Source organism: Artemia sp. Qi Xiang Cuo, chromosome 5, assembly GCF_049724085.1.
Source record: "Artemia sp. Qi Xiang Cuo chromosome 5, ASM4972408v1, whole genome shotgun sequence".
In the NCBI taxonomy this organism is placed as follows: Eukaryota; Metazoa; Arthropoda; class Branchiopoda; order Anostraca; family Artemiidae; genus Artemia; species Artemia sp. Qi Xiang Cuo.
In genome coordinates this window covers 52046089-52118103 of record NC_142798.1, presented here as the reverse complement: position 1 = coordinate 52118103, position 72015 = coordinate 52046089, and the positions used below count along the sequence as shown (strand labels likewise).

At 35.5% G+C, this 72015-nt stretch overlaps 2 protein-coding genes across 5 annotated transcripts in view; one reads left to right on the top strand and one right to left on the bottom strand.

Annotated features, from left to right (window-relative positions):
• Window positions 1-18139: 18139 nt before the first annotated feature.
• Window positions 18140-55964, top strand: LOC148952251 (protein LSM14 homolog B-like). Of its 2 annotated transcripts, none has more exons than XM_089088899.1 (8): window positions 18140-18329; window positions 28334-28509; window positions 32494-32677; window positions 34127-34298; window positions 37013-37331; window positions 48452-48648; window positions 50624-50816; window positions 55634-55964. In XM_089088899.1, exons 1-8 carry the CDS (start codon window positions 18173-18175, stop codon window positions 55646-55648), a joined length of 1413 nt encoding a protein of 470 aa, XP_088945025.1. In that variant the 5' UTR covers window positions 18140-18172; the 3' UTR covers window positions 55649-55964. The 2 variants fall into 2 exon arrangements, with proteins under 2 accessions (XP_088945025.1, XP_088945024.1); XM_089088898.1 differs by having other exon boundaries at window positions 50582-50816.
• Window positions 55965-60915: 4951 nt separating this feature from the next.
• Window positions 60916-72015, bottom strand: part of LOC148952249 (rhodopsin-like) — a 175337-nt gene continuing 164237 nt past the window's right edge. For all 3 annotated transcript variants that reach the window (XM_089088895.1, XM_089088897.1, XM_089088896.1), the window contains 2 exons: window positions 64859-65136; window positions 60916-62699 (listed from right to left, as the gene is read on the bottom strand). In XM_089088895.1, the coding sequence (XP_088945021.1) occupies window positions 62528-62699; window positions 64859-65136 (450 nt within the window). In that variant the 3' untranslated portion in view covers window positions 60916-62527. The remainder of the gene's footprint in view (window positions 62700-64858; window positions 65137-72015) is intronic.

Sequence of the window (72015 nt, the reverse complement as noted above, 5' to 3'; positions counted from 1 at the left end):
TTTTTTATTTCGTGCGGGACCTATGTCATTGAAAATTACGAAAGGACTCATTTTATTAGTTGTTTTGGGATCTAGCACCCCGTTCATTTAAAGGAGCAGGCTACTCGACTAAAAAAAAGAAGAAGAAGTTATGTTCTGCTAATTATGGCTGCAAAGTGACTATATTGGCACTAAAAGGGCTGAATCACAATTTTAAATGTCAATGATGATTTTGGTTATGCGCATAGTGAAGTACCGAAGAAATTGTATAAACAGGTAAATTCCATGATAATAGGATACTTTTTAGAAATGATATTAAGCTTCTAGCCATTTGAGAGGAGGTACGGACCGATCCCCGCCTTATGTACGTGGCTCTGGCGTGGAATCTGACGACACTTCGTAGGTAAAATAACAACATCGTGCTAACGGATGATAAGTCCCGACATGCTTAATTTAAGGATAAATAAGAGAAGGACCTAACCCGATTATAAACTGAAATTAAATAAAAAAACAAGTTTTTTTTAACTGAAAGTAAGGAGTGACGTTACAACTTAAAACGAACAGAAATTATTCCGTATATGAAAGGGGCTGTCCCCTCATCAATGCCTCGCTCTTTACGCTAAAGTTTGACTGTTTTTCACAAGTCTATTTTTTAAAACAATAAAAGACTTTAACGTAAAGAGCAAGGCGTTGAGGAGGGGACAGCCCCTTTCATATACAGAATAATTTCTGTTCGTTTTAAGTTTTAATCTTGCTCCTTACTTTCAGTTAAAAAAACTTGTTTTTGTATTTAATTTCTGAACGTTTTTGAATTAATGCAGATTTGATTTTGGCTCACCGTACGTGTATATGTACGGTTAGCCAGTGAGCCGGTGGGTACATGTATGGCGGTGGGTACATGTATAATAATTAAAATGAAATTTGCATATTAATTTTATTTTTTGGGCTAAATGACTTTCTCAAAATTTTGATCTGACGTAACTTACGAAATAACTTACGTAACGAACTTCTATATTCGTATATTTTTATTACGTAAATGAGGGGTTCTCCCCCTAGTCAATACCTCGCTCTTTACGCTAAAGTTTGAATTTTTTTCCAATTCTTTAAGAATGACCCCTGAATCACAAAGGCCGTTTAATTATAATAAATAGCTTCTTTGAAAGTACTAAACGAATTTTAGCGTAAAGAGCGAGGTATTTACTAGGGGGGAGAACCCCTCATATACGTAATAGTAGTAGAAGGGCCTTATTGAGCCCCACGAGGCACCCCTGCTGCCACCTATAACTTTTTTGCACCCCATATATGGGCAAAGCCTCCCTAGGGAGAATGATTGCGTAATCGGTCAATGACCTCTTTTTTCCAAGGTCGATTTATTTGTTGTTGTTGTTGTAAGTGCACGCTCTCAGCGAATGTCATGGTGTCCAGAAATAGAAAACAGCATTTATTGTTGTTGCTCGAGCCATATGTTATGAGTGTCCCCCGGAAACAGTTGGATCACGTGTTTCCTTCTCAGCCAATCAGAGGGCTTTGTTTACATAGTAGCGGCGGAGTGAACATAAAAAAAGGATTTTTGTTATAGTTTTATTAGTCTGTGAATAGAATTCAAGGAGTGAGAAGAAGAAGAACAGTAGTGGAATGTTTACCCTATTAGAAGTTGATAGTGGAGTTGATGATAATAGTACAAGAGCACCAAACATTGCGGTGGAAATTACGAAAGGATCGCGGCTTTGTCTGGAATGGGATGCAGTATATGCAAGATATGTAATATCCTTGAGCAAATTTAAAATGGAGGATCAATTATGTTTTGCCGCAAAAGTTGATATAGCACATGTAAATAGACTTCAATGTGCTTTAAGTGCATTGGTGAAACATATCGAAGACAATAAACAGTATGGTTAATTGTACATGCTCTATATTATTGATATTGGTGTAATTATTCAATAAAATTGTTTGGAAATTAAAAATGTTTCCTTTCTTTTCTGGGTAGGGCTAACGAATCAGGGTCAGTCTATAGTCAGCAGTCAGAGTGAAAGGACTGAAAAATGTATAAATTTGAGAAAGAGAGAATTATATCAAATCTAGTGTTTATGGAAAAAAATTTGATTTTGGATGATGATTTTCTCGAGTTATCTCTTAAACGCAGGATATTCTCTTTTAAGGGAAAACTTTAAAATATAATGAGGAGTGATTCTCCCCCATTGGACTATTGTATGAAACTTTTAAAATATGACTAAAATGCTTATAGTCAATTTATTGATATATTAATTGGAACAAAGCAGAATCATATTGTGATTAGACTTTTGAAAACATTGCCAATGGATTCAATGTAGATGGCTCCCCCATCATTCGAAAGAGCTAACGTCACAGAGTTACTCCTCTCTCCCCCATTTCCCTCTCGTTGAATTTATCGAACGAATAGGATCAGTTTCGTTTTAGCAGTTAGTGAGTTGACATCGGAAACCGAAAAATGTTCTATATATTTCCAGTATGCATGTACACTCTTAGCAGTTGGAATCAATGTGAGAATTGTACAATTATTGATGACTATAGTGAAAGGTGCAGATTATGTAATCCATGTAAATTACATATAGGCTATGCAGTACAAATTAAAGGATGTAATTCATGTCTTGAAGAGGTGTGTGACTCACATCCTAGAGGGCACCTATGCTCCAATTGTCACTATGATAAATGTGATCAGTGGGAGAATACTTACCCCGCTATGATTGGATAAAATCCTAAACGTGATTTTAGTTTATTTCTACGAGATTGGTATCGTCGTGGATTTAAATTGTTCTGGGAAGAGGAATCTGGTCTACGATTCAACTGTTGGGGTAACAAGACAATCTGGTTTCTACGACATCGTTGTGATGACACCACCTACTATGACTATAAACCAAGTGATTTTTATTTGGCAGTGACGGAGTTTGATTCACCATTTGAAAACACTGTATGTGATATTGCTTCAAATAGACAGATTGAAACTCGTGAATTTCATAATATGAATGCAAATAATATCATTAAATATAGAAACACATATGTCAAAAGTGAAGTTACTCTATACTGCAGAAAATGTGAACCAGACATCGCAGTCAATCATGATCAATATACAGTGAATCCAGACGATGTACTAGCATTAGTGGTTCGCGACAGTGGCCTATAAATTGAAGATGAAGAAATCTAAAGTGAAAATTTAAAGACATTGTTGTATATATATGCATTTTATTAATAAACAAATTCACAAACATTTTTAAAGCATTTTACTTTTAGGGCACTGAAATCAATACTATATATGTCTGAGAGGATATTTTCCAATAGAAAGTCGTTCAGACGTGTATTGTCAACGTAACTGTGAAGAAACTGCTTGTAAGTATAGCCACGACATCGGAACACAAAATATAGTAGTGTATGGAAGCCACAGCTTCTAGTCGGTAGATACTGAACCCTATTTCGATTTTGAATAATAGTTTTCCCACTGCTCTCGATATAGTTGCTGATGTGAGGTGTGTAAAATGTAAAGGGTAGACCAAGAGGATCAAAAAATTCAATCGTCTTCATTGTTTGAAAGATGCACAGCCAATGACCCGTCAGCACAGTCGACGGACTGCTATTAACAATAATCAAGGTGTTGTTGACACATTGAATTTTTCCAAGAAAGTCCGAGGATCGACAATAGGATTTGTACTGAGACATATAGGGATCCTTATTAAATACACTGATTATTTGACTGCTGTTCATAGCGCCAAGTCTAGTTGAACACTGCCTTCGGGAGTGATTTCCCAATAGGTTTCATATTGGTTTAGTGAGATTAGTGCAATACCCTCAGCCAATGGGTCGGCAAATGTACACTCTAAACGCACACTCCCCGTTCGTACTATACTCATATCCTGTTTGCCCGACAAATCCAGTACAATGATACCATGTGTTTTAGCAAACATATCTTCGGTTATACCATTTTCAAATAGTTGCGAGTCATGATCTAGGGTTTGCATGGTCAACTAATACAATGTTATATATGATTTATCTAAAGATAGATTGTAGAGTGGGATGCCGTTTACTTTGCACACAAGAGATGAAAGTACAAACATCTCGAATTTATGTGGGCATTCAGGCCATGATCCTATTGCACTGGCGCTTTTTACAAATGCCAACGCTAGTTTTGACGGAATTTCACCATTGATAAAGGATGAATCGGTGAAGGTGCGTGAGCCCATTGCAATATGTCGTTGATTGGTGATTGTATGTGAAGTAAGTAGTTTAATGGTAGTGACATTGATTGTAATTTTTTACACTGCTAAAGTAACAGAACTTAGGATTTTTTACGTTCTTTCATTTTTCTGTGCCGAAGGTAGGTAGGGTTTTAACACTGGATGAAAAGAAATACACAGTCGCTATCTGATAGGAGTTGATGTTCACGTCCGTTTTATATACTCTTTTAACAGTGAGTAGCTTATCTTGTTGCATTTCATATAGTTAGATATATGTATTTACGAAAAGATGCAATTCGCTAGCTTCAACATTTTTAAGCGCATCTGGACAATCGATATTAGTAATATACTCATGAAAAATGGAGGTGACTCTCAATTCCTTGTATGACTTGGGTGTCATCAGCATAAATTGCATATAGGTTGTATAAATTTCAGAGATTTTTGCTTGTGCTCACCAGCGTGCCATTGATGTAGACACTAATTTGACGAAATAAATTATGTAGTATACAATTTTCATATTACATTCAATCGCCCCGAATCGGCATTGTATTATCGGATTTCAGGACTTTCATTTGCAAATCTATAAATGTTGAAGACATGTCCAAAAGTAGTCTTCATTGGAATAAATTTGAAAGTGGATATTATCGGAGAGGAGTTGTTGTGGATAAAATTGTTCATAGTATCCATGCTTGACACTCACATCAACATTTTCAGCATTGAATAGATTCAATGAGGTGGTGATTGGAGGTTGAGAATCCTTATGTGGTAGGTAGGACATTTTAGGAGAAGAAATCAAGTTTTGATCTGACAATTTTCTTCCTGGGGCTTCTGGTTACAGCGCGTGTCGGCTTTTTCCTTCTTTTCTTTGACAAAAGGGATGTCTTACGTTTCCGACCTGAGTGGAGACTGATGAGGGATGGATTCTTTCTCGACCTTTTTAAGCCTTTACCATTTTGTTTTAATCTCTCAACCAAGGGTTCGCGCACTGGACCTAAGATTTTCCGTAGCACTTTTTTAAAAATCCTTGCCAGAGCCCCAATCGTATAGCGTGGCGGATGCAAAATCTGTCGCAGCCGGTACAAGATATTTTCTGGCTAGTGGTAGTAAAGATCGAAACAGCTTAGCAAACCAACTACCAAGACCATAGCCAGACATTGACGAGCGACCTGTGTAGTAGTCCATTCCATTGCCCTGTTGTCTTGGGCCAAGAGTATTAACATAGCAGTCAATATTAGGACAAGTGACTACCACTTTTTTATTAGGCATCTTGCTGTTCAAAAATGGGTCGAAAATTGCATGTAATCACAGCCAAACCTTTTGAAATTGCTAGGGGATCACCCACTTCGGTTTTTAGTGCTAACTGACAGAGTTACAAATAGGAAGTGTTTACGGGAATATACTGAAGATGCTTTATATTGTAGTGGTGAATATGTTCTTGATTTGTTTTTAGTTCAAGAACTCGTAGGAGGGGGGCATTTGAATTACCAGCCAGAGATGTTTCCACAAATGAAGCGTAGAGAAATATACAAGTGTCCGTGTAGAAGGCAAATGGTTAGTCGGCGAAAATGAAATTAGTGTTTCTGGCAGTTTTATCATTGATTATTTTGAGCTTAAAGCCAAGAAACTGCTTTAGATTGTCGATAAGAATAACCTTTTAACTGGCAATAGGTGAACTAATTTAGATCTTTCCCTCCTCCTTTGTAAAGTTGAAATTAAAAGCACCCTTTTTACGAGTGGAAATTCTGGTATTAATAGAATGACATAAATCGTTCACACAGGCGAGGTTTTCGTAGGGTACTTCAATGTATGGATAATCCATCCAGTTTATTTTTTTAATTTGTTCTTGATCACCGGTCGATGGTGGTGGCCAATCATAGGGTCTAATTTTTATTTCATATTTAATATATTTTCTCAGGATGTCATATGTATTTTTGAGAGTACAGTCAACAAGAGCCACTTCATACTTTCCGTCATCAAATTTGATGGTGGGGGAGAGTTTCGTCCAAAAATCATTTGTTTTATTAAAGTCATTGTAGAGAGGACCAGAAACGTTGGACATGAAAGTCACATAGAAATTATTATGCATTGTCAATATCTTCAACACTGACCCAATAATTAAAATCTGAGTTTTATCCTATCCAGCGAACAAACAACTGTCTCTTGCAATGGCGTGTACGACTGTTTAATATCTTTTCAATTTGATAAATTTCACTACTGTTTCTAACTTTTTGTAGTTCATATTCATAAAAATCGCCGAGAATCTCATCATCTTTGCTGTCTCGCAGTCGATATGTCGTGGGCTCGGTGTCTAGGATTTTGGACACTTTAAAAAGTTCGGTGCTCCATAAATAATTCCCCTTTTCAAAAAGTTTGGTGGCTATGTTAAGTTAAACTGTATCCCCAACATTAAATTCATTCTTCTTTTTCTCTTTTTCACCATTTTAGTATTGCTTTAGGAAAGCATCAAATGTCTTTTCACTATAGTGAACATCCGTTGGTGTAGAGTTGGACAGAGATCGAGGGGGTCGTTGATTATAAATAAACATTATTTTATGTAAATCATGAAAAAAATCCGGTGTATTTTTCAATGTTTAATATATTGAAATTAATATAAGAATCGTTATTATTAATAGTTAAGCCAATGCAGCCTTTATCGGGCTGTGACTATGATAAAATATTGTATTATATTTCAAAAGAACCTTTTGCACACGGGGATTAACAAATTCACCACCACAATCCAATTGAATTTTTTCTATATGAATCCTGTTCAAGAATACTTTCAATGGCCCGAGAAACTTCAATATCTCTCTTTGATCGCAGTGGAATGGCATAGGCATAGCGTCTAAAGACATTGATTGACACCAGAATATATTTATAGGGCGCATTGTGACGTTGTTGAAGTGTGTATAGAGCTAATAGATCCATTTGCATTATATGCAGGGGGAAAAGACTTTAATTTGTCGATATTGTTTACTGCGAAGAATGTGATTAAAATGCAATGTGTATCTTGGCTCATTTTCTAGATAGTGTTTTGCATTTTCAATGTGGTGGTGCTGGAGACTTTAGAAAGCGCTTTGGGGGAGCTTAAACTCCCCACCTCGCCAACATTATCATAAACACCTTTAAAAACTTCACCCATTTTGAGCGTCAACATTTAGTGTAATGACCACTCCCCTTGTATACAATGGTAGGTAAATCAATTCGTCTTCGCTTTTGACCAGCAACCATAAGTGTTTTAAAAATCAATGGCACCGCTAGTATCTTCAAATACTGAATCGTCTTCTTCTTTAAATGGTAGTGTTGGAGGACTATATTATCTTAGTTTTTTTAGAAGTTTCTTATTGCCAATAATACTTATTGGAAAGTTTGATACACACAGAAAGGTGTATAGATTATCGTCATAAGATAAGAGTCCTTTACGATTCGTCACCACATCACAAATTAAATCAACTAGATTATAACTTTTCCCCTTAATTATAATTCGTTTCTCTGTCCTCTCGACTTGAACTTGATCGTCAGTTTCCAACACGAGATAAGATAATACTCTTTTACTCTGTTCTCGATAGGTCAGTGGTAATAGGTTTCCAATTTTCAATACAATTGATTTCAAGTCCTTCTCCTTTGATGATGCTGCAGAGTCTTGAGGAGATGTTTCATGTTTAGAGTTATCAGTAGCGGGTCTTTCACGATATGGTTTATGTTTGTCCACACGTCGCAATGCATCTTGAAGTAAAAGCATTTTTATGTCATCGTCTATATTTTCGTTGTTAATGAATTTGCTTAGATTGTCTTCAAAATGTTCGACGGGTGAGAGGACAATTTCAAATGGTTTCAAGTTATAGGGATTTGACATTCTCCCCCTAGAGAAAACTCTTTACAATACCAGCACTTATTGGTAGTATAAATTTGAAGAATCTATCACCCACCTGAAGGAGCCGTTTTCTTTTAAATTTTTTCCCCTTGTTTTTTAAATCCAACGCACGGACAGTGGAACGATGTTGCTTTGTCTGTTGTCTAACACCTTCTGGCAGTTGAACATTGCCCTCAGTTAAATTTAAACCAAGTTCGGATATTGATTAATGAAATCATTGTCAACACCGTGTTTGAGTATAGCCTTCCTAAGCATTGGGTTTGAAGTGCTTAAAACTGAAAACAGATGCCTTTTTTCGTGTAGTTTCTTCAGTGTCATAATGGAGACTGATAGCCTTTTATACTTTTCACCGGAAGATATACTTTAATTTCATTGTTGAAAATTTCGGTTACTACACTTAGATCATAGTGCGAGAACTGATTAAGATAAAGCAAAATGAAACAGGAGTGTTTGCTATTCGCGTGAGTGTAAGCTGACAATAAAAATTTAGTGTGGCCTGGGTATATCTGATTATTGAGAGTTATGAGCGAGCTAGAATCATGAACAACTCAATATATAATATAGACGGTGCAATTCAAAGCAAGGGTTCGCATACATTTGCTCTGATGGAACAGATTGTGTAGAACCAGAGTAACGGAAATGTGTTCATGATGGGAGTGAACGGTGAACATTTGTAGCCTCCCCTGTAAAAACTTCTCAATGGATTCAGCCAAATCATCAATAATCAACCACGAGTTCGATTCAATACTATTGAAAACATCAGGTCCCCGTATGAATTGTATTGGTACGGTTGTTGCAATAGCTTTTATTATATCGTAGGACTCTTGCCAAATACTATAGCAACAGAAGATTTTTTTTGGTTTTTCCAAAAACATTCTATCTCAATTTGAATTATTCTATCTAAAAGCGTCGTTTTCACCGAAATTGCCGGACCACACAAAAATGATCTGAATGGCGTTTTAAATTGATACATACTGTTGGTGACAACAGTTGGACTACAACTAACTGTAAATCATATGTGCTCAATGAATAAGTAGCAATTTTCCCCATGGATCTATCTATTCAAGAACAACAAAAAAACAATATTTCATGGTAGCATTTATTTCGGCAATGCATGAAAACAAATATTTGCAGTTAACATGGACAACGATAAAAATAATAACACTCGTTCAACAAGAGCAGTTGACAAAATTTCATGGTCAACATGAAAACTCTGTTTGTTCAACAGGAACAACGATAGCAGTCTATGTACAATATAAAATACTTTTGTCCATCAGCAGCAGCACTTTTTGTCTTTAAACACTTTTCTGTATAGTACTTTTCTGTACAACACTTTTCTGTCCATCTACAGCACTTTTTGTACAACACTTTTCTTTAAAATAACACTTTCTAAACAACAACAAAAAATACACTTGGAACATGAACTAGGACAGTTGAACATTATGAATTTAAAGGTGGGACCCCCCCCCCCCGGGGACCGCGGGGCCCACGGCCGGCCGGCCCCGGGCGGGACCCTCCACCCCCTGGGGGGCCGCGGGAAGGGACTCCCCCGCGGCGAGCACGACGTCGCAGCGAGATCTATTACGAACGCTTTCACACATTTTGCCAAACGCTGAATTTAGGATGAGCTTATACAATTCCTTCTCCACCTTTGAATTTGCCCTAGAGCGTTTATCGACAAAAGTGTCGATAAACAATTCCAAGTATCTTCGCTGATTGAATTATAGGACCCTATGTATTTTAGTGATATTGAAAAAGTTTTTCGCCGTCCTGTTCAAATGATCGAGATAAAAGACACTCGTCTCTAGAGGACACAAATAAGCAAACAGTTTTTGTTTAGAGGGGTTCCAGAGTATCTACATATTCTCACATACTGTTAGATTGCTTTGACTTTGCGATCCATTGCTCATCGGCCGAAAAAGCATAGAACCGACAAAATCTTTGACTGCATTGTGAAGCACCAGCGGACTGTGCCCATCAATTTCAAAGAACCATCCTTGTGGCCCGTTGTCCTCGACGGTGGTAATATCGGGGAACTCACAAGGATTCTCAAGCCATTGATAGTTCCCACAAGGCAAAGAGTAGTGAGACTTTGCCGAGGGGTACAACGAGTTCATGTCCAAGAACACTCCATTTGACTTTTCACCGGTGCTGTTTTGTCCGCTCGGATCAGTTGACAACACACGGTCCACATGAAATACATACACACCACTCATTGAACGCTCTACAAAAACGTGTTGATATACGTCGGTGATTTTACCTATTTACTCCCAAAAAATTTTTAAAACTAAATCAATCACTAAAGGGGTTTGTAAAAATAATAACATATATCTAACCCAAACTCTGATTATATCTGATCTGTGTTCTTACAGACTATATCCAGCAGAGTAAAAACTTCACTGGCCAAGTACAGTCTACAATAATCCCAACTACTCATATACTTCCTCTTAGACCACACCTTCTTGGCAAACTCATAGTCCTCAGCTGTGCATTCACTGTTGGTCAGTGAATTGTAAAAAGCTTCAATTGGAGGTAGTTTCTCCTCACTTAAGCGTGCGCCAGAACAGTAATAATCGTATGCGTATATACCTTTGCAGGTCAACAGGTCATACATTTCACTGTCTGGAGAGTGTTGTTTAAGCAAGGGAAAGCTATCAAAATTGTCGCTTTTTTGCACTTGAATCAATTGACTCAATGCCTTGGGGAAAAAACTAAAGGAATCTAAAAACCTGATTTTATTCCAGCACATATGCTCATTATCCACTACTTGCCATTTCAGTTCGAGAAGCAATAACTTCTCAGCCGATTTGGGAATAATGTTGTAGATAAATGAACTATTTACCCATGGACAATCTACTCCCCCTCCCTCCCTGTGCATACGTGCCAGTGCCTTTAAAATAAATTTTAAGTCATCATTTGAATTATGAATAAAAACAGGGCTAAAAAACTGGTGGCTACCATTTAAATTACACGATTGATGCGCAACCCCTCTAAAATTACTACCCCCCGAGGATAGTTCCTGACACAAATGGTCATGATCTGTAACTTTCCCCCTCCCCCCTCTTTTCCCTTTAGACCCCTTATCCACCTCTACACCCTATCCCTTACCCCACACCACGAGGGTACGTTTTTTAATAGCGAGAAGAGCCTCGGGAGACAGCACCAATGGCTAATGCGTATTTCTCAAACGAGAAATAGCACCATTAGCCGTGCCAGTCTGTTTAGTCAATGCCTGGACCATGCACTCATTCTCATCCAATGTTTCAACTATTTCTAACAACTGCATGGTGTTAGAATTATCTCTTTGCGCGTGGGCGTAGGACACTGCAATAGCCTGATGCTCTTCGACTCGGTTTGGAAATTGGGGATCATTCACCTCCACCAGCTTAGCTTCACAGTCTAAAGATATTTTGTCGCACTGGAGAAGGGTATTTTGGAAATTTTTGAATCGTAGAATGGCCCTATCCCCTGAAACCGTTTCCACTGTCTGGTATCCGTGCCGGCTACAGTGCTTCATATGACTCCGTAGTTTCATATCACTACGAAATCTTGAGAGGCATGTTGGACAGTAGAAACATTCCCCTCTAAGCTTACCCTCCCCCCGAACGCGACTCATGTCGGTCATCGGAATAAAATGACCAATTGCGTTCGGTTGACTAGGTGGTGTGTATTACCACCAGACCCAGTGTTTAACCAAATCAACTGAGGGGCCCCTTACAGGGAAGACCACCCCCTTCTTTTTAGAGCGAGCTCCATCTTCAAAATCTGTTTCGTATTGTACCACAGTAACGCCAATATTTAAATGAGCATTAGCCCTTTCAAAAATATCTATAGATCGTAGCGTTACTGGGTATTTTTCTTCTAAGCAAGAAAAATCTGAAACTGAGAAATAGGACCCGTCCTTCCCTTGTACAGCTAAGTGATCTAACTTCTTCGTGGTAGCGTCATCTGCTAGAGGCTGAAAGGCTGGGATGATGAAAGCATACTTGAAACACTTTTGATCTGTTTCAAAACGAATCCGCTGGACACCACGACAACCTACTAGATCTGGATTATAATTTAAAATAGTATCCCTTTCAGAACTAGCCCCCCGTCTTAAAATAAAATCTTTCTTAAATTTATAAATATTTACACTTAAATTTTCAATAAATAAAACTACTGAGCCACTTCCATTTTCGTTATAGTTCTCGAGATGCGTTATAATTTGATCTACCCAATCCAAGAAAGCACCCTCAAAATTTTCAAAATTCGAATAAACCAAACGCACCTCTGAAAGTACATAATGATAATACACCTCGCTTTTCCCCTCATTCAAATAAAAAACCTTTAAAACAATTGAAACCTTAATTGAATCCCTACCCCCCACAGTTGAATCTGGTTCTCCAGAAGTGCACGAATTTTATCTACATATGCATGCACAATTTCTACAGGGTCAAAAACAAAATTTACCGCCATAAGTGTATTAAAGGGATCCCCAAACGTTGCAGTGAAAACAACTATATTATTTAAAATTATATTCGACAATTGAACATTGGGGACAGATATTCCCCCTCCCCCAACCTTTTCAAAAATAACTGACGACTGCTCCACTTCCGTTGTTCGAAGTGGAGTCGTGATGGGATCGGAAGTGGGAGGATTCCCTGTTTATTCCCGGGTAAAATCAAATAAAAGCTGTAAGGTATTCGGACTCAGCAAAGGTAAGTCCCCCTGTTCAACTGTGCTATTATCTAAATTAAAATAATTAGTTAAAAAATCATCGATATTTTCAGGTATTTCATTAAGGATACCTTGCCAAGACATTTCATTTTCACGATACTCCAAAGATGCATCTTCTTCTCCTTCTCCAACTGACGAGCAGGAGGGAGATGGCGAGTATGGAAACAGGACAACCTATAAATGAAAAAATAGCTTATTTTCAAAGTGTTCAAATCATCCCTACCATTAAAATTTGGATTATTCTTGCTTAATGACATTTGGTTAATTCAAATGAAGATATTATAAGATATGACATAGAAGGCGACAATTTGTTCATTTATTTTCAAAGTGTTAAAAAAAAATTTTTTTTTTCGACGCTTTTCGGAGCAACAGCGCATCCCTGAACTGCGGTGCTTCTCCCAACGCTTCCCAGGCACGTGGCGCATCCCTGTGACACTTCCCTGACCCCTGTCACACCCCCCGGTGCGTCCCTAACCTTGTGCCCCCACAGCACTTCTCGGACCCAGCGGCGCTTCCCGGTCCCCACCGTGGCTCCCGGCCATTTACATAATGTCCGCCAAAAGTTGAAATATTCGCTTAGACTGCATAAGTCCAAGTTTCTATCTAATTCCGTTCTACAGGTTCGGTGAACTTTTCATTAGCTCAAAATTATTGTAAGCCGCCGCGCCAGTGTTCCGATTTCCAAGACCGAACTTCAGACGAGAAAACAGTACAATTAAATGCTGTAAACCGTTAACTCAGTATATTGTCACCTATGTTTCCCCATCACTAAAATATTTGCAAGGGTTTGTAAGATTGAAAGCTATTTAAAAAATATCCTTGCGCAAATTACGGGGTCCATATGTGACAGATAGATAAAAGGGAATAATCTCTCAGTTCCTTCTCTTAAAACTATGTGATATTCAATTGTGAAAAATAGGGGATTTTGAGTTTCAAATGGTGAGCATTAATTTACTTGAAATTACCCATGAAAAATATTCGCTTATGAGATAGCGGCGAAGAGATAGGGGGAATGCATAGAAAATAGCAAAGATTAGAAAAAGAGGAGCGGTTTCTTTTGACTAGCAAGCAAAAAATTTACATTATATTAAGATATCTCCGAGGGAGGGGGAGCAGAGAAAACAATGGTTGGGGGGTGAGGGGTTTATATCCCGCTGTGATAAGTTTATATTGGGATTGAAAAAGAAAAAAACATTGGAAGAAATAGATAGGTAGGAAAAAATGCTTACATTTGCATAATCCGTCTGGGCTTGGGCACCCGAAGGACCAGGTAACGTGTATTGGAGGGCGGGCGGGGCGGCAGCGCTACGTTCTTGTGCGGCTGGGCCGGCTAAATCACGATCTTGCGTAGCTTCAGCATTGTAGTTATCCGTCCACTCTCTCTTTAACTTTCTGCCAGGCTGCATTGGGGCTGGCACTGATGGGGCTGCCTCACCCTCTCTGGCTTTCTTGGAAGGAGGGGGCACGCATTCTTCATAATTTGCCTTAAAAAGAAGAGAAAAAATTAGTATCTAAATAATTTACCCCTTTTTTTTACAGAAAGACAGTTAGTACCCTCATCCATGTAATTTATCTCTTTTCAGTAAAGCAAAAAGTAAAAATTTCGCGAGAAATATATTAGGCTTAGAAATTAAACGTTTTTATTAGACAATCAGTAGTCTATAGCCATAGGATATGAATCATTGTTTCTATTTTTACCATTTAGAAAAATATTAAATTTTCCGGTCTATAGTCTTTAAATTAGATCGTTAACCAATCGACCTGTAGGCCTATATTTTGCCAACATAGGTTAAAATGCTATTCAATTTATACATAATATTAGCTTCATGCAACTCCCAAAGACTTTTCTAGCCCTGTACTGTTTGTTTTCATTTTACACTGATGGCGGTAGAATTGAAGGCCTTGCCCTCCCTCTTTACAAAGTTTACTTACCACGAAGCTGTTAGAAGCAATGTATTGTCCCCTCCCCCTTTCACATAATGTTCTAAATATATTGTTAAACTTAATTTGAAAATAATCTCTTTCACCGGCTCTCTGACAAATACAAGGCCCTTACTTTTAATGCGAAGAAATAGTTTGTTTTCATTTTACACTGATGGCGGTAGAATTGAAGGCATTGCTCTCCCCCATTACATAATTTACTGACAACGAAGCGGGTCAAAGCAATTTCTTGCCCCCTCCCCCCTTTCACAGCCTGTTATAAAAATATTGGTAAAATTAATTTGGAAATAATCTCTTTAACCGGCTCTCTGACAAATACAAGGTTAAGAATCCACAAGCTTAATATACAGCAATCTCTTTTTGCTTAAAACAGTTTTAATTTGACAGACAAAACGAAACCCTTTGACTAGACCGATAGCGTGAACACACCGGAAAAAGGGTGACAGCTAATTATAGGTCTCACATTGGAGTCTTGTGTCAAATCAGAGCGAGCTAATAACAACAGAGCGATGGATGTCTCAGTTAGAGAAAAGATAAAAATTGACAAAAGAAAAACTGTAACCAAAACATATTTTTATCTTTTTGCGATAATTTGGGATTGTAAAACAATGGGGGGGGGGAGGGGTTAGGTTTTGAGGGTAAAAGAATCTAATTTATGTTTTCCATTGATTATAATGATGTTTGTATGGTTTGGGGGGGGGGTTAGGTTTAGAGGGTAAAAGAATATATTTTATGGTATCCATTGATTATAATGATGTTTGTATGGTTTGGGGGGGGGGGATTTGGGGTAAAGGAATATATTTACGTTTTAGCTGAATATACTGGAGGATGTCCAAGGAAAATTCGTTTGAAAATAAAAAATGTATTTACATTGCAAATTGAAGTTGACATGGCTTCTAATTCATCAAATTTATCCATTGTTGTTTCAATTGTGTCACAATACTTTCTGATAATTGAATTACATTGCATGCCCGTTATATACGAAATCTCAAGGGCGAATTGTTATGTAACAGGGAAAACCTTATGTAACAAGCCTTCTGATTGGTTGAGAAGGAGGATGTAACAAGCTCTCTGATTGGCTGAGAAGGAAACACGTGATCTAACTGTTTCCGGGAAACTCATAACATTTGGCGAGAGCAACAACAACAAATACTGTTTTCTATTTCTGGACACCAAGACATTCGCTGAGAGCGTGCACTTACAACAACAACAACAAATAAATCGACCTCGGAAAAAGAGGTCATTGACCGATTACGCAATCATTCTCCCTAGGGAGGCTATGCCCATATATGGGGTGCAAAAAAGTTATAGGTGGCAGCAGGGGTGCCTCGTGGGGCTCAATAAGGCCCTTCTACTAATAGTTCTGTTCGTTTTTAAGTTTCAATGCTACTCCTTACTTTCAGTTGAAAAAAAATCCGCACCCCCCTCATAGAAATGTCCCTTCCCCATGACAATATCCTCCATGGAAAGATCCTCCAACATAGCCCCCTCCTCCGATCCCCCTCCCCACCAGAAAAAATCCCTCTTGAAAACGTCAGAATACTTCCAAATAACAAATACTATATGTAAGCAATGGGCAAAGTTCATAAATTCCAGCCCTTCCCCCGGGGACTGTGGGATATTAAGTCATCCTCAAAGACATATTTATTAGGTTTTTGACTATGTTGAACAAAATGGGTATCTTGATATTTTTATTCGGTGACTTTGGGAAAAAATGAGCGTGGGAGGGGGCCTAGTTGCCCACCAATTTTGTTAGTTACTTAAAAAGGGCACTATAACTTTTAGTTTCCGTTCGAATGAGCCTTATCGCGATATTTTATGACCAGTGGATCGATACGATCACCCCTGGGAAAAAAAAACAACAAATAAACACGCATCTTTGATCTTTCTTCTGGCAAAAAATGCAAAATTTCGCATTTTTGCAGATAGGAGCTTGAAACCTTTAAAGTAGAGTTCTCTGATACGCTAAATATGATGGTTTGATTTTCATTAAGATTATATCACTTTTAGGGCGAGTTCCCCCCTTTTTTCGAAAATAAGGCAAATTTTTTCAGGTTAACTAGTTAACTTATACTTAAATATTTGAAATCAGCATAAAAATCCGATTCTTTTGATGTATCTACTGGTATCAAAATTCCGTTTTTTAGAGTTTTGGATACTTTTGAGCTGTGTCGCTCCTTACTTACAGTTCGTTACCACGAACTGTTTGATAACACTTCTAATGCACATATCTAATAAACTTGGTCTTCCTTAAGTTGAGTATTATAAAAGTAATAATGAAAAATATCGTGAAATATTTGGAGGCTCTTCTGTTCTTTTTTTCTGTTAAATTGACTTCCAAGATCAGTGGGTGTCCAATTTCCTGTAAATGCTAACTTGAAATCCTCTGTTTTGTATTGTCGATAAGAAGCAAATCTATTAGTTCTTTAAGAAGAACAATTCTCACTTCTTAGATTTTCAAAGATAACGCAATTTTATCTAAAAAACATTACTTCGTATTGTTATAAGTGCATTGTGAAACATACCATTTAGACCGTAGTCACGTAGAGGAGCCAAAATTCATTAATAATCCCTATTCATCATTCGTTTTAATGTTGGTGTTTTGATTGTTAAAAACTTGGATATGAATGCAGTTTTTGTGCCACCGGTTATGTCCTATACCTTTCCCAAAACTGCCTAAAACAGTTTTAGGAAAACTTTCCTAAAACTGCTTCCAGCTTCAGGATTCCCTTTTTTTACTTTGAATTTGATCCAGGGGCCCCAAGTCATTAAAATTTAATGGGAATTCAGTTTTTTATTACTGAAGGTACTAAAACTCTATTTTCAAAATCTAAGGAGGGCCAGTTCTTTTTTTCGATGTTTTTCAAGGAAAACACCAAGACGAAACGAGGTACTTTTCAAAATCTAGAAGGGAACTGCCCCCCAAATGGTACTCCTGTTTTGATCTCGACTTTAACTATACAATCGTAAAAAAGAGTTTGAAGGCTTAGTTTAGCACAGCCTGGTATAATTGTGCAGGGGCTGTAGTTTTGGTGCAGCACTTTCAGCGCATTGTTCTGTTTCATCAATAGATAAAAAAATGAAATTTTTTAAATGGAAGTAAAAAGCGGCGTTACAATTTGAAACTGACAGGAATTCTACGTGTGAAGGGGTAGTGCCCCTCTTTACGATCAAAAGTTTCAACAAATTAATTATGCTCTCAATGAAGCATTTCACTAGACAACTTTTTGGTCGAAGCGCGCTTTTAATCCTCTACATGGTTACATTTGAGGAATTCCAAGGATCATTGTTTTTTTATTGCTCTTCTCTTGGGAAAAATTTCGTCATTTAAAAACCTTTTCACATCTATTTCAAAACTTCTTTTCAGCTCAGGTTTAATTCTCGAATGTACTTTTTGATGTGACTAACTATTTCATTCAATCAATTTAGTTGAAATCTAGATGCTAACCTGTTAACATCAATGGACAAAGACACGAAAAAATCACCGCCTGCAGCAGCAGCTAAGGTTAATCCTTACATCGGAAGTAAAATAAGTATACTTTCAAAGTCAAAGATGCGTTATGAAGGAGTTCTCTATCAATTGGACCAGGATCAATCTACATTGGCTTTGGCAAAAGGTAAGGTTTTTTTCCTTTTTAATGTTTATTACTGATTTAGTTATTGATGGTCGTGACCCCAATAAGATTATTTATAGTCTATCATTCAGGGTGAACAAAAAATCTGATTAACTTTTCTTTATCAATTGAAACTCCATTCAGTTTTTCTTCGAGAGAACACCTGGGTAGAGAAAGAAAAGAGTTACAGAGGGGGAGGGGTGGTAGAAAACAATATTTTTATATTAGTCATTTGTTTTCCTTTTTGAAACAGTTCTAGGAGCATTTCAGCTTTTAAAGGGTAAATATTTTGGTAAATTTAATGTTTTTTATTACGTTGCTAGCTGAAAGAAAAACTGGTCTTTCGATGCATCCTTCAACGCCTTGTTTTTCATCCTTCAACGCAAATTTTTCGTTTGCATTATTTTTTGTACCTAATGTGATTGATGGTTGGTTCAAAATCCCAAATAAAAATAATTTAATAAAGAAGTACGGTTCTTTCCCATTATATGGGCACTTCTAAAAAGTCAAGTTTGGTTAATGCTAATGAAATAAAATAAAATAGGATGAATATGTAATAGCTAAGAAACAAATTTGGGCTATACATTTGCACGTTGGGGGTTGGGGGTTGGATGGTAAATCATTGCATATATTAAATACGTAACCTAACCTAGGTACCTCCCCCCCCCCTAAACCCCAAAAAACAACAGGTTAAATATCGTATACGCAATGAAAACCACGCTATGAATTGCATTACTCTGAAGCCGTCTATTGAATTAACCAGTCAATAACGGGTTTTATCCTGACTCGTTTCCTTGTAGGTGCCCATATAATGGGAAAGTACCAGGAGTGCAATAAAATCGGCATAGTTTGTATATAGCCTAGGGCTATATCCAGGCAATAGGCGTGGAGGTGGGCCGGATACGTAATTATGAAATTAGCGATTATTATATAGTATTTAGAAACAAAAAACAAAAACAATGGAAGTGCATAGAACGGTATGATATTCTTTCAGTTGATAAGTTACTTGAAAAAATTCTAGATTTCCCTTTATTGTCCATGCGATGGTACTTACAAAGAAAATCCCTTCCGTAATATTACGTATTCCAGTAATTTCTTATATTTTTCATATAATTTACCTATTTTATGCCCCCTGTCTAAGTAGCTCCTCTCTCCTTTTGCCTAAAACAGAATTCTTCGCAAATGCCAGTAACTGGATGCCTGTAACTAAAGTTCACTTTTAAGTATATTTTTATGTGCTAGAACTGCCAAGAGTGTATTTATTATTTTATGGTAATCCCAAAAACTCTTGCAGAATAAAGACACGCCATCTTCATTTCTGTTTTTGCTCGGTAAATGGGTTCATACATCATGTTTGCTTCGAGGGGTCACCCACCTTCTCTCACCTGGTGTACATCTCGGGGCCTTACCTGAGCCTGACAGTTTCGTCACGCTTGGCACTGTCCCTGTGAAGATTAACAGACCTATCATGCTTGACAAACTTTCATTGCGCTTGACATGCACCACCTGCTGTACGTGATTTCTGAAAGTTAGAGACCACTTGGTTTAATTATTCCTACTACTAATACTAACAACAACTCACAGCAGCACCAAGCCGCCTGCCAAGCTGCCTTGGTTTAATTCAAGACTCATAAAAGCCCTATGATAAAGTCCTTATTTTCTTATGAGGCCCAAAGCTTTAAAAAATAAAGCTGATTCACTTAACGAAAAAACATCATATTTACTGGTCTTTAAACCTTCCTCAATAAAATCACTCATTGCCCCTATGAGAGATTCCCAATAACATCTCATCATTATATACTAAAATAAAACCCTCACAGGTTCACAGATTCATTACAACTAGACATAATTTTTAACTTTTCATTTCCAAAGTATGCAAAACATTTGTTGTTTATTTATTCAGATTAAGGTGCGTAGAAATGTTTCGGAGGAGGGGCAAATTAGTAAGAAGATAACAAAGTGGTCAATCGTAGCCAAGTTTTTACAAAATAGAAATTCATGAAATTCCGGGCTAACTGGGCCAGGCATGTATGCAAGACTTTTTTCGGGGCGGGGGAGGGGGTTTCAATTATAAAAAAAACTTTTTATTTGATAATTAGAACAAAAACTGCCCAGAAATTTAGGAATATTTGGTGTTTCGGGTGCGCGAGGCTTGGACTTGCGTTATTATCAGCCGGAGGTTTTTCAGTATCAATTCATGAGAGTCTTATTACCCCATACAACACGATGGCTGGTTTCATATACTTTTTTTTTTACTGAATGTATTCCCATATATGACACTTTAAAGAGCTAATACGACCAATCAGGCTTGTACCCAGAATCGTTTTCTTGGTGGATATTCGAGAAATGTCAAAATTGGCGAATTATATAAAAGGAATATAGAAATTAAATATATGATGCCTGTTTTCTAGATTTATTCGAATTCTGAATGGTTCCTCATGTTTCGTTATTTGCCCAGTTCGTTTATCCTACTCGCAGCGATAGATGCAATCTAGTAAAGAGAGAACCACGGCCCATAGTAACGAAAAGTCTAAAACGTGCTTTGAATAATACAATCTAGAGAGAGAAAAACAATAACATTTGCTGCTGATTCCGGAATGGTAACTACTATCTTGATTACTCTTGACAGTAAAAGTTTACTGGGAAAACAAATGTATGGTATTTTGGCAAAAGAACCTTAAACTCCTCGAGAATAGCGTCGGATCAAAACGAAAAGCACACCATAGGAATCACCATGGTCGAAAATTTTTCACAGGAGAATTTGAATTGAAAATCAAGTATTTTGCAGTAGGTATCAAGACATGGCTAATCAAACAGCTCGTGGTAACGAACAAGTTAGGAGCGACCCAGCTCAATGGTAACCGAAACTCTAGAAAACAGAATTTTGATACCAATAGATGCATCGAAAGAATCAGATTTTAATGCTGATTTCAAATATATAAGTTTCATCAAGTTTAGTCCTACCCATCAAAAGTTACGCGCCTGAGAAAATTTGGATGATTTTCGAAAAAAGGGGGATTGACCCCGTAAAAGTTATAGAACCTTAATGAAAATCACACCATCATATTCAGCGTATTAGAGAACCCTACTGCAGAGGTTTCAAGCTCTTTATCTACAAAAATGCGAAATCTTGCATTTTTTGCCAGAAGAAAGATCACGGACGCGTGTTTATTTGTTTTTTTTCCCAGGGTTGATAGTATCGACCCAGTGGTTCTAGAATATCGAGGGAGGGCTCATTGGAACGAAAATTAAAAGTTCTAGTGCCCGTTTTAAGTGACCAAAAAATGGAGGGCAACAAGACTCCCTCCCACGCTCATTGTTTTCCCAAAGTCACCCGATCAAAATTTTGAGATAACCATTTTGTTTAGTATGGTCGAAAATGTGATAACTATGTCTTTTAGGATCACTTAATCCACCGAAGTCCCCGGGGGAGGGCTGAAAGTTATGAACTTTACCAAATGTTAACATATAGTATTGGTTATTGGGAGTATACAGACGTTTTCAGGGGGAATTTTTTATGGTAGTGGGGGGGGGGAGTGGGTCGGGGGTTATGTGGGAGGATATTTCCACGAAGGAAGTTTTCATGGGGGAAGCGACATTTCTATGAAGGGGGCGCCGGATTTCCCAGCATTATTTAAAAAAAAGATCAGAAATTAAATTTAAAAAAAAAAAAGTTTTTCAACTGAAATTAAGGAGCAACATCAAAACTTAAAACGAAGAGAAAATATTACGTATATGATTGGGTTCATCCCCTAGTCAATACCTCGCTCTTTAAGCCAAAGGTTTTTTAGTACTTTCATAAGAGCTATTTATTCTAATCAACGGCCTTTGTGATTAAGGGGTCATTTTTAAAGAATGGGAACGAAATTTGAACTTTAGCTTAAAAAGCGAGGTATTAACTAGGGGGTGAACCCTCTAATATACGTATTAAAAATATATGAATATGGAAGTTCGTTACGTAAGTTAATTCGTAAGTTATGTATATTTATTACTAATAAAAACGTTCGTAAATAAAATTAAACAAGTTTCGAGAAAGCCATTTAACCAAATAAAAGTAAATTAATATTCAAATTTTATTTTAATTATTCATGTACGGTGAGCCAAAATCAAAACTTGCATTAATTCAAAAAAGTTCAAAAATTAAATAAAAAAACAAGTTTTTTTAACTGAAAGTAAGGAACGACGTTAAAACTTAAAACGAACAGAAATTATTCCGTAAATGAAAGGGGCTCCCTCCTCAACGCCTCGCTCTTTACGCTAAAGTTTGACTTTCTCACAACTCTATTTCTTTTAAACAATAAAAAACTTTAGCGTAAAGAGCGAGGCGTTGAGGAGGGGACAGTACCTTTCATATACGGAATAATTTCTATTCGCTTTAAGTTTTAACGTCGTTCCTTACTTTCAGTTAAAAAAAAAAACTTGTTTTTTTTATTTAATTGTAGAAAAAAGCCAAGACAGATAGTCCGAGGGATTGAGAGGCAAAAATGTTTAAATGGGACGGGTAAATGGCGGGAGCAAGTATGACTCTCTTATTGGACAAGTACTTGTGTGTTATTTTCTGGAAAGGCACGCCTGCCTAGAGTCTCAGGCAGGTTGACCAAGAACTTGAAATTGACATAAGACCATTAGATTGCGTGGAATGAGAGGCAAACAGGCAAAAAGGAAATGGAAATATGTAGCACCCTTTTTAAGTAACATTAAATAAAAAAACAAGTTTTTTTTAACTGAAAGTAAGAGCGACATTAAAACTTAAAACGAACAGAAATTATTCTGTATATGAAAGGGGCTGTCCCCTCCTCAACGCCTCGCTCTTTACGCTAAAGTTTTTTATTGTTTAAAAAAATACAGTTGTGAGAAAGAGTCCAACTTTAGCGTAAAGAGCGAGGCATTGAGGAGGGGACAGTCCCTTTTATATACGGAATAATTTCTTTTCGTTTTAAGTTTTAATGTTGCTCCTTACTTTCAGTTAAAAAACTTTTTATATTTAAATTTTGAACGTTTCTGAATTAATGCAGATTTTGATATTGGCTCACCGTACATGAATAATTAAAACATAACTTGCATATTAATTTTACTTTCATATGGTTAAATGGCTTTCTCGAAAGTTGTTTAATTTTCTTTACGAACGTTTTTATTGGTAATAAACATACGTAACTTACGAATTAACTTACGTAACGAACTTCTATATTCATATATTTTTAATACGTATATTAGGGGGTTCACCCCCTAATATACGTCAATACTTCTAGTCAATACCTCGCTCTTTACGATAAAGTTCAAATTTTGTTCCAATCTTTAAAAATGACCCCTTAATCACAAATGCCGTTAATTAGAATAAATAGCTCTTATGAAAGTACTAAAAAATCTTTGGCTTAAAGAGCGAGGTATTGGCTAGGGGGCAGACCCAATCCTATACGTAATAATTTCTATTCGTTTTAAGTTTTGAATTTGCTGCTTACTTTCAGTTGAAAAACTTGTTTTTTCAATTTAGTTTCTGATCGTTTTTTAAATAATGCTTGGAAATCCGGCGCCCCCTTCATATCAATGTACCTTCCCCCATGAAAACTTTATCCATGGAAAGATCCTCACACATAACCCCCTACCCCGCCCCCCCCCACGACCAGAAAAAATCCCCCTGAAAACGTCTGTATACTTCCCAATAACCAATACTATATGTAAACATTGGGTATTCATAACTTTCCGCCCTCCGCCCGGGGACTTTGGGGGATTAAGTCCTCCTAAAAGACATATTTGTTATATTTTGACCATGTTGAACAAAATGGCTATCTCGAAATATTGATCGGGTGACTTTGGGAAAAAGTGAGCGTGGGAGGGGCCTAGTTGCCCTCCATTTTTTTGGTCACTTAAACAGGGCATTAAAAATTTTAATTTTCGTTCGAATGAGCCCTCTCACGATATTCTAGGACCACTGAGTCGATACGATCACCCCTGAAAAAAAAAAAAAAAAAAAAAAAAAAAAAAAAAGCATCCGTGATCTTTCTTCTGGCAAAAAATACAAAATTCCATATTTTTGCAGATAGGAGCTTGAAACCTCTAAAGTAGGGTTCTCTGATACGCTGAATCTGATGGTGGGATTTTCATTAAGGTTTTATGACTTTTAGGGGGTGTTAACCCCTTTTTTCGAAAATCAGGCAAATTTTCTCAGGCGCGTAACTGAAAAGAAGATTGTGCCACAGAAAAGTGGTGTTTTCTGCCATTCTGTACCACCAAGTATCAATTTTGCCCAAGAGGGTAGCAATACCAGGGAACGGAAGTTTTAAGATAGACAATCGATTTTCATGGCCTAAAATTCTGTAAAGGAGGTTTTATGTCTTGAGAAACAACAGAAAAGTGAGTTTCCGCCATTTGTCCCCCAAAAGACCGATTTTCGCCCAAATGGGACCAAAATCCCGGAGAGTGCAAATTTTAATAGAACCAATCGATTTTTAGTGGTCTTAAGCCCTAAATAGCAGATTCTCATTCCCCCCCCCCCATCCGGAAAAACTACTCTTAATTATGACGTAAATGTTGCAGTGATAACCATGTTTATTCATGAATCGTCAGATGATAATGAAATGAGTGATGCAGTTATTACCAAGGTTTTCGATAAATTGTCAACACATAATGATCTTTTCCAGTAACAAAGGAGGTTTCATCATAGCACAGTGGCGTTTATCACCACTTCGTGCTACAAAACAACAATTTCTTTCCAAATAGGGTAAAAATGTGACGAAACGCAAATTCTAAGATAGTCATTAGACTCATCGTGATCTAAAACCTAAACAGGAGGTTTTCAGCCCCCTCCCTCTCATTTTAAATTGGCTATACTACGTGCGAATCAAGCCTTATAATATGATATGATTGCCGTAGTGAGTTTCGTCTTTATTCAGAAATTGTGAGTTGGCAATAAAATAACTTCTACTTTTTTAAGTACTAAAAATATTATTTCTCGGCAAAGTTACTTTTTGTGCCATTTTGTGCCGCAAAACAAAAAGTTTTGTTCTGAGAGATGAAAATGCCCGGGAATTCCAAGTCTTAGACAGCAAGTCAATTTGTCATAGTCGAAATTCCACCAACTGGAAGCTTCGAGCCTCCTCTCATTTTGAACAAGAATGAAATATACTCTTTTCCGTGGTTTTCACACATCTCACTATTTATGTTTATTTTTTTCCTGCTAAGGTTAGCAGGTTGCTGCAAGATCCACGGAGATATGTTTAACGGCTCATTTACAAGCTATTGCCTCTCTCTGAGTCTCTCTTTAAGTGCAGGGGCGTAATTTGCTATGGGGCAAGGGGCACTTCCATTTCGAGACCTGGGTTTCCCCCTCCCCCCGTTTGAAATTCAGTTTCTTCAAAAATCTTGTCAAAACTAAGATAAGCCGGCATAATTCAAGCATCCACAGAAATGGGTCGGTTTTGTTTAGTATATCTTTACTTTATGATACTGTAAGGCTCATTTTTCAGTTTTCACTGTCATATTCCCTTGATTCGGGAAAACTGGCTCCAACCCCCCTCCGCAGGATTTTGACAAAATTAAGCCACTGTTTAAGTGTCTCTAGTCATAAAGTGTCATGTGGCATAACACGTGTAACAGTGTACCAACAGTGTACAAAAGCATAACAAGCGTGCCATTATAATCTCCATGATCAAAAATAAACCAGATTCTAAAAACTAGTGCTTTCCTCAAAACACGAAATTAACCTAAAAAACAAGAAGTTCTCTTCTTCTAGAAACAAGAAGAAAATCAGAAAATTCCATGAATAATATGCAGAAAATATACGACCACTTATTAAGTTTCTCAATAGTCTTTCGCAAACCACGATATTGAAAACATTTGGTGTGCAATTATAATTTTCTAAAAAACTCAAGTAAGCTGTTTTCAGTAAAGCGCTGGTTTTCGGAATTTTACATAAAAAAAAAAATATCACGAACTGGTTTTGTATATATTTCTTGCGTATTCTGCGACGCAACAATTTATTTTTCGTTTTAAGTTTAAACTCCGCTTTTTATTTCTCTAACAAATAATTTTTTTATTATTAATACAGTGATAAGAGCAAGCTTACCCATACCCGATCGCGTAAACTAAGTAAGCAGTAATATATATTTTTATGTATCAAACAGTTCGTGGTAACGAACTGTAAGTAAGGAGCGACCCGGCTCAATGGTAACCGAAAGTCTAAAAAACGGAATTTTGATACCAATAGATACATCAAAAGAATCAGAATTGTGATTTCAAATATATAAGTTTCATCAAGTTTGATCTTACCCATCAAAAGTTGAGTGCCTGAGAAAATTTGTTTTTTTTCGAAAAAAGGGGGAAAGACCCCCTAAAAGTTATAGAACCTTAATGAAATTCACACCATCATATTCAGCGTATCAGAGAACCCTACTGTAAGGCGTTGAGGAGGGGGCTGTCCCCTCCTCAACGCCTCGCTCTTTACGCTAAAGTTTGACTTTCTCACACTCTATTTTTGTTAAACAATAAAAAACTTCAGCGTAAAGAGCGAGGCGTTGAGGAGGGTACAGCCCCTTTCATATACGGAATAATTTCTGTTCGTTCTAAGTTTTAATGTCGCTCCTTACTTTCAGTTTAAAAAACTTGTTTTTTTTATATTTAATTGAAACTAAAACCAGCTATGAATCTTCCTTCTGAATTGCTGTTTTTATGGACTTGGACGAATTGACCTCAAAATAGCTAATATGTCCTTGCTGTAAATAAATCAACACGGAGGATTACCTCGAAATAGTCCCAATTTAGATTTTATTTTATTAGTTAATGATTCTTGACAGGAGAAAACAATTGCAAGAAGAAATTATCAAAACTACAAACACTTAGAGTAGCTTTTATGAAACTACTCTCTAATACCCTGTTGCAAACTCTGTTGTTGGTATTGTAATACCCTGTTGTTGGTATTCACGCACGTTCTTTCAATTCATTTTGTTTATTATTTCTATTATAGCTTATTCTTTTTTTTGCTTGTGGAAACTCGTTTTATTTGATGCATATTTATTGAATAATATTCCAAAGCACCAACTACCTTGTTTAGTCCAAAAGTAGGAATTTTTTTCTTGCAGAACTATTAAAGTTTTTAAAGGTCTATTTCTGAAGAATAAAATTTGATCACCTATCTGCATGAATTATTTTTGATGGTCAACTTAATGAATCAGAAACATGTCTATTACCAACTTGATTAATCAATGCGGATAACTAAAGCCTTGTATTTGTTATCGATATTGTTAAAGAAGAACAAGATACATTTTCTTGGAACCGAAATCAGGAATCGTATTGAAATCAAGATTAAAATAAAAATTGGAAAGATTTTTGGCGTCGTCACATCGACACATATTCTCTCTCTCTCTCTTTCACTCTCTCTCTCTCTCTCTCTCTCTTCTTTCTCTTTGTTCTCTTTCTCACTCTTTCCAAACCCGAATGCAATTTTGATCTTTATATTTTGCTAAACTAATCGTACGTGCAACCTCTGCTAACGCTTGGTTTGCTATTTTTCCCCGAGGTTTTGAGTTGAGGCAGCCGGTTCACGCTGAGCTATAGAAATACTGTGGACGAGTCTGCTTATCGTATTAAGAGTGAGGATTGATTCCTTTGTTGCCTTTATCGGTTTGTTTTCGCCACACTTCAAAGTTTTTCTAACATGATCAAGCAAAATCTTTCTGTCTATAATAGTCCCAACGTCTTGCCCATTTATATCAGCCTATTCATTCTCCTGGAAATCCTCCTGATCTTGGTCTTATCAAAACTCATAATTTATACTGTTTGTAACTTTTGTTTCTATTGAGTCCAGCTGCAACTCGTTTCGTAAAGAACCTGAGGGGGCCCGGTTGCTCCGTGCTCGGGATGTCAAGGATATTACACGGAACAAAAAATATGGCAGAAGAGAGAGTTTTAAAAAAACGCCACATTAGCTTTATATAAATAATTTCTCCGCCGTTTTACTAAAATGGAATTCGAATGCACGAATTTTTGTTTTCCAATTATTTTTCTTATTACAGTTCGTTCTTTTGGGACAGAAGATAGAGTTCCAGAAAAACCTGTTGCTCCCCGAGAAGAAATATTCGATTATATTGTCTTCCGAGCTGTGGATATCAAGGACATTAAGCTCTGCGAACCACCAAAGGAGCCAAGAATGATGCCAGGTGGAGTTGCTATAGATCCAGCTATTGTTCAGGTGACAAGAATTTACTAAAACTTCATACTTTTAACGGGCAGAAATTAATTCCTGGGGACAGTACTCGTCACTTTTGTAAAAAATGGACACATTATAAGCTATTGCGGAAAAAGACGAGAAAAAAAATGAGGTTACTGGATGGAAAATGCAGGATTTTGACAGTATCGTGCCTAACTACAGGAAGTCACGCCTTTTGAATTTCAAAGAAACTCATTTTCTATTTCCAAAAATGTGTTTAAAGCGGTGTCATCGAAGAGTACTGGGAGCTAATATGGAAGGAAGCTTTGGTGCTTGATTATGTCTCTAATTGGAATTTTAAACTACCAGTGCCACTGACCTAACTGACCGCTAATGTGCAGGTTATTCGGCAAAGTTTGAAAAATTCAAAACAGGCATAATTTAAAATTAATTAAATATGAATCTATTAGACATATGCTTATTAGGTTGCATCCCGAAATTCTCTGAAAGTAGCTCGCCTCTTTCATTTTCAACCTGTTTCTTAGTGATCTCAAAGTAGATGAATGCAGATAGATGTGCGGAACATAGTCTTGTTCTGAACTGTATACAATTATTCCTGTTGTCCCCTTTTTGCGAAACTTATAAAATTTTATCTTTAATCGAATATAAAGCAATTTAGTCAAAACACAGATAAGAAACCGATACAAAAAATAGTTTTAGTTTGGTTAGTTTTTTTTTAATCAACTTCGTGAACCTATATAGACATTATTATTCTTTTTTTTAAGTAGAAAAAAGTTTAGCCAACTGTTTGTCATTCGTTTGTGTAAATCATCATACTTTATATACATTCGTGTATTCGCGTACATAGTTCATACCGTTTATATACTCTTGCCAACCTTATATTTCTTGGAGGTAACATGAAAAGTAAATTGAAACACGCGAGAAACTGGCATATTCTATGGAAAATCTAGGAGGCTAAGATTTTTTTTCTGAGTTTTCGCAAGTTCTGGGCGCTAGTTTAAAATTGGAGAGAGGAATAAATAGAGCATGGTCCTCTATGGTCCTTCCCCCTTGTCTCTGTTTTAGAAGGCATTACGGCTTGAATTATGTTGAACCTACTTAATTCTGATGTCGTCTCTATGCAAAAATAATGCCCTCTAATAAAATAAAATTAACAACAACGATTTCCAAAACATACCTCCTCAAAGCCGTGTCAAACGATTCCAGTTTTCTAGTCAAACTCAGTGCTTTCGGTGTGGTCTCCTCTTTGAGGAGGAGCCGGGATCTTGTCTCTATCTGACTTAAGGACGTTGATAACTCGGGAAGTATTTTTGGAAACTACTACAAATTTTTTTTTTTTTTACCATATATGTTTCAATCTGGTACAAATTTCTGGAATATCAGGGAAGTAAAATATTCCTGACACTTCTTTTTTGAAACTTTTGCCTGTGAAGGAATTTGAGTTTTACAATATTTTCAGCGATTACATTTTTATGAAAGTAATAGAGTGAATATTCCAAAAAGAAGGCCCCTGACCGTCTGACTGGCTTTGAACATACGCTTTTAAGCAGAAACTATGGATACACAGGGAAACCTGCAACATGAAAATTTACTTACGGTGGATAATTAAAAAAAAGCTTTTTCGCATGCATGCCAATGGTCTGCGTTGGGCAGGTACCGGTCTCCTGATTTTCTGACTTCGGCCGGGAGTGCAGTGCTTGATCGGGGGAAAATCATCCGACGTTTCCAGTGTTTTCCACCAAGATTCCTCTAGGTACCTATTGAGAGCTGGGTTAACTCTGGTTGAGCTTACAGAGTCATACCATTGACCTGTTCCAAACCCAATAACCAGCATCACCAGGACCCGAACCCCTGTCCTACGCCGTATAGTTGGAATTAAAATTAAAGTATCTACTATCGTGAGGGTTTTCCATAAATAGAAATATTAAAACATCCCGAAGAGAAAATTTAGCCACCCTTTCCCGCTATGGATGTTAACAAAGATTTCAGTCATACAAAATAAGATGTTGAAGAAAAATCTGCAGTTCATCCTCACTGCCATAATTCCACCCTCAATGGAATTCAGTCATGAATCGACTTTAAATATAGAGCTAAGAAAATATGATTCTAATACGTAAAAGTGCTCTCACATTGCCATTCTGTAACGTAAGTTACATCAGGGTTGCCACCACGGTCAGTTCCTAAATTTGTAAAATTGCCCAAATTTGCGTGCTACACACCGATTTCCGGTGCTGTAGTAAAAAAATTGACGGTAATAGTGCTAAAATAGTGCTAATTAGAACACTTTTGTGCTATTTTAGCACTATTTTAGCAACACCAATTACGTGCTACAGTGCTACGCATTGTAAAATAGTGCTAAAATAGCACTTTTGTGCTACAGGTGGTAACCCTGAGTTGTTTACTTCTTTAAGCAGGTAAGCGTGACAGGAGTACTTTTGCTTCTTCTTCTTGAAGCGAATGTCAACGGAGACAATTTTGCATAACTGGAATGAAATTCCGGACCCTGCAATAGGCTGCTGCCGTTGTGATTAAAATTTGGGTTCCGTACTACCAAGCAGAGATCAGTCCTGCTGCGCCAAAGCATGAATCTATAAAACCGCATTAATTCTTCACAATTTCCATGTACAAATCTGCTAGTAAGCCTGACAGAGAAGCTCTCAGAGAAAGACCTTGGGTTTGTCGGTAAAAAGAACACCAGAAGTAGATGTATATTAGTAAAAAGGTTTCATAGTCTAACCAAAAGCGTCTATGTCAGCCCCCTATTGTTGACTCTTCAATGAAATGACAATTTTTTTCCAATAAATCTATCAGTTTTCTTAAGTCATGTGGCAACTTTCTGGTCAAGTGTCAATGTTCACGTCACGCCCATAAGACACAGTTTCAACATTGTTGGTTACGGTGTTTTTAACATGATTATTTTCTTAAGTTTTTCCACGGGTCCTAGGGAGTTTTAAGATTGATGAAAGGTTTCAAAAGGACAAATAAACATTACCATGGATTTAAAGTAGGGGCTTTTGCCTAGGTTGCAATTGGTATTAGAGGGATACTTTTTTCATTTATTTTTGGCATGCTATAGATTTTTGGACGAGAGCTATCATGAGGGAAAGGTTTGTTATTATGTTTTAGTTCAACTCACCACTTCACATGATAAATTTTTTGTGTAAGTTTTTTTTGCTTCTTTGTGTAAGTTTTTTCCATCACGTAAAAGTAGATATATTTTTTGATCGTAAACAAACTTGTTCTTGACGACTTTTAGAATTACTTTGATTGGCTTTAGTAATGATTATTGATGGATCTTGATGAAGTTGATTCAGTGTTTTTTTTGCCGTTTGACGTTATAGCTTTAATTCATTCGGATCTTGATATCTGTTAATGACCTTCTGATGCGGCATTAACAAAAGAAGTTCTTACTGTACCCATTTTTGTAATAATTGTTGTCTGCTTGTGGAGAGAAGTTTCTAAAAACGCGGTCAATTCCGTAACAGGAATTTGTTTCTGCCAAAAAAGAAGAAAATATTCTATCTTTCGAAATCACAGTTTTCTATCATTTAATTAATTGTTTTCCAAGAAAGATAGACAATCACGTTTAAAAGAAAGTGTTTAGGTATATATTAGGATTATTCTTTTGAGATTCAAGTTCCTGAACAGCCTTTTCTCAGGTAAACAATAACAATAAAGAAACTGACCCCTCTTCATCCAATCAATATGAGAAAATCACCCGAAACAAGGTCTGTGAAAAAAAACAGTTTCTAGACATTTTCTTTTTGAAGGAATAAACATATCTCCCATGCTTCTGAATAACCCATAAACTTGGAAAGAATTTTTCTTTTTTAGGGTGCTCAAAAATTTAGTTGATTATATTCATGCCGACGGATACCCATCTAAATTAGGGAATTAATAATTAATTAGTGTCTAAGTTAGAAATTCATACTTATTTCTTCAATTTTGACTTATTCTTTAATATAGAATAAAATAGATTACCCTTTCAACACGTTTTTATTCCAGTACGCTATGCCTGATTCAAGCAGTGCTTCTGCTCGTGGAGAAAATTCTGGGAATATTGTTCATGGTATAGACATATCGAGCATTCCGTCACCTATTAGGAGACCGCAGTCGGCTGCAAGAAGTTATTCGTCAATGAGTACTGAAGCTGGCGATGGTGGTACAACAAGTCAACTAAAGATGGGAGGTAAGGAACCATTTACCACTGTTTCACTCTGAAAAATAGTAATATGTGTGGGGTATCTTAGAGGTAATGAAAATGGCTGCGAAGTCGTCTATAGCAACTAGAGCTTGAGTTGTCGAATGTGAATTTGTGTATTTTTACATATTCAAAGATGAAATAGGCACAACTTTTTAGCCAGTTTATAGAACTTGACAAAAAATTATTTTAACTGAATCAAGTAATTCTTATTCAGACTGAATCAAAGTTTTTGTAACATTAAGAATAATTACTAAAAAAGTTGCTATTACAAACTCAATGGCCATGGAATAGAGATTTCAGATTTGTGATGAAAAAGTAAATCGGAAAATTGAGATGAAAAATAAAAATAAAAGAAACATTGGGGCAAAAGCACAACCTGTCCTCACAGTAATTCAAGGTACCGTGAACCATAGGCTAAGAACTTTTGTACCGTACAAATCTGTAATAATCTGCAAGTATAGATTATGAAAACAATCGATATGTATATGTGATTATGCACAAAATAAACACACATCAATTTTTAAAGGTATAATTATAGGCATACATAAAAGTAGTTTTGAGAAGGATAATAAATAATTATCCTGAAAATGAATAGACTTGAATCTGAATTACAGTGGTTTTGAAGGGGGGGAGTGGGTAAAGATAAAATACATTATGCTAGCGTGGTTACTGTGAAACTGTGAAAATACAGAAAGAGGAAATGCATTTTCTTATATTAAAGGGAAAAGATAGGATAAAGGGATAGGGCCTAAAATTTGTTGTCAAAATACCCTTAAGGTCTTCAGGACCAGGGAGGGATTGTTTAATTTTTTCGCCGAAATTTATATGATAAGTGAATATTTGGTACTATATGCGGACTTTTCGTATTGCTTAATTCCAAGATTCGGGGTCATCATGAATAATCATCTTTTTTCTCACAATTTAGTATTCTTAAATGTTGTTTCCCATATAAATTTTGCACATAAGTGAGAATTTAAATTTGAACAAGCGTAATCAGTCACAAAGGTGTTCAGTACTTGTAGATGGCTCTTTTCTTACAGAAAATCGGAATATTCAGGTCCAGTTTAGTCATTCTCCATTAGGATTTAGATAATTGAAATATACGAAGAAAAAAATAAAAGATTTTGTATTTTAAAAGGTAACTCGTGTCACGATAACCCTTAGAAGCTACTATCATGCAAATTTTCCAACGGTTTAAGAAAAAACAAAGGCTATGTGCATTCTAATTGAAATTTCATGAACATTTTCAAATTCAACCCTGGATAGTCTTATGGATGAGAAAACCTAAGAAATAAAGATTCAAGATATCATTTCCAAATTTTGTTAGTGAGCTACTGGTTCACTAACTGGACTTAAACTACTTTTGGCAGTTGAAACAAAATATTGTAAAGCATCGGTGCTATTCTTTCTTTAAAGTATTTTTTTCTCATGTAGATTTGCTGAACGACTTCGTTCGTTTCGGAAATGTGGCTCCCTCAAGTGCCAAGATTGAAGAAAAGCCAGGAGTGAATACCGAACCAAGTGCAACATTTCCGCATCCTAATGATTATCACGCCTGGGGCCGGGGAGGCTTCAGAAACAGAGGCAATAGACAATATAATTGGAAGTAAGTGATTTAAATCAAGAGCGATCAATTTATCAGTGGTAAAGCTGGCAAGAAAATATGAGTGTGACATTCTTTTAAGTGTTGATTTTCTTAAACACATATACCTTTTACAACCATTTAGATTACATTTCTAAATCCATTTTAGTTGCACTCTCCTCCCTTATTGGGAATAATATTTTAGGCCCATCCACGATTAATATTATTGCTCTTGATCTCTTGCTTGCAGCCTTGTTTTTAAATCTATCATTATAATCAGAAAAACAAATCACAGAAGGATTAGTTTTATTTGTAATTAATTAGACATACAATGAATAGGTGGTACTAATCTACCAAAGGCTCCTAGGCTGGTTAAGGAGGGGAAATACATAAAAGTCATTTAAGGACTAAGTAAAAAAGAAAAAGAGTATTGTAAAATTTGTAACATCACTCACAAAAAACCGTTAAATAGATTGAATAAATTGAAAAATTTGTAACATCACTCACAAAAAACTGTTAAATAGATTGAATAAATTAAAAAAATTGCATCATCACTCACAAAAGCACAGTTAAATAGATTGAATAAATTAAAAAAATTGCAACATCACTCCCAAAAAACTGTTAAATAGATTGAATAAATTAAAAAATTTGTAACATCACTCACAAAAAACTGTTAAATAGATTGAATAAATTGAAAAATTTGTAACATCACTCACAAAAAACTGTTAAATAGATTGAATAAATTAAAAAATTGCAACATCACTCACAAAAACACAGTTAAATAGATTGAATAAATTAAATAGACTCCAATCAATCCTACACAAAAAATGAGACCAACCTCTGAGAAGCCAAAAATTATTTTAACCTGACTCGACCTGAGTCAGGAATCTTATTCCATACAATATGACACACCGTTATAGGATTGAAATATGACCCCATGGAGGGAGTAAAAGGAATTTGAATTTAAATAGCGAGAAGACCACACTGGCTTTCCATTATGAATACAAACAACAAGCAAAAACAACAGGGAATTTTTTCTTAATGCAGTGGAACCTTTATCCTAAACGAATATTTCAACCCTATATACAAGGGCCGTCCTCAGCAAAACAAATGAAAAAACATACGAAAAAAACTCACAATAAAACCCGACCATTAAAACTAAATTCTTTTTAAAATAGTCCTAGCATCCTAAGTTCAACCAGAACTCTTGGTTGAACTTCCTTGGAGTAAGGATGCTAGGACTGTTTTAAAAAGATTTTAGTGTGAATGGTCGTATTTTAATGTGAGTTTCTTTTATATATTTTTTTATTTGTTTTGCTGAGGACGAAATATTAATTTAGGTAAAGGTTCCACTGTCATAAGAAAAAACTCCACGTTGTTTCTAATTGTTGTTTCTATTTACGAGTTTAAATGTGATTTTTATTGCGAAGATGTTGATTATTTTGATCAGAGGTAAAAGACATTGGACCACATAGGCCATGAGAGAGGTCACTATGAAGCTGAGAAAAAGTGAAACATGCATACAAAATAATATGTAGAGATTCAAGATCAAATTAAAGTGATAACTCTTGAACGGTTAATTTTCAGTGTCAAGCAAGGCCGTATCCAGGGGGGGGGGGGTTATGGTGTTTTAATCCCCCCCCCCCGAAATGTTTGCCTGACTCGTAAAAATATAACAAAAATGGAAATAAACAAATTTTGTTTGCGCTTTTTGAGTTTGTTTTGTGTAAAGCCCCCCAAGCCCCCCCCCCCCCCAATTTTCTTTTTTGGAGTAAAACCCCCTCCGAAAAGAAATCCTTGGTACGGCCTTGGTGTCAAGTTCTAGCTGCAAGATATAGGTTAGTGCCACTTTCATATTATTAAGCGAGTCTCTTGCAAAATCTGTAAAATTGAAGCATTTAGAAGCATTATCAAGGTAGTTTTTGAGTAAAGAGGAATGTAACTTCATGGTTTTATGCCTAACGTTTGTCTTGGCCCTGTCTTCTAGAATTTAGTATCTGGACCACCTCTGCTGGTAATTGAAAATCTTATTGACGGTATTTTGTATCTTCTTCCCTTTCAGCTATCCAAAAATTAAAACAAAATCACTATATTGCGATCACCTTGAAATTTTGAAATATGAAGATACTAAGATTTTGAAGAGAATAGCTGAGTTATTCCACATGGAACTGATAGTTGAACCTGAGTATGATCAGTGTGACTTATTTTCAATTTTGTGCACCTGCAAATGGTATAAAAAATCTAATAAAAAAATAATTTATTAGTTTTACTACTGATGACGGTCACTGTATATGCGACCGAAATATCAAGTATCTGGTATTTTTGTGAAATACTGTCTATTAAAAGGATTTATCCCGTATTTGAAATTTTATTTATCGACATAAATAATTATATATATTTCGAAGACTGTCTCATCGAAAAGGCATCGTACATAGAGACTTGTCGTCGGATGAATCTCAGCCGTCCAAACCAAAATAGATCAAATGTAAAAAAAAAATGATTGTAAAAGTTTTCCTCCAAAGTAAGCTGGTCAAACAAAAAACTAGCGGACATCTTATCTAATAAAATTCCGCTTTATTAAAAAAAAAAGTTATTTAAGGTTCAATTGTCGATATATCAACTTTGATGAAACCAAATGACTTATTTATGTCCAATTTTAAGAAACTATGCATAATGCGTTTTGAACGTTAATTAAGGTTAGAACAGAAAATAGTTGATACATTGTTATCAATTTTTAGCCGTGGTGGATCAGTTTCATCTCGTTTGCCAACGAACTACATGCCACCTGCATATATGATGCGTGGTGCATTCATTGGGCCCGCCTACTTTAATAACTACCGCCGTCCATCCATGCCATTCCAAAACCAATATGTGAACTGGAATCGCAGACCTTACAATAACTTCCGCTCTAATTGGAATTCCAACTCTGGTTACTTTCAGCGAAGAAGAGGACAGAGCCAAGTCAGAAGATTTGCTACTGAGTATGATTTTGAGAGAGCTAACACAAGGTTCATGAAGATAAAAGTTAAAACAATTATCAGAGATAAGAAGCAACAGGTGAGTGCTTTAGCTCTGACAATTGAAATTCATGTTTCACCCTCACCTTCTTATTCTCAACCTACTGTATCAACACTTCATTTTTTTTCGGCGGCCTCATGGCCTCACTTCATGAAAATTTAGGGAGGGGAGGGGGGTCAAGGTATGTTTTGTTATTCTTTAGTTTGTTGCAATGACCTACAGGCTTTTGTTTTGTAAGTAGCATCATATCCTACGCTTACATGCACTTAAGCGGAAGTAGACCACCGTAGGAGAGATATTGCTCCTCCCTATGAAATCTAGACATCACGACCTTATACATCCTTTTGTTATTTCAGGCTCTCCTTAGAGAAGTCTTCAGAGTTAATATTTTTTTTTAGAAATGATTTGCTTTTTCGAAGCATTGTTGTATAAAAGTTGAAGTTTAGCGTAAAGGCTGCGAACAGAGGATGGCGGAAAGGCTGGACCTCCCTTCGCATATAGAATAGCCTTCAGTATGATAATAGAAACCACAGTAGACAGAATATACCAGTAAGCTTATCGCAGATCATTTCTGGTCTTCGTTCACAAAAAGCTCCTCCCACTTATTTCTGCATTAGCGGGAATGCGGGTTAGTCTGTTTCCGTCTGTTTCCGATTGTTTCAATGCACTTTGATGGAAACAGACTAACCTGCATTCCCGCTAATCTGACTTCGCCTATGTTTATATCTGCAAAAACGTTCTCCGGAGCACTCGCACCCCGGTCCGGGTTTTTATAATGGGTGAGATAGAGAATGATCATACTGGATAATTATATGAACTGTGGTAGAAACAGATAAAAAAAAAATTAAATAAAAGATTAAGTATGTGCAAATGAAAGTAAAGAGTGACATTATAACTTTAGACGAACACTGATTATCTTATATGTAAGGGGAATTGCCACCTTTCTAAACATCCATTCCTTATAGCAACTTTAGTTTGTTATTAATTATGAGTATAGTTAGTATAATGTATAATATGGAACAAATGAAATTGTAATGCTGATTACAAATGGTGAACATTTATTAATTAAAAATTTTCCCTTAGATAGTTATAATAGTACGAAAATGAACAATTAAAAAAAGGGGTGAGGAAACGCACCCCCCCCTAAAAGGATATAATTTCGATGAAAATTACACCATGAAACTCAACCTGTCTGAGAACCAGGGAGCAGAGGCTTCAGTCTCGTATAGGCCAATACAAAAAAAAAAATCTATATATTTTTTCCGGACAGGATGGTGACGAATACATGTTTACTCTTTTTTTTTTCTGTTCGGATCGGTTCAGATAGTTTTTTATTTATTATGAGCATAATTAATGTAATATGACACAAAAAAGAAAACAAATAAAATTTAAATATATTCCATAATATTTATTCAGTAATATTAGTTTGAATATAGCGTTACATAAATGATCTCCGGCCAGGAAGGTGCGATCATTTAAGGAGGGGGGTACCAGGAGCCTCAAACATTAGCCTGGACCCGTGCCTTTGTTTTGAAGAAAATATTTTAACCAAGTTTGAAATTTTTTTTCTTGAGGGAGGGGGCGGGGAGCATTCCCGCTCTTGTTCGAGATTTTCTCCGACTTTCTTGAACTTCTCTGTATTATAAACCAGAAATAATTTAATTTCTGAATTTTACATTAAGTTTATTAGTTGTTGATTTCGAGAAATACCGAAGTATATTTCAAAGTTCAAAATCCTATATTACTAGCTATTGAAATCGCAGCTTATAAGCTATTGATATCACTGGTGTTGTCTTATAAATAATTTTCTGTGGTCTTATAGGCCATTTATTAAATTTCCAGTTACTAAAATAACGTTTCCTTTTTTCCTCGTGTTTTTAAAGGAGTTTAGACTAGACTATAAAGGTTATCAGTGTGGCAAATGGTGAAAAACTATTGAGAGCCGCTTACCCTTTTAATTTCTATTTTCTACAGGCTACTTGACGACAATGCTACTCCTAGAGCAAGACTCAATATCTTCGCCTGGCTTTTGTTTCAGTATCCATAATGTCAAATTCGTTTGTTATGATTTTCAATATCCCCTTTTACTCTCATCAGAAGACTTTTGTTTTTCAAAGGTATTACATTTGTGGAAGTTACGCTTTACGCTAATTAAACCACATTTACTGTTACAACATTTTTAAATTAAAAATAATTCCTGTCAGTTTCAGCAGTATTTCATAATTTAGGTTGTATTCCTGAAAAGAAAAACCGTGTAGTGTAATAAAAATATATTCGTTTTCTGAATAATGCTAGTTTTGGGGGGGTTTGAGGAGTGAAATCTTATTTGTGGCAATTTCTGTTCGTTTTAAGTTTGCTTTCATTGCTCATTGCAGTGTCTGTTTGTTTTAGATTTTATTTCTTCATTCATGGCAATTTCTGCTATTCCAAGCTTCGTCACGTTATGTAGGCTAAATTATGCTCGTTTCTCTTTCGATCTGTAGTTTCAAATGCCCCCTTATTTCTCATGGAAAAACTTTTCTTTGGTTTAGTCTCATTTTTTTCTAATTGAGATAATTTCTTTGCTCAATAGTTTTGTCATTAATAGTAATTTGTATTAATAAATGCTAAAATATTTCAGTAGTTGCCATGGTGGGACCAACACGAGATTCTCTCATTTTTAGTCAATTTCACGATCATTTATAAAAGCATCTAGCTCCCAAAGGTCGATGCGGAGGATCCAAGCACTGGGTCAGTTATTTCGCAACGGTACTACTAAAACTAGAGGGTTGTGGTTTGTGCCTAACGCAACTCCTTCTTAAGTGAAATGTAAAACTTGTGATCAAAGTGAGTATTTATAAAGAGAATAGGGATTTTACCGTGGCATCGTGCGTCTTGAGGAGCTGGAAAATGTATTTGAACTTCTGCGAGCAATGTTAGCTTCAAATTCGGATTGTAGTGGTAGCTAGCAACCTAGTAAGAGACGATCATGTCCCATACTAAGAAATAATATCGTACAATAACCCATAACTCTTAAAACTAGAGTCAGATCAAAAAAGAAGTACAATTTTAGAAACCCCTTGTTCAATACCCCTATATAGGAAACTAACTGTCCCGAGGATTGAATAACAAGGAAAACTCATTGGCTTGAAAAACAAAAAAGTGGCTCCAAGCACGATATTCTGCATTGACGGCATCTTTTTTTTCCTTTTCTTCTGTGCAGCTAGCAGGGCACTGGAAAATCATAGAGAGTTGTTTAATGGCTCATTTGCAAGAAAGTTACTACATCTAGTGCCTCTTGTAATTAAAAAAAAAGTAGTTTTCAAAATAGAATCAATTTTTTACGAAAAACTATATTTTTTCACAACACTGTAGTAGTAAATGTTATTAGCATCATTTTGCATATGAAGATCAAAATAGGCATTTCTAACATTATAAAAAGTATGTAGATATAGTTATATAAAATGCAGAAATTGTTTTAGGGTTTTAACAAAAAGGTGATTGGTGAATTGAAACTAGAGTAATTCCTTAAAAATTTTAAATAAAATATAATAAAGAACGAACTCTAGCACATAGTAACTCCAGGGTGCCGGCAGAAAATTTTCTAGGGGGAGACCAGACGTCAAAATAGCAGTGGGGGTTGGGTGACAGTTTACGTGGTTTAAGGCACCAAACTACGACTTTACCCCGAAGAGGAAGAATTTGCAATGAATTTAAAATCCTGAGAATCTAATTGATTTAAAAGTATCAAAAACTATATTTTAGGCTGCCCAGTTGCAAAAGAAGTAATGCCACACAGTGATAGTACTGGATTCAACCAAGTTGATTCGCTTTATTTGTAATGAACTGAAGCTACATTTGGTGATCTGTAATTGCATATAAGCTTTAATGAGGGGGGGGGTGAGTCATTGTTTAGGTGGGGGTAGGGTAGATTCCTACAAAAGTACACTTTAATGGACAAACTGCTTACTCTTCATGAGGCTTCAGATAAATGTTGAAAGAGGAAGGGGGGAGTAGGAATTAATTAAAATTTTTCTCTATACAGCTAACATGTTATATTCCCATATCTACCAGCACAGAGGTGGAAAAGACAAGGCAGGCTATCATCAGCCCCACCATGAAATTTCTTTGGGGTGGCAAATACTGCTAGGAACTTAGTTTTCAGCAATTTTTAATGGTAATACTTTTCTTTTTCTATTTATATGAAGTACTTGAATGCATTTAAAATAAAATATATGTAATGTTTTTATCGATAAAAAAAATCCTATTGTAGAGGTTGTGATGGCTTCAGTTATGTAGAAGATAAAAGACCTTACAGAATATCCATTACTAGACATAATGATCCCTCTTTCCAACCATTTGAAATTCCGTTGCTACAACATGGTCAAGGACTTTTTACCAAAGTTTCCGTTCATCGTTGATTTTAAACGCGTTCAAAGTCTATCCGAAATTGAAATGACAAATTTTAATATAGGATGAAACTAATCAACGTACAATTATTGATTTACATATTTTAAAAGCAATTGATCAGGGATTTAAGGGACCGGTACCTCAAATTATATCTTGGTTAGGCCTGGGTATGATTTGGAAAACAATCAGAAACTAAATGAAAAAAAGAGCTTTTCAACCGAAAGCAAGGAACAGATTTGAAACTTGCTCCTTACTTTAGTTGAAAAACCTTTTCTATTTGTTTTATTACATTTCATGAAACTGTAAAGTTTTATGAATAGAATACTTTTGGGTAATACTGTTTAGATTTTGATGGGTAATTGAACAGTTCGTGGTAATGAACTGTAACTTACTTACAGCGACCTGGCTCAATAGTAACAAAAACTCTAAAAAACGGAATTTTGGTACTAATAGATATAATAAAAGAATTGGCCTATTATGCTGATTCCAAATATATTAGTTTCATTAAGTTTAGTCTTACCCATCAAAAGCTACGAGGCCGAGAAAAATTTGGCTGATTTTCGGAAAAAGGGGCAAATACCCCCTAAGTCATATAATTTTAATGAAAATTGCACCATCAGTTTCAGCGTATCAAAGTACCCTTCTGTAGTTTTCAAGCTCATATCTGAAAAATGTGGAAATTTGTAATTTTTACCAGAAGAAAAATCACGGATGCGTATTTATTTGCTTTTTGTTTTTGTTTTTTCCCCAGGGGTGATCGTATGGACCCAGTAGCCCTAGGACGTCGGGATTGTGTTCATTCTAATGGAAATGAAAATTTCTTGGGTCCTTTTTAAGTGACCAAAAAAGTTGGAGGGCAACTAGGGCCCCTCTTACGTCATTTTTTCCCAAATCGTCCGATCCAAATTTTGAGATAGCTTTTTTCTCCATCATAGTTGAAAAGCCCAATAACTATGTCTTTGGAGATAAAATGACCCCCTACAGCCCCCAGGGAAAGGTTTTAAAGTTATGAAAATCGCCCTTGGTTTAATTTGTTATTGGGAAGTATACATACATTTTTCGAGTAGGAAGGGGATGACGAATTATCTGCTGGGAGAATTTTCAAGGGAGAGGAAAGTTTCCAGGGGGTGAGATTTTCAGAAGAATTTTTGCACTGGGTGAATTTGCCAGAATTCATATACGAAATTTCTTTGTATATCTTGCTTTCTCTTTACCGATTCAATTTTACGTGTGGAGAAGTTAAGGGTAATTGTCCGGGGTAAATTTTCGCCAGGATTGAATTGTCCAGAGGATATTTCTATGGGGAGGGGGATTTTTCCGTGGAGGTGGAGGCAGTTATCCTGACGTTATTTAAAAAACGATCTGAAATAAAAAAAACAAGTTTTTTTCAACTGAAAGTAAGGAGCAAAATTAAAACTTAAAACGAACAGAAATTATTACACATATGAGGGGTGTTGCCCCCTCTTCAACATCTTGCTCTTGGCGCTAAAGTTTAGATTTTGTCCCAATTCCTAAAGTGCTGAAAAACTGTAGCTTGAAGAGCGAGGTGTTAATGAGGGAGGAACCCCCCTCATATGCGTAATATTTTCTGTTCGTTTTAAGTTATTACAAAAATACACAAAACAATAGCCTACTAATAAAAACTAAGATATAAACTCCCAGCATTAAGTTCTCTTGAGCAATGCCGAAGCTCTGGACGGATATTTTTTAACAATATCGACAGTTTTGAACTTGGTTATCAAGCACGAAAATATTTAATTCCATCAGACTCAGTGTTTTTAAAAAGTAATGCATTACCAAAGTAGTTTCTTCAAATTAAAACATTAAAACTAAGATTAAGAAAATCAAATTAAAATCTTTAGTTCAATATTTTTAATTAAATTTTGAATGCCAAAAGTCAGTATATTTGACACCTTTTTACTTCATAACTGTAAAAAATTTAATCTTTTTCAAATTGACAAATAGATAAATACAATCACTTCTAGAAACCAAAACAAATGTTAGTAAAACACAAAAAACGTATCTGTTCAGGGGGGAAAAGCAGAAATTCTTAGCATTCCGTTCACGGGAACATTTCTGATTATAGTGGCTTCATGTATCAGCTCATGGGTACTCTTGCAATGCAAGCAAAAGTTGACGGCATATTCTTGCCGAAATTGCCCCTTATTAAGTTGTTTTCCTTGTGTTTTCTATAATTATATGGATTTTCTCGTGTTCTAATAGCTGCACTAATTACTAATAAACAAATACATATTTAGGACCCCCATAAAAAGCTGATTCTTTGACTGAATGTTATCGATAACTAGGCTCTCTTACTTTCGTTATTGACAAGGATTAATTAAAAAAACTTTTTCCAAAAAACAAGTTTTTGAAAGAAAAGTAAAGAACTCCATTAAACCAAAAATGAGCAAAAAATAAAATCAAATTATCCACCAAGCGTGAAACTACCACAAATCAGCATCAATGAATAAATGAAACCCAAAACGAACAGAAATTTGAAAAAAATACCTAAGTCAGACCCGAAATGAGCAAAAATTAGCACGAGTAGGGTTCAAAGCTTCAATGCCTTCCCAAGACCAGAACATAATTTGCACTTTACTGAAAAAATATAAATGTTTTTACTGTCATAACTTAATAAATCAAATGATATTAACATTTTGATTACTAAATATCATGTATATTAAACTGACAATGCACATTCATTGGTATTTTTTCAATAAAAAGAAAATTATGTTCTGGCCTTGGGAAGGCATAGTGGTTTTGAGCCCTACTCATGTTAATTTCTGCTCGTTTTGAGTTTGACTCGGTTATTCATTGTAATTTCTGTTCGTTTTGAGTTTCATTTATTTATCGATGATGATTTGTGGTAGTTTCACGCTTGGTAGATTATTGGATTTAATGTTTGCTCTTTTTTTGTTTAATGGAGTTCTTTACTTTTCTTTCAAAAACTTATTTTCTGGAAATTTTTTTTTTATTAATTTCTGTTCTTTTTATATTGACATAGGCTTTTCAGAGAAAAAGAAAATAATACTTTAAATATTTTCTTTTTTAAGACTTTATAGTTTGGCCTGCTATTTGTATGCTGGAGAAAAATCTTCAGCAAGTTTTAGCAACATAAACCCTTTTAAAAAATCTGGACACAAATAGTAGTGTTTAATTTAGTTTCATACCTCCTCTAGATGACCTGAAATGAAAAAGTTGATATCATTCGCAAAGAAAATCTGTTTACTTTCTTTGATAGCTTGGATACACTTATGCTATTTTGATTTGGTTCAATTTTAAGAGCAGAAGTAGTCCCGAAAGTTTGAACATAATACCCTCAATAGTTCTTGGGATACTGTCGAGATGCCTTATTGGGAATTAGCATTAACACAGTGCATTTTGATTTAATCTTAAGGCAACATTTAGTTTTTAAACATAATGGGCAAATGGGAGGGTGGGCGTGGGAGGGGGATTAGTTGCCCTCCAATCACTTTCGACTATTAAAACGGCATTAGTCCTTTCTATTTTCAATCGAAGTTCCTACGACAACTCCTTCGATACGAAGTGCCCTGGCCTAAACAAAAAGAGAAAAATAATAATACATTGTACCCAGATCGATTTTTACTATAAAAATGTCAAGCCTTCCAATCACTTTCGACAATCAAAAAGGACACTAGCCCTTTCAATTTCCCATCGAATGAGCCCTTTTTCAGTTTCTACGACAACGCTTTCTATAAACACCATATATGCCTCCAGGGCATAACTTACAACCCTTGCCCTGAGGGCTGTGAGGGGGTTGCCATCCTCAAAGACTTAATTTCCTGAATTTTCAACTACGTTAAACAAAACGAATATCTCAAAATTTTGACTGGATGTGTTTGGGGAAATGGTGGGTGTGAGAGGGGGGTTTGTTGCCCTTCAATCACTTTTGACTATTAAAAAGGGCACTAGCCCTTTCAGTTTCCAATCAAATGAGCCCTTTTGAATTTCTACGAAAAAACTTTCTTTAAAAGCCTTATATGCCCCAGGGCATAACTTAGAACCCCTGCCCTGAGGATTGTGGGGGGAGGGGGTTGTCATCCTCAAAGACCTAATTTCCAGAACTTTCAACTACGTTGAACAAAATAAATATCTCAAAATTTTGATTGGATGTGTTTGGGAAAATGATGGGTGTGAGAGGGGGTTAGTTGATCTTCAATCACTTTCTACTATTAGAAAGGGCTCTACCCCTTTCAATCTCCAATTAAATGAGCCCTTTTTGAAGTTTCTACGACAACTCCTTCTATAAAAACTTCATATGCCCCCAGTGCACAACTTACAACCCTTGCCCTGAGGGCTGTGGGGGGGGGGGGGGCTGTCATCCTAAAAGACATAATTTCCAGAGCTTTCAACTACGTAGAAAAAATGGCTATCTAAAATTGTATGTGTTCGGGAAAAGGTGGGTTTGAGAGGGGGAGTAGTTGCCCTCCAATTACTTTCGACTATTAAAAAGGCCACTAGCCATTTCACTTTCCAATGGAATGAGCATTTTTTGAAGTTTCTACGACAAAGCTTTCAATAAAACCTTATGAAAACATCGTGAGAGGGGGTTAGTCACCCTCCAATCACTTTAGACGATTAAAATGGGACACTAGCCCTTTGAACTCCCAATCGAATACGCCCTTTTTCAAGTTTCTACAACAAAGCTTTCAATAAAAACCTTATATGCCCCCTGGGCATAGCTTATAACCCTTGCCCTGAGGGGTCTGAGGGGGTTATCCTCCTCAAAGACCTAATTTCCAGAACGTTCCACTACGTTGAACAAAGTGGCTATCCCAAAATTTTGATTGGATATGTTTGGATAAAGTGTGGGCGTGGACGGGGTGTTAGTTGCCTTCCAATCACTTTCGACTATTAGGAAGGGCACTAGAAATTTCAATTTCCAATCGAATGAGCCCCTTCTGAAGTTTCTACGACAACGCTTTCTATGAAAACCTTATATTCCCCGAGGTTATAACTTAGAACCCTCGCCCTGACGGCTGTGGGGGGGTGGGTGGTTGAAATCCTCAAAGACCTAATTTTCAGAACTTTATACTACGTTGAATGAAAAAGCTATCTCAAAATTTTGATTGGATGTGTGTGGGGAAATGGTTGGCTTGAGAGGGGGGTTAGTTGCCCTCCAATCACTTTTGACTATTAAAAAGGGCACTAGCCCTTTGAATTTTCAATCGAATGAGCCTCTTTTGAAGTTTCTACGACAACCTTTTCTGTAAAAATCTTATATGCCCCCAGGGCATAAGTTACAACCCTTGCCCTGAGGGCTGCGGGGGAGTGTCCTCCTCAAAAACATAATTTCTATTTGGAAATCGACTACGATGAACAAAATGGATATCTCAAAATTTTGATTGGATATCTTTGGGGAAATGGTGGGCGTGGAAGGGGTGTTAGTTGCCTTCCAATTACTTTTGACTATTAAAAAGGGCACTAGCCACTCCAATTTCCAATCGCTTGAGCCCTTTTTGAAGTCTCTGCGACAACTCCTTCGATGCGAAGTGCCCTGGTCTAGGACCAAGAAAAAAAAAATAATGCATAGTGCCAACATCGTTCTTTACTTAGGCAGCGCTATTGTGCTGCATTTGATGATATGAAAGAGGTAAAACATGCCTATAGGTGTGAGGCTGAGGGGTAGGAGGGAGTCCCGTGGTTTCCAAATTCTTACCTTAAGACATACAGACTGATAATTGCTGGATTACTCTGAATTCTAAACGATGTTATACCATTTTAGATTTGCAAGTTCTTGGAATCCTTTAATTCCAGAAAGACACGATATGTCCACCATCTGTCCAGCAGCCTTAGATTTCTAATGACCAAGAATATTGGTCAGCAAGCTTTTGAAAATGCTGTGTTTTTTTTTCAATTACCCTACTACCTTTTTTATAGACAGGTTTTGGATCATTTTTTATTGATTTTATCTTATTCCCAGATTGCATAATATCGTTTTATTAAAATAGTAAACTGTGTACTCATCCGTATTTATCATTCAAGTATGTGTTACTGCTTAGAATATCTTTTATATCTATTGCTTCGCGAACAAACTGTTCAATTCCTAGGTCATTTCTAAGTAAAGATAATGTCTCACAAGATTAAAAAGTAGGGGATTTTTAGAAATATGGCCGCTCGAAACAAAATCAAAAGGTTTCATCCAAATTCCGGCTTTTGGTACATTCTGCTTGTGCAATTGTGTTCGTTTTTCCAAGTCTTGGTAGGTTATACGGTTCTACCGATATATTGATCTGGTTCTTGCATAACTAACAAAGATACAACATTTGACACTACAAACCTACTACATAATTGGTTAAGTTTGTATAACATAATATATGATGCCGCAGTCTAGAGTTACATCTGCAAGGGCCATCAGCGAGGGCCAAAAGCAAGGGCCAAGGCCTGAGCGAATGGGTACAGGAGAATATAACTATTAACTGGATGCAAGCGAGAGAGAGAGAGAGAGAGAGAGAGAGAGAGAGAGAGAGAGAGAGAGAGAGAGAGAGAGAGAGAGAGAGAGAGAGAGAGAGAGAGAGAGAGAGAGAGAGAGAGAGAGAGAGAGAGAGAGAGAGAGAGAGAGAGAGATGAAATACCAAATAAATGTTTCGTGATAATAATGCTCAAAGATTCAAAAGCTTTTTTGTATAAAACTTGTTGAAAACCTGTTTGAAGATTAATTATTCCTTTTATGTATTATTCAATTTATTTTCTTCTTGCTAGGGTTTTGAAAACACTCCTAAAAGTTTTTTTTCTTCTTGCTTTTATAGCCGGATCACATTGTCAGTGATATTGACGACAGACAGAATCCACCTGATGAACCGAGAGTCAACGGCATTCATTCTGAAGACGAAGAAATTAATCAGCTAGCTAAAACTATCGATAAAATGACTTTCTACAGCAAAGAAAAATCCTTTTTCGACAGAATCAGCTGTGAAGGGGATGCAAGACGAGAAAGAAAGGATAAGTACGACTTCTCTTTTTAGCCTTTATTCTTGAATCAACTGTTGTGAAATACCGTTTTTGGAAGAGCCCAATACCAATAGAGGGGAAAGAATCTTTCACTATGGAAAAGGAAAAGTCGCTTGGGCAGGCCACTTGGATTAATGTTATCTATTATATCATTTTGTAATAAAGAGAATTCAATTGAATATGGAACAGGCATTTTTGTGTCAATCGTAAAACTAAAAATTGTGCATTTCCGTTTTTTTTAAAATAAATTTTATGCAAAAGCTAAACTCAATTTTCAGCTTCTCTCAACTTAAGGATAACCCTTAACCTGACAAAAAAAAAGAAAACGAAAAGGCCTGCACATACCAAACTAATGTCGAAAAATATAAGGAGATGACTGTTTTGAACTGAAATCGAGATTTCTAGCAATACTTTCTGTGATCTGTAAGTGCTTAGAGAGTTAAAAGACCTCCTATTTGCAACATTGGTCTGACGATACATCGTGGAAAAGTATAATCTGCGATAGAAATTTAAAATAGATGTTTGAATAAGAAAGACTGAAATATACAAAAACTAAGAGGCTGAAGAATATTTTATGAAACATACAAAACAGATTCAAACGCTTTTAGAGGTAAACTAATGCGCATAAGGGTCTTGTGTAAGGGCCCAATATTATTGAAAAAGGAAATCATTATGTATAAAGTAATTTATCCATACTTTGTTGAAAAAAGCCCCTGTTATACATGTTGAAAATAAACAAACAATTTTTAAGAAAGTTGACGCGTTAGAATTTCATGCTTTACATCAAACTTTGGACCTTTTTGTGCTTATGACTCGTGCAATGTCAAACTCTTGATGGCTGAATTAAAAATTAATTAATTTTACATGTTTTACCATAAAAGCTAATGCCTTTGATGTTATCACACCTCCATTTCTATCACACGGTATGAATTTTGACCCTATGAAAAAATCATTCTTTAGCCTTTGTATAACTAAGATTGCAAGATTGCTTTACCTTTGTATAGCTAAAAATTGTTTGTTGATTAAAAATGATTTGTGTAAAGATTGGCAGTGTAATTGGCAAACGCTATGCAATCTATGTTATCTATGGCTTGTGTTTTAAGTGTCACCGGCAACATTGATTGGGTAAGCTTATACTAAGGACATTTTCGATAAAATAAAAATTCCTAAATTCCGGTCAAAATTTGATAAACAAAAATAAAGTTTACTTCCTCTTACAGGAAATTAACTATGCTTCCTGGAAAAAAAGACATCACAGTCATACAGAGCCTTTCCTAAGGCTGGTGATGCTCTGGGAGAAATTAATTTCAGCCCCTCCCCCCCCCCCTTCCCGACTCAAATATAAGCAAGAAAGCCGAATCAAAGCAAAAAAATGGATCAAAGTGGGTAATTCCCCAGCCGTGGTGCCCTCCAAGCCATGGCACCTGGGGCAGATGCCCCGGTTGCCTTCCTCTCCTAGGAACGGCTTTGTAGGCCTATTTAGATCTTTTAAGTGTAGATCTGAGGATTTATCTATTAATTTGTTTATGGTACCTTAATTACAGGACTATTGCTATTTCTTCAAAGAATTTAGGGGGGATCTTATTTGGTAGAATGATGATTATCTCAAGGACTTGAAGTTTCTTCCATTTAAACAAACCTGTTAAGTATTGTTCATTTAATCCTTATGAATAGCTTAACGCTCAGTCTAAAGTTCAAATGTTTTCTAAAATTGAGGATGTTATTCTGTAACTCAAATTTGAACTGAGGAGAAATAAAACAGATATTCCTAAACAGCTGAAACATTGAGTTCAAAGCTTATAAGCTTCGCTTATCATCAATAACAATTGAATTATTATCATTTCGAAGTTTTAAGTTGGATTAAAATCACCGAATCAGCTCAAATGATCTATGCGTATAGCTTTGAATCGAACTCAGCTATTTTTCAGGCGTAAAGAGATTGCTATTAATCAACAAACTTTTGGTGTCAGGGCTCCAAGTGATTACCAACGAGGGCCAAATTCTGCCAACTATTATTATAATCGAGGCTCAACAACACAACCGTTCCGAGGAGGAAGAGGAGGCTATTCTGGATACGGAAGAGGAGGAAATTTTGGCTTCAGAGGAGGGCATTTTCCGGGTGCTAACTTCCGCCGCAGAACCACCATCAGCTCCCGCATAATGGTAAGTCATTTTGTATGCTTTCAATAGTTTTTATGTTATAGAATCTAATTCAAAAGCCATAAATTAATTTTAATAATTATTTTTTTTTAATATATCACTGTTAAGAAATAGAAAAAAGATAATTTTTATGGTTTACCAGAGAAAAAAAAAAATTGAAATGTAAGCTGAATTAGGGTCAAATGAATGTTGCAAAGAAATTTGAGAAACCAAATTGCCTGAAAAATTCCCAGAAAAATGTTTTTGATATTTGGTTTAAAGTTACTATGAAAAAAAGTTACTATAAAGTTACTAAAATTAATTTGAAAATACTTAAAAATCACGTAGAAAAGAATATATTGCTGAAATAAATAGCCGATTTTGCTATTACCATTGCCTACAACGTTTCTGCTGTTGTTGCCAAGTTTTCGGTCATTATGAGTATGTATAGTAGCCATTTGAAGCATAATTTCGTTTTAATCAATTAACTTTTTTTTAGTTGTAGAATATCTCCTTCAGTTGGAATTTCTCTTTCTTTATCAAAACTAAGAAACTATTTTGAGCAAAGAAATGGTACGAGACATGGATATAAACATAGACCTTTAAGTTGTACCAAGTGTGTATTTCTTTAGAAGGGAATTGGGCTCATTACTAGAAGTTTAACTGGATACCGATGTTTAAAAATTAAGTAATTATCCAATATTGATAGCATTATTATAACTCTTAAGTGTGTGTTTGTGTTGATTAGGAGGGGAGGGGGGTTATCCCTTAAGTGGAGTTTCAGCTTTGTCCGTAGCCACCTATCCTCGATACTGGTGATTGATCGCACTGTGAAAAATGCAAAACGAAATGAAGATAAATAAATGTATTAAAATATATAGTAGTTTCAATCAAGTTGGAATAGGCCCTGGGTCGTGACTGATCTCGTGACCGTGGATGCTCAAAGTTATGTGTATCATTAGTTGTGATGACGAACATATTATTTTAAAGACGCGCAAGGAAAATTTCTGTACGATTCATCTTGAGGAAAACTACAGTAAGAATGGTCCAAGGAACTACCAAGGAAAACGGGAAACTTTGGTCCTAAACATGAAGTTTTTTGTATTTCAGTTCACCAGTCACATCAGTTAGGGGGGAGGGTACTATATAATGGAAGTGTGCTCAATATATTTTCTTCTACCCCCCCCCCCTCGGACATCTTGAAAAATATCTTTTTTGAGTACTTTCATTGAAAATTGCCTTTTTCGTATTTAAAAAAACAAAAACAAAATAAACCATAAATTTGCACCCCTTTCAAAATTTTGAAAATATACTTTCCCCTCATCCTTCTTCTGAGAATTAACACCATCGGATTCCCTGAATAGAAACTATCTGCCTTCACTCTGCTCAAAAATAAGATAAAATATGCATATCCATATTCTCAGACAATCATAATGTCTTATGGTAGGTTATATGCAGGGGCGAATCTCCAGCATTTTTATTGGGGGGGGGGGCAAGAGGGGTCCATATCTGAATAGTCAATGGGCATGAGATGTATAATATTTTTTCTCCACATTATTGGGGGGGGGCAGCTTCCACCTTGCCACTCCCAAACGACGCCCCTGGTTATATGCGACAAAATATGTGTATCCTATTGGGTCCACCCGATCAAAATGGTTGATATGCTGCTTGAACCTTGTTCAAGGAATATTTGATTTGTGCCAATGATTTCTTTCTTCATGAAGTCTTTTTTTTCTGCTTACTTTTCTATTCTCGTAGTAATACTGGCATTACTGCAAAACCGTAGCTTTCTAGTTTTTCTAACTTAATTAGTTTCATTTACGATCTGGTATTAATAAAAAAAAGTGTTTCCGATGGTAGTTGAAGCTTAAAACGAACAAAAACTATTGCTTTACATTGCTTCTAAGTAACTAGTACAGATAAACTGACTGACATTATTTCCCTATGTTTTTAAAATTGTGCAAACTGAAAACATAAAAACCGTGCATAAGAATTAAAATATTTTATTTCTATACCATAAAAAAATCCTAAGGTGCCTAATGTTCTATTGCAAAATACATTGTGTTTTCAGTAAAGTGTTAATTTTGGGTAATCATTAAAGTAGGCCTACAGAGTAATATTAGTGGTTTTTTCTACTAGTTTTATAGAGGTATGCAATATAAGCTACGAAGCAATAGTCTTTGGTCCTTTTAATTTTCTTCTTTGCTTTTTGCTTTACCCATTTTTTTTTAATTAAGTTTTTTTTTAGTTTTTCAAACAAAACTACATAAAACTTGGATAGTAGACATAGATTTAGCCAAGTGTAGTAGTTTGAGAGGAATAAGCAACACGAAACTTGTGTCTACACGGAAGGTCAGGGCTATTAGAACCGTTTCTGTTTTTTTTTTGCGTCTGAAACACACGAAGAATGAACAATTATAGGCTATGTAAGTATACGAAACATTTTAACAATTTCAGAACAAAATCAGCATACTCTATTATGCTAGCTTGTCTCTGAAGATATATGCAAGAAACCAACAATAGGATTGTTCTAACTGAGAAGTATTAGCTGTCATGAATTGTCCATCACTGTTTATTGAATTAGAACTGATCATCTTGCTGAGCTGCATTTTTGTAAACCAACTTTTCAAAATTTTTAAACAATTTTCTCCAGTATCCAATAAGTTCGCTAGAGATAAAATAAGTAAAATAGTATTAAAAAGCAATAAAATCAGTAAACTTTTGGATATAGCCTGGGGTCATTTTCAAGTAATGAAGGAGAGGGGGCCGAAGTACAGTTTTGCTCTAAAAGACACAATTGTACCAATAGAAATTTCTTGAGTGTAATAGAGTGAAAATTTTGCTGTCTTAGTGTTTAGTTAGAAAAGAAATCTTGCATCAAAATTACCAGAAGTGATAGAACCACTGAAGCAGTAATTGTAGCAAAACATTTTTGGCATGCAAAAAGTGTGTAAACCGATGAGTATAGCTCTGAAAGCGATAACCCCTCCTCCACCCATCAACAAAAGCTTGCAAGATTTCTAGCTAGAACTGTGTTTAGAAGAAGAATTGAATAAACCAATTGAAAACAGCCGAATATGAGCAGTAAATTTGGATATCAATATTTGTATATAGAGATTGAGTAATAAAGCTGGATGTCACTACTCAAAATAGAAAACTTATTCAGAGGATACGGCTTCAAGAACTGAGTCAGACACTATTTTCATTTCGAAATTCACGGCTATTTCACCCTTATTTTCTGTTAGCCCAGCGAAACAAAAGTGTTAGCTAGAAAAATTCTTAGCTAACAATTCACAAGATCAGATTATTCAGGCGAGAAAAACAAAATATAAAAGCTTAGAAACAGAAATCAGCATTGCCTGCTAATTCAGTATATCCATGGACATTTTTGTAAGAAAAAACAAGTGAATGGAGTTCTTAGCCATGTCTTTACGATTTTCAAGTATTCTTCTAGTGCAAAGGGAGGGGAATGAAGACAAATTAAAACTCTCCAGATGAAAATATGATAGTATTTTTTTATGATGGTGAACAATTAGCATTATAGTGTGATGGGGAACAATTAGCTTTATTAGTGTGATGAAGAATAATTAGTATTATTAGCGTGATGGGGATGAATTAGCGTTAATAGTGAAACTTATATCACAATATGATAAAAATCTTAAAAAATATGTTCTTAACTTTCAGCCACTGTTAGCTGTGGTTCACCCTTTACTAGTTAGCAGCTATTGCTCCAAAAATGATATCATCAACCAAAGGGACACCTGAAAGTGAGAATAAATGAACTTGTGCTAAATCAGAACCTATTTGGCCCCTTCAGTAACCTTAGACACACTATTAAAACGATGACGTTCAGCTTAAAAAGGCAGCTTTTTCGCCGAAATCGTGGTTTTTCAGAAGTTATTTACCAATTGTTATGGAAAGAAAATTGGAATCCTCATAAAAAAGAAGATTTATATAAGCGGCACATGTTCCAGGCTTTAAAATGTGCTAACGTTCACCCAAAAACGGTGGATGATATATAAGATCATTATTAAATCACCCACCATCACAATAAGATCATATATTTTAAACTTTAATGAAAATCTGTATAAGAGAATGTGACGATAAACAACAAAAGAGGGGTTTAGATGATTCGGGAAAAAGGATGGATCAACCATCTGAAACCTAAATGATTCTGTGAATAAAAAAAAGTATAAAAGTACACTAAAGGCCTAAGTTCAACCAATCAAAAAAATGTTCAGAGACTAAAATATTTATATCATATACATGGAATCCTTGAAATTTTTGATGTCTTTGTCTCTCTCTCTCTTTCTCTCTTATATGTTAGGCATGCAGACAGACGAACTTAGCCAGTTATGTAGAAGAATTTTGATGGCAAATGTCGTATGTTTGTTAGTTACGGCCAAACCGCATTATAGTTGCACTCGTGGAAAAGATAAAATAATATACGACTGCAGCACTGATTATGTATTTTTGGCTTACTTTGGGGAGTTGTGCAATGTTGAACTTTCAAGCGCAAACTTGATGATTCAATAATCAAAGTGACGATTTAAGGAATTGTTTATAAAAGAGAAAAGCTTGGGACAGAGCTACTTGCAATGACCAAAGCAACTAATATTGGGTACAAACTCTTATTGATACAGGCTTTTCAAAGCAGTTTCTTGCCATTTCAGTTTTCCACTTCTGTGTTACAAGTTCGACGTTAAAGTCAAGGGAAGAAACTTGTCATTTATAAACATTTGATTTCTTATCATCAACTGTTACAATGGCCTGGTTCCATTATTAAGTAGAATCTTAGGATTTGCACTTCCACATCTAATTACCTTAATTTTTTTTTATAGGAAAATGGACATTAGAGACATTTCCTTTGGAGCAGTGACAGGCATTGGAGTATATCAAAGTTGGAAAATATTTAGTGAATATGTTTGAGATTACAAACTGGAACTTCCCGACAAACTAACTGCTTGGGATTGTCCCAAGTGTTTGTCATTATTTAAAATTAAAGTTGACTCTTCTAGGGTAAGCAAAGTAAAATTGACTAAACTTGAAATCCCCTTATTTTCAAGCAGAGGAGGTTTCAAGTAGCGTCTATTTCTTTCAAGTAAAAAAAACCTTTCGAAGTCAGTATTCATTATAGAAGTTATTTTAGTGATTAAACAATTATTAGAAATAGTTTAGCTGTTATATTTTGAAGCCCAGGGTATGCCAGCATTTCATGTTCATCTCACTTATTTTTGGACAATCTTAAAGAAAACATCTGTCCCTTTATATAGCTTTCAACGATATTTTTTAATAAGTAGCAATAGCTTAAATGATAAAATTTAAGCTAAAGTGGAAAACAATTCTGGATTTTTTTTTCTGCTATAGTTTTAATGGTGGGATACCAGTATTTACCTTGAAACCGCCAACAATGTTCAACATAAGCCTTGTCTTTCTCAAGTCTCATAAACAGTCCATAAGATTAAAGTCTTCAAACTTCTGGGATGGTCATCTGGGGGCCATTTACCCCTGGCGTTCCCAAAATTCGTTGGAATATACTTAAGAACGATTTTATAGTGCTATTTTTAGAACTATCACTAAGTGGTGGCCTCTCTAATGGAGATAAATTTCGTAGTGTAAGTCAAAGGGTTATTTTGATGTAAATTTCTCTATAAGGGAGAGGGAAATAAGGGAGGATTTTTATCGTTCATTAATAGACCAGTTTGAGAAGAAGAAAAATGGAAAAGTCGAAAATAAAACTCTTAAAATATATTAATCAATCTTGGTAGTACGTTATTCACTGAATCAAACAATGCTAATAACGGCAAAGGAGCACAAGCCATTTAAAAAGGAAAATATTCAAACCACCCAAGGTAAGAACAGTAGGTAAAGAGTGAACTTTGTCAATGGTAATGGAAGCCTTAGAAAATAGAAGTTTGAAAATAACGTATATCAAAAGAATCTGATGTATCCTGATTCCACATCCGTAAAATTATTCCAATTTTACTATAAAATAACAGTTTTCAAGAAATAAATCTGCACAATTTTGAAAGGAGGGAGGATCCATAAAGAGCCGTTATACCAAGTAGCTACAAAGAGTAGCTAGAAACTACACCATCATGAAGGATACGCTAGAGTACTCTAAAAAAGAGGTTGAAAGCCCCTTGCTGGGGAATGTTTTGATTTTAAAATGGAAAAACTAAACTTGTATAGTTACCTACACAGAGGGGAAGTGGTATAAAGTATTATTTCACATAAAGATTTTCAGCAGAAGCCCACGCTCTAGATACACTAGAAAGTTATTAATTAGCATTTAAGACCCCCCTCCCCTCCAAAGCAAAAGTTCTTAGTATTCGATATATCTTATGGCTGATCGTGTAAAAGTAAAGATCTTAAAATATAGACTAACTCTCGTTCAGTTAAGTAATTTTTATTTTACAGGGCTTTATATGCAGCAAAAAAGGACTTTACCTCAGTAAATATTTGTTTTCTTCCTTCTCGTTTTGAGCAGCGAAAATTTCAGCCCACATCTAGTCATAATATCATAAAACCCAAAATTATGAGATAGACGTTGAGTTTAACATTTCAAAAACCCTTTGAAATTATAACTGTTTTCTAAGGCCCACTTTGACGGAGTGATAGGTCTCACTCTTAAGAACACAATTGTGCCATCTTATTGTATATTACTTATTCTTACTTATGCTATCAACATTCTCTTATTTCTTACTTATTTATAGTATAGTTATTTATAGTTCTTACTTATTAATATAGTAAAAGTGACAGGAACTAAATTAAAAAGTTAAAGTAAAGTGTGACCTTACTGCTCAAATCGAGCCAAATTTATCCTAAATATGAAGGGTTCTACCGACTATACATCCCATGCTCTTTACACCAGAACTTAACTTGTTCTTTATTGTAAGTGCAAGAGAATCCGACGAATATATCCAGCTGGTAGCAACAATTTCTTTATTTACCAATCATTTTAAAGAATATTTTAGTTGAAAGTTCCTCTGTGTAAAGTAAACAAAAGCAGGAGGGAGGAGATGGCAGACCATTTTCATGTTTATGATTATATTTGTTCGGTTTTACTTTTGACTTTGCTATTTACCTATTTGTGATTTTTTTTTTCAGTAATACCTGAAAAGAATATTATCAAATTATGCATAAAGCGAAATCATTCAAACCTTGAAGATTCATCATTTAAATCGTAAGATTGGATGCTAGTGCCCTTTGTAACTAGCGAACTGGTTGTCACTTTGTATCCTTTGGTTCCACAAAAAGCAGCTTTTCTTCAGAATGTTAAAAAAATGATAATAATAGAATCCAGATTAAGCCTAGAAGCATGATAAACTAAATTATGAGATCCCTTGTCTTAAAGCGACAAGCTACCACACGTTGGTGAATTTCGTTTCTAAGCCTATGTAAACAAAAGGGTAACAATCTGTCTTAAAAAATAAGCAAACAAAAAACTATAGGCCTATGTCTTGTTCTAATCAGAATATAGATTACCTACAATCAGAAACAATGCATTTTTCAAATCAATTTAAAAACTGTTAGTCTTTTGTGAATTTTAAGAGCACTTGTAGCGTTGAAGGAGTGGGGACTTGGAAGCCCCGTTAATTGAAGGCAGAAATAAATTTTAATTAAATGATCCGGCAAACTTCTTAGAAAGAAACTAAGAACTATTCATTTCCATAACTAATAACAAACTTCTTAGAACTTTTCATTTCCCAAAATTTACTAAATACAAACTTTAGTAAACTTGCCTAGAAAAAATGGAAGGAGTTTGCTCGAACAGGAGCCATTCTGATCCTGATTTGATGAAAAATTTATAAACACAAAAAAAAAAAAATCTAAAAACACTAATTTAAAATACTATTTAAGAATATTATTAATTTTCTTATAATATCATGAAATACATTTACATTTTCTTTTCTTTTAATTGACTTATTGTATTTAAACTCAATGAGCGGAGGAAGGTGAGAGCCTCCTTCAACAAAAGAATTTCCCATAAAAAGACACAAAAATTAATGTAAAAATACTTTGTTTACACAGAAATAGAAATATAAAAGATACAATTATTAGGCCTACCCTAAAGATTTTCTGTCCACCGCCTCGCGGTCTCCTTCCTTCTCCTCTACTCGTGATCTTTCATCTGATCTAATTGCCATCTGATCTTTCCATATGAGGTGGGCGATAGTAGAAGGCGATCAATGCTACTACCCCTCCAACCCCAGGGCAGTTAAACTCCCTGTCAATATTTATCTGAACGAACTCTCTCGGAAAGTTCGAAAATTTGGGCCTACAGGCTTACTTTTGGAGGCTTTGGGTATTCTTCTACCCCGTAAGTGATCCAATGAGCCTCTCCTAACAGCTGATGCTCAGCTATGCAATACAACAAAGCACTGAAAATCTTAACAGATAAAAACTGTCCACCATGACCACTCATTTTGTATGCGCTCTATATATTTTTAGAGGGGAAGGCATCACAGCCCAACATTATGTCTTATAAAACTGTGATGTTGTAAAAAAGAAAAAGAATAAAAAGTGAATTTTTTGCCCTATTTTCACCAAAATTGTTGTTCTGCAGCAGATAACCTCATGATGAAAATGTCTGCTGTGATCTTATCTCTTTTATTGCGTAAAAAGACCTCCGAATTAGTTTTCGTGGCTTTTATTGCTTTAATTCTCCTTTGAATTAGCCCTCTTCTGATATTTTACGAATAATGATTCAATGCGATGATGCTTGGGAGAAATATTATTCACATGCATCCTTGACCGTGCTTCTTGGGAAAAATACGGAATTCGTATTTTTTAGATAGGGACTTGAAAGATCTGCAAAATAAAGCTCTTGACTTGTTGAAATTCATGATGTAGGCTTCATCAATATTGCTTCCCTTGTCAGAAGTGTCTCTATCCCCTATAATTAAATTATTGAAGGGTTTATCTTTGTATGGGTAGATTCAGAATTAATAAATTGTGCATATTTCGAATCAGTATGAAAAGTAGATTTCAACGTACAGGTTGCACTTTTTTCTACATAAAAGGAAGTAGGGGTTTCCTTTAAAGTTGCGACTTATTTTAAATACAAATTATACTTTCAATAAAATATTAAGTTAAAATTTAATGGTAAAAAGGTGGGATAGCAGATGCCCTTATAAATGTGATAAATTTTGCTCGATTTAAGCTTCACCATAGCGCTTGCGTTAATATTTGCAGAAAAATATTGTTCAGTGAAAAAGTATCTGGATAGCTGCTGCCTCATTCTGTCACTCGTCACCCCCGTCCCCTCACCAATATTTACGCTAAATTTTGACTTCTGCATAAAATTGTTTTCAAAATCCAAATCACAACTTTAAAAGATTTGGCCTTCTTTGGAGAGGGTGTCTGAAATTTTAAATCTGATTTCACAGTTGTGACGTCTAAATTTTCAAAAACAGAGGTTAGTGCTTTTGTGGACATTTATTGATTCCTCAGGGGGGGGGGAGACCACCACAACCCTGTCCGCCTTTTTAGAGGTAAGCACATGAACGTATATTTTATTTCTTGCAAAAATACTGCAGCAATAAAGGAGAGCTCTACACCTTTAGAATCCTTATTGTACATTTGTTCCAAATTTATTCTTCCAAATAAATGTAAATAATGGACATATTGATTTGAAGAAGCTTCAAAGCGCTCCTCCCTCCAAAAAAGACACGACAACACCCCGCTCCCCTTTGACTCATTAGTTGCTCATGGGGAACTATGCAATGCGATATAATCATTACAAATGCTGCAGATACGTTCTATATTACAATCGATCATTTTACGTGTTCCAGGGTTGCTTTGAAATGGATTACAAGCTATACACCTCTTGTCTGACTTTTCATTAGCAGTTATATAACACTTTTTTTCCTCATTGTGACATTTGTCTTGTCATCAATTTTTTTTTTGAGTTTCGATTACTATTGATACGGAGCGCTCTTCCTTTACAGTTTGTTACGGCGGACTCTTTGAAAACTTAGTCACAGACCAGCTTGTTGTGATTGTGTATGGCTATAGTAAAAACACTATAATACAGACAACACAAGGCATTTTTGAGAGAACAACCTTATATTTCTTTTTATAGTATAAGTGTTATTTCTCTACTAATACACTGCTTGACTAAAATAGACTGCTATAATAAATATAAATTGGTGGTTCCTTCACATTACAACAATAAGAAATAAAGAATTACGAGACACAGCTTAAGGTATGAGAACTTGTTTATAACGAGCTGACCTATCCCCTGCTTTCGCCAAAGAAAACTAAGGCCCTTCACAGTGAGATTTTATTAACAATAAGATTTAGCTAGTTCTAATTTGAGCCAATCAGAATTTCTTATGAAGCTTTTTGATTGTCATCAGCCAATCAGAAGTTTCTATGAAAAATTCAATTGGCTCAGTATACTACTACTACTAACAAATCACCGCAGCACCAAGCCACCTGAGGCAAACACAGATAAGCGCGCTCCGCCTTCATCCCAATCTAATCAAAGTCTCCCTCTTTGCACCCTCCCGGGAAGTTTCTATTTCTGTTAAATCTTTCTTTACGACATCCTCCCAGCCCAACCGTGGACGACCTGCTTTCCGCCTAGCCGTAGAAGATTGGCCAAAAAGGACAATCTTTGATAATCGGTCATCCTTCATCCGCAGTACGTGCCCTAGCCATCTCAACGTTTCTCTCATTATAGCCTTACAAAGCAGGATTAAACCACACTTATCGTACAGCCTACTGTTTGAAATGTGGTTAGTCAGTTGGGTACCCAAAACAATCCGTAGGCAATTTCTCTGGAAAATATCTACCCAATCTTCCTCCGTTTTTCTGGAGCGCCTATGCTTGAGAACCATATTTGACCACTGTCATCACTGTAGCTTCAAATATTCTAGTCTTTTTTCACAGACTTAACTTCGTATTTTTGCAAGCTATTTTCAACTGTAAAAAAAAAAACCTGAGCCTTGGCTAATCTTGGCTATTCTTCACGGCAACCATTGTGCTTACTACTAATACTGCAAGGTAAGTGAAGCTTACCCCTTGATCGTTCTTTTTATTACCCAGCTGTCCCCTTTTATCTTTACTTATTCCTAGCCTTAGCGACTTGACTTCTTAATACTACTCTTCAAACCTATTCTTGCACCCTGAACTCGCAAAAACTCTAAAAGTTCATCCTTTTTGGCTCAGTAGAGCACTAGATAAAACTCAGTGTTATCACAATCCCATTGTGAATGTGCTATAACCTAAACTTACAAGAAAAAAGACAAGAAAGGTCAAAATTATACGCGTCTGCATTGTCAATGGCAGAGTCTTTATTCTTTATTCTAAAATACGTGATGACAACCCTTAGAACTTGTTATGTGAAATATTGCCCCGCCAAATAATATTTCCATGTTTACATAAGCTCCATTACGCAAGTCTTTTATGACAATGCACATTGATAGTAGCACTTTAGATATGATCGTACTTATTCTGCTGATAGTGAGTAAACATCGCATTGATGACAATAATGTTTCATCCAAACATTAAAATTCCCTACACAAAATTAAAACAAAAAGTACTTTTGGAACTAAAGAGAGCAGTTGGCAAGTTTTTGAACACTTAGCTGAAAATAAATGATGAAGCTGATATGTTTTTTTTACCAATAATTTCTTTATTTATTTCCGTATAGTATCTGTTTCTAAAGAACTATTAAATTGGTAAGGATACCAAAGTGACAGGAAGACATTTATCACAATATTTGATTACACTTTCATCGCTTGGCTATTGGTAAGTGACAGGTCATCATGATCTAAGTTTTGCCCTTCCGAGGGAGCTAAATTACTTGTTTCTTTTGGTTTGCGGTAGATAGTGAATTTCTGGTGCAGAGGTGGAGAGGTGAGAACTGTGCAAATTGATCCTGGGATTTTCGTCAACCTGAAAGGAGTAAGAGAATCAGATTAGATTTGTAGTCCCTTCAAAATAGATATTCCAACTGCTAATCGAAAATTACATAATGGCAATTTCGAGGACTACCACAGGACTTTAATTAAATTGAATTATCTAAAGCCACAATAATATTTTTATAATAATAATAATAATAAATAAATCAAAATTATTAAAGCCACATGGCTTTAATAATTCTTTAAAATCGGTTTACAAGAGGAACTTTTTGTAATTAAGTCATTCTAAAACCTCTTAAATGACTTTTCAATGAGGATGGATTTTGTTGCCAATTCATAGATGAATGCTTATTTTACTCTGATAGAATTGACTGAAACTTAAATTTATTAGCTATAGTTTTTCTAGGAGTGGTGAAAATTCACTATGGATTGTGAACTTAAGTTTAGTTTCGAACAGATCAAAAATTTTCAGTGTTTCCAATTTTGAACTTATATTAATTGTGCCTTATAAATACCCAAAAAATTGTGACAGAAAGGACAAAGTGCTCGATTTGTCTCAATTCCTTTACTTATACAATTGTGAGGCATAACACTCTGGTTGAAATTTCATTTGAGGGAGCCAAGTGGTGGGGCTTTGCCGAAAAACACATTCCAGCACCATTCTTAACTGACGTACAGTCAAAAGAAAAGTTGTATCCGAATGAAACAATCTGCTCAGAATGTTTCTTCAACTGATAATTGAGTGATTTGTTTTACTACGCATTAGTCTTGTCTTACTAACAAACAGTGGTAAAAAAAGACAACTAAAAAACACTTTCAAAAATGATGAAGATGAGTGTACTTGTAGAAGGGAGCCCAGGATGTAGCGTCGAACACTTCATGTAGGCCTACAGTCAACTTTAGTGATCATTGGTTGTCCTATTACTTGGCCTACTAAGAAAGTCATTAACAACCAAGTTTGATGAGCCATGGGGACATATTTATGCACGACCCTATTTTTCTACTTAATACCGGCACGACTCCAAGAAAAAAAAAGATTTATAAATGGGGGATGGACCAAATGAACTGAAAAAAAAATTGGATAAGGAATTACTCTCAGGATTCTATTATAAGAGGGAAGAATTGGATCTACCTGAGGGTTATAAGAAAGGTCAGCTCAAAAATAAATATTCAATTAGTGAAATCCTGATTGGTCAAATTCTTAAGGGTAAAGAAGGAAAACATCAAGTGGCAATTCAGCAGGTACTAAGCAAATCCTTTGTTTTTAGAATCAAATTTGCCATCCAAACATCACGTAAAATACCAAATATCAATGAAACAACAGATCAAAAGTGGCCAGTGCTACTTCAGCTTTTACTCCTCAGACATATAACTCAAGACCGCGGTGTCATGTGCTCTCTTACTTGCAGACGAATTTGGAATTTTTACAAATAATTATTATTTTCTTCCAGTATTTTGTGCCGTAAACTCTAGGAAAAAACTAAAATAAATAAAAACAAATCCATAACTATCCTCTTCGGAGAAAAAAAAAGAGATTTATTAGTTTCTTTGATTGGGTTTCATTTTGCACTTAAACTAATCAAGCTTTATTTTCCAATAAAAATCCTGGAACCTGGAGAGCCCATCCACCATTCATCCATTTTTGAATAGTCCAAAGAATCACTAAATATTTATTGGAAGAAAGTGTTTTTGAAATTCAACCTGAAATTCATCTGCGATGGCCAAAAGCCAGAGCGCGTGGAATAAAAGCGCAAAAGACTGCCTTTTTGCTAGCCAAAGAGCTGGCAAAGTGGGCTACTATCTATTTCCTATTTGTATTTATAACAAAACTTTCAATACTTAGGTGAAAGTATACTCTAAATGGTAAGTTTCTCTTTTCACAATGTTCGTATCTTGAACAGCATATAGGCAAGACAGACGCTCAATTTTTAACTTCAGTTTTTACACTTGGAAAGTGTCGAGGAAAATGTTTAAGTAGATTAAAACATACAACTAGACAAAACTTGGAAGTAATTTATCAGTGACCTATGGTAGCAAAATTATAATTTTTTTTTAAACGATTAAATAAAAATTAAAAAGAGTGTAAAAATATTTTTCTGCTCAATGAAGGGGGGTCTACTCCCTAGGTTTCTTCGGCAAAATCTAAGAATCAAGCAATATAGAAATTCAAATTTTAAGCTCGAAGTCACTTACATTTTGTCCGGCTGCTCTGAATTATGGCCAACACTTTTTGTCAAAAGTTGCTTACTTAAAACTTCTTTCTGTGGAAAAAATGTGCCACTCTCTTTCTTTGAGAGCAAAGTTGCTGGTGATCTGGGTCCGTATTTTTCCGTTGAATTGGTCCTTGAAGCTACTGACTTTCTATCTTGCTCTGTCGATAATGTACGCGAGATATACGAACGAGTCGACGACTGGTTTGACCTGATTCTAAGCTTCTTAGGCATCAGTTTTGGACACAAGAAAGATAGCTCCTAAAGGAGTAAGGTAAGAAATGTGAAACGAAAATAATATTAAAAATTGATTTCCCACGATCAGTAGCCTACTTGCAAAGAATACAGAGTTGAGTATAAAAATTACCATTTTTAAGAACTTATTTAGAATTTTTTTTCTTAAAGGTAGGCCTACAGTTCCTTATTAGTTCATTACCAATGGATTTAAATATGAAGCCCTTGAGATTAAAGAGCTCATTTGTGCCTATGGTTTAAAAGAAATGCAATTCAAACACCCCCATCCTCCGGTAAATGTAACTTATTCATAAGGGGTCACTCCCCGCTTTATTCCCCGCTTTATTGTCTCCCCCGCTTTATTCGCTTTATATATATATATATATATATATATATATATATATATATATATATATATATATATATATATATATATATATATATATATATATATATATATATATATATATATATATATATATATATATATATATATATATATATATATATATATATATATATATATATATATATATATATATATATTGATTCACAGTTCAAAGAGATAATACCTAGTTAGCTAAGAGGATTATAAATTGAAATCTAGTTTCTTTGGACTTGACCCAGTTTTCATCAGCATTCATTCCGCTAACATCTAAGTGCACAGGCTGTGAAATAACTTGAAAAACCAGTTCCAATTAACAAAAATTGTCATGTTAAGTGGAAATCTTACTTTATAAGACTTGCTATGTTAAGTGGAAATTTTGTGTGAATAATTACAGGCACTGGAATAGTCACTTGGAAGCATTTGTGAGGCTCGGCCATCACAGAAAGATAAGTAATTTTTCTAATTATTATAACTATATTTCCAGATTAATTAAGACTTCTTTTAATTTTTCTGAAACTCTACAAGAAATTAATCGAAAATTGAATGGAATAGAAATAGTTTCATCGCAGGTTCAAGAACTGAGAAACGACCTATCTGCTATTTCGTTGCGAATTCATTCAACAGTAGACAAGTTCTCGGAGGATACGTCACAATTGAAGAAAGATTACCTAAGTTTACAAGCTGAAATGTCGGCTACTAACGTAAAATTGCAAAGACTAGAAAATGAATCTAAAAAGTGTAATTTGGTCCTATATAATTTCGATCCTACAAACAAAGGTGCTTCGTTACGAGAAGATGTAATTAAAGCACTCAACTTACATGTGCCAAATTTAGGGCTGAAAATGATGGATATTAGAGATATTTTTCGGCTAAACGCTAAATAAGGCACGCGACCGGTGCTGGTTAAGTTTACAAGTGGTTACATTTGTGATACTATATTGCGTTCAAGTGCGCACCTGAAAAGGGCGGGTCTTGGTGTTAGTCCCGATTATAAAAAGCGTGAATTGTCTATTCGTAACCACCTAAAGCCTTTTCTTGAACGGGCTAGAGGAGAAAATAGAGAAGCAAGACTAAGAGGGACAAAGTTATATATTGGTCAACAGTGTTTTACGTATTCCTTTGATAAGCAGTCTGTAGTTGAGGTTACGCATGCCCCTAATATAGAGTCATCAGCGAGTACCATGACCCATTTTAAGGGAAATTTGGGACAAAAGTTTCACCGTGAACCTGGGTCTTTATCAGTGCCACAAAAAAGTTTAGTAAAGAGTTTTGTTTCTGAAAATAATCAGTTTAACCTGGAAGAACCTTGCAATTCAAGATCGTGTTCTGGATCTTCATTCTCAATTCAATCTTTCTTTAGTGTAGTGGAGGAGCTTAGTAGTGATAACGAAATAAATGGGGTGAACAGTGAAACTCCTGTTATTAAAAAAGGCTCCACATCAGTAAAATGGGGGGTACCAGCCCCATGGGGCACCCCTGCTGCCACCTATAACTGTTTTGCACACCATATATGGGCATAGAGTCATTAGGGAGAACACGTGGTTAATGGGGTCAATGACCTCTTTTTCCAATGTGTCAACAACAACAACATCGACCTTGACATTCGCTGAGAGCGTGCACTTACAACAACAACAACATCGACCTTGGAAAACCTGTGCTGTCGACCTCATTTCACCTATCGTGAATCAATAATTCCCCTTAGAAACAACAAATTAATTCCCCTTTCTTGACAGATCAATCAACCAATGACATCATCTGTCAGAATTTAAAAATTTTCGCATAGAAACGATTCTCCAGGAATAGATCCAAGTCATTAATGTCTTTGCCTCGGAAACAACTCTTTTGGTCGAACTCCAAAGGATATTAATAACCAATGGCCATGGAAACAATTCTCCAAGAAACATCTTAGCGATGAATTGTTTTAGCGCGGGAATCAGGTTTTTTATTAATTTGAAATGCATTAGCGCAGAGATGCCAAAAACAAAAGGAACACGCTGAATTACGTTTAGGGATTATTTGGGCTAAACTGTTTTAGACAGGTTATGGAACTATTTCGGCGAAAGAGTTAGAGACATTTTAAAAGATGATTCTTGAAGAGATTTTAGAAGAGAATTTAATGGTGAAACTCTGTGGTCGTTATAATACACAAGTTTCATTTGAACAGTGTTGTGAGGTCCTCTAACCCAACCCCAAAGGGTTCCAATCCTCCTACCCCAACCCCGAAGGAAGCCCCCAGTCCTCAAAGGCCCCCAAAGCTCCCAAAGGGCCACCGGCGCCCCCAAAGGCCCACCCAGACCCCCAAAGGCCATCCCCAGGCCCCCCAAGGGCCCATCGAGCTCCCAAAGGACCAACGGGGTCCCAAAGGCCCTCCACCGGTCCCCAAATGTCCCCCAGGCACCCAACTGCCACCCCCGGACCCCCAAAGGCCCTCCCTGTGCCCCAAAGGCCCTCCCTATGCCCCAAAGGCCCCCCCGGTCCCCAAAGGTCCCCCGGGCTCCCAAAAGACCACTCAATCCTCAAGGGCCCCCGGATCCCCAAACGCCATCCCTGGGCCCCAAAGGTCCTCCCCCCCGGTCCCCATACATGCACACAAAAACTTACACACACACAAAAACTTACACACACACACAAAAAATTACACACACACACACACGAAAACTTACACACACACACGAAAACTTACACACACACGCCAAAACTTACACACACACACACAAAAAATTACACACACACACAAACAAAAACTTACATATGCACACTAAAACTTACATTCACACAAAAACTTAAATGCACACAAAAACTTACACACACACACACACACAAAACTTACACACACACACACACGAAAACTTACACCAACATACCACAACTCACATACACACAAAAAATCACACACACACACACACACACAAAACTTACACACACACACACGAATACTTACACACACACTCCAAAACTTACACACACAAAAACTTAAACACACACACACACACACACACAAAATTATACACACACACACAAACAAAACTTACACACACAAAAACTTACACACACACACACACACTTACACACACAAACTTACACACACACAAAAAAAAATTACATCCACACACAAAAGCTTATACACACAAAAACTTACACACACACACACAAAAACTTAAACCAAAACTCAAAAACTTACATTCACAAAAAAAATCACATGCACAAAAAAACTTACAAACACACAAAAAATTACACACACTCAAAAAAACTTACACACACACACAAAAACATACACACACACACAAATTAAAACTTACACACACACGCCAAAACTTACACACACACTACAAAACTTAAACACACACACGCAAAAACTTACACACACACACACACACAAAAACTTAAACAAGCACACGAAAACTTACAAGCACACAAAAACTTAAATCCACACAAAAACTTACACACACACACACACACAAAAAAAACTCACACACACAAACACAAGAAAAAACAAACACACACGCAAAAACAAACACACAAACAAACACCAAAACACACACACACACAAAAGCTAAAAAAATAAAAAATGTTCCTTTATTACCTCAGCAATACGGCTAAAAAGTAAAATTTCATACACAAATTAAAAGATGTAAAGGGTGAATGAATTATATCTGAGCTTTTCCATAGCATATAAACAATCAAGGTAGAAAAAATGCAAAATATAAATGGATTCCATATGCACATCGGGTTAAAATAAAGAATACATACTATATTTAAAATAGAGATGGTAGAGAGTGTTAAATATTAAACAACCTATTGTGATAACACACAAAAGTTAGAAAAAATGCAAAATATTCCTGTATTACCTCTGAAATATGGCTAAAAATGAAGAATTCATAAACATTTTCAACTAGCTAAGGGTAAGAGTTTTAAATATGATCCAGTCTGTTGCGAAAACACACAAAACAGAGAAACTTCACGAAATATTACTTTCTTACCTCTGAAAAACGGCTAACAATGAAGAATTCATACACATTTTCAACTATATAAGTGTAAGTTTTTAAAAAATGAGAAATTATGTTGAGAAAAAAAACAATATATAGAAAAAATACAAAATATTAAAATATTAAATCTGAAATATTGATACAAATTAAGAATTAATAAAAAATATAAACTTTATAAGGGTTAATGTTTTAAATATGATCCTTTCTAGTGTGAACACAAACAAAAGTTAGAAAATAAGAAAAATATTCATTGATTAACTCTGCAAAACTGCTATTAATGAAGAATTAATACACATTTTCAACTACCGAAGGGTATGTTTTTTAAATATGAGTCATTCTGTTGCGAAAACACACAAAAGTTAGAAAAAATACAAAATATTCCTTTATTACCTCTGCAAAACGGCTAAAAATGAAGAATTCATACACATTTTCAACTAGCTAAGGGTAAGTGTTTTAAATATGAGCCATTCTGTTGCGAAAACACACAAAAGTTAGAAAAAATACAAAATAATCCTTTATTACCTCTTCAAAATGGCTAAAAATGAAGAATTCATACTCATTTTCAACTAGCTAAGGGTAAGTGTTTTAAATATGAGCCATTCTGTTGCAAAAAACACACAAAAGTTATAAAAAATACAAAATATTCCTGTATTACCTCTTCAAATCGGGTAAATATGAAGAATTCATACTCATTTTCAACTAGCTAAGGGTAAGTGTATTAAATATGAGCTATTTTGCTGCGAAAACGCACAAAAGTTAAAAAAAATTCAAAATATTCCCTTATTACCTCTGCGAAACGGCTGAAAATTAAGAATTCATACACATATTCAACTAGCTAAGGGTAAGTGTTTTAAATATGAGCCATTCTGCTGCGAAAACACACAAAAGTTATAAAAAATACAAAATGTTCCTTTATTACCTCTGCAAAATGGCTAAAAATGAAGAATTCATACACATTTTCAACTAGCTAAGGGTAAGTGTTTTAAATATGAGCCATTCTGTTGTGAAAACACACAAAAGTTAGAAAAAATACAAAATCTTCCTGTATTACCTCTGCAATACGGCTAAAAATGAAGAATTCATACAGATCTTCAACTAGCTAAGGGTAAGTGTTTTAAATATGAGCCATTCTATTGCGAAAACACACAAAAGTTAGAAAAAATGCAAAATGTTCCTTTATTACCTCTGCAATACGGCTAAAAATGAAGAATTCATACACATTTTCAACTAGCTAAGGGTAAGTGTTTTAAATATGAGCCATTCTGTTGCGAAAACACACAAAAGTTAGAAAAAATACAAAATATTCCTTTATTACCTCAGAAATACGGCTGAAAATGAGGAATTCATTCACCTTTTCACCTAGATAAGGGTAAATGTTTTAAATAAGCGAATGTCTATTGCCAATCCACAAAAAATAGAGAAAATATGAAAAATAGGAAACTTGGAAATATTATCTATGGCTAAAAATGTCGTTTTACTATTCAATTGCTTATTTATAAAGGTTATATTTTTTATATATGGGACTGTATACTGCATAAACACAGAAGTGAGAAAAAATGCAAAATGTAAATGTATAATATATTACAAACGGCTAAAAATATTTACATCATACACATTTTCAACTCTATACGGGTGTATTTTTTAAATATGATCCATTCTGTTGCGAAAACTCACAAAAGTTAGAAAAAATACAAAATAATCCTTTATTACCTCTGCAAAACGGCTAAAAATGAAGAATTCATACACATTTTCAACTAGCTAAGGGTAAGTGTTTTAAATATGAACCTTTCTGTTGTGAAAACACACAAAAGTTAGAAAAAATACAAAATATTCCTTTATTACCTCTGCAAAACGGCTAAAAATGATGAATTCATACGCATTTTCAACTAGCTAAGGATAAGTGTTTTAAATAATAACCTGTCTTTTTCTAAAACACACAACAGTTAGAAATAACAACAAATAGAAATATCGTAACAATTATCATCGTCTCATCATTTTGAATTAATAAACATTTTCTTATTTCTAATGGATAGCGTTTTAAATATGATAAATTTTGTTGCGAATAAAGAAAACAGGTAAACATAATACAAAATATTCATTTAGTACCTCTTCAAAATGTCTATAAATGAAGAATTCATACACATTTTCAACTAGCTATGGCTAAGTGTTTTAAATCTGTCACCGCCTGGAAAAAAAACACAAACCCGATAAAAAAGACAAAATAGTCAAGGCGAACCTCTGAAAAACCGCTATAAATTAAGAATTAATATGCATTTTCAACTAGCTTTGGGTAATTTGTTCAAATATGAACCATTCTGTTCCAAAAACACATAAAAGTTAGAAGAGATGCAAAATGTTCATGTATTACCTCTACAAAACGGTTAAAAATGAAGAGTTTACACATATTTTCAACTAGCTAAGGGTAAGTGTTTTAAATATGAGCCATTCTGTTGCAAAAACACACAAAAGTTAAAAAAAATACAAAATATTCCTTTATTACCTCTGCAAAACTGCTAAAAATGAATAATTCAT

Excerpts from the sequence above, each read along its gene's own strand:
- LOC148952251 (XM_089088898.1), top strand. The coding sequence starts at position 18,173 with ATGGACAAAGACACGAAAAAATCACCGCCTGCAGCAGCAGCTAAGGTT. Across the intron at positions 28,510-32,493 it reads TAGATCCAGCTATTGTTCAG|TACGCTATGCCTGATTCAAG; the intron begins GTGACAAGAATT and ends TTTTTATTCCAG. Across the intron at positions 48,649-50,581 it reads AGACGAGAAAGAAAGGATAA|GCGTAAAGAGATTGCTATTA; the intron begins GTACGACTTCTC and ends GCTATTTTTCAG.